Genomic DNA, 66,969 nt, shown 5'->3' with positions numbered 1-66,969 from the left:
GAGAGAGAGAGAGAGAGAGAGAGAGAGAGAGAGAAAGAGAGGAGCCCAGTCTTTGGAGGGCGGCTGGAACGCCTCCAGAATCCTCCGCTCAAACCAACCATAAAATTCCAACCGAAGCCACAAAACCAGTACGAGGACTGAGGAGGGAGCCTCGTGCCCACAATGGCTGTGTGTATGTGTGTATGTGTTGTGTATGTGTATGTGGTGTGTGTATGTATGCGTATGTGTGTGTATGTGGTGTGTGTGTATGTATGTATGCGTATGTGTGTGTGTGGTGTGTGTGTATGTGTGTATGCGTCTGTGTGTGTATGTGGTGTGTGTGTATACATGTACTTGTGTGTGTATGTGTGTATGCGTATGTGTGTGTATGTGTGTGTGTGTATGCATGTACTTGTGTGTGTGTGTGTATGCATGTACTTGTGTGTGTGTGTGTGTGCCATATGTAATTAAAGGGGTCCGAGCAGAGGAGGCGAGGAGGCAGACGCGGGTGATGCAATCAGCGGAAGCCAAGGAGAGGAGGCGAGGGCGGGCAGGAAGGAAGTGAGGGAGGGAGGAGAGGAGAGGACAGGAAGGAGGAATTGTTTCTTCTGGGGATCCAGCTCTCCAGGAATGTGCTGACGGCGGGTCGCGTCCCACACAGTCGGCGAAGAAGAGTGTTGCCTCCGATTCTGGGAACACTGCGGAGGTGACCCCCCTCCACCTGTTCCCCTTCACAGTTCACAACGCTCCTCAGCCAGTCGTGGTTTGGTTGTCTTTCAAAGGCACGAGTGGGTTTTCTCGGCGTTTCTCGCTGTAGGCCTGGAGGAGGCCTGGATCCGCCCGCCCGCACACACAGCAACAGTGAAGATGGGCTATTTTGGGTGTGAGAGAGCCACAATGTCCACAAAGCACCCACACAGGGCTGGGTGGGTGCATGGGTAAGGTGATTGGTAACCCTGGACAAATAGTCTATTTATGAGCATCGCACAGAGCGGGGAGGTCGTCCTTGAGCCGGGGTTGTCCGCCCGTCTGAAGTGCTAAGTGCTGTATACAGTTACAATAGATAGAACATTCACAAGGACGACTGAAGGTGGGGCCGGGGAAGGAGGGGAGAGGCAGTGTGCGTGAGGGAGCACTGGGAATAGAGCTGGTGAGTCAGAGGCCATTTGGAAAGTAATTTCATCTCTGAATGGCGTCTATCTTTTCATCAATGAGAGGAAAGAATTTTTTCCCCAGCCAGCCAGGCAGGCAAAGTAGAAGAACAACATCTCTGTTTGGTGAAATTGAGCCTATTTCAAGAAGGTTGGAAGGACAGATGCTGGTAAAGGGTTATTTCTGCACTCCGTTGGTTCGTCTCACATAGGTGCAGGTTGTTTTGTTACAGTAGACTCCGGCGGAAAGAGGGCCCGAGTCTACACACTCAACTCTGTTTGCCCTGCGTATTCCTCTGTAGCAGACAGTGTGTGAGGCCCTGCCTGTCCCTCTGCAAAACATATCATTTTCCAAAAAAAATCTTTGAGCAGAGAAAGACCACGCACGTTTCTTTCTACTCGACGGCTCTAATAGCCCTCTGCAATTTTTGTGAATCATCGGTTTCCGATGTCCCGAGCTTACTTTGTGGTTTGGGGAGTTCCAGCCGTTTTCTGGACGAGCCGAGTGTGGTGTGGCACGCGGCCATTTGCAAAAGGGGAAAGAGAGGGGAACGCGAAGGAGAAGCTACCAGAGACGCGTCTGGACTGCTGTGTGTACCCTGGCAAATAAAGCGGCCATGGCCTTGACAGGACTGCACAAACATGTACAATATCTGACTGCTGCCCTAATGTTCCCTACATAAACACGGGTGGAGATTTCATTGACTAAAACAACCAAAAGCACTTTCCGGATCTGCATCAAATCAATAAAGACGACTCCAGTGTCAGAGTATATGAACAAGAGAGTAGCCTATACAAGTATTGATGCTCCATATACAAATACCACTCGGAGAACATGATGAATAAACGATTTCATAAAACGTGTTTTCTTTTAACCGAGTTCACTGACTGAGGGGGAATGGGGGAGTCGGTCGCCGCAGGAGACCGAGTTGGGCTGCTTTGTGATTGGTCTGGCATTAGCTGTGTGGTCGTATGGGCAAACAAAGAGAGAATGCCGCGGTTATTCTTGGACCGGCGCTGTGCGCGCTTCCATGTAATGTTCTGGTGTTTACCGTCACTGGTTCAGTTCATCTGCTGGGATCAGGAGTCGACTCTGCTCGAGTTCTGGAGAGAGGTCCTGCAAGGACATAGAGTCACCCTCAGTCAGTGCATCCAAATCAAAGTGTTTGCCCCGGCTCCGGTACACAAACCCAAGCCAGAACCACCACCACCACCGGCACCACCGCCAGCACCGAGCTCCTGAACTCGACAGAGTTTTTCTGTGTGTGTGTGTGTTCTCTAACCCCCAAATTAAAATCGTCTCTGCATTTTTTTCTTTTTCTTCTCTCCTCTCGCACAGTGGATGTTTTGTCGTGTTGTTTGCACGCTGTGGAACGTCAGCGCTGATATTTTGGGTGATGTGGAGGAGTCCACCCCTACCAGAGCAAACACCACCCAAATGTCTGCACAATGTTTTCTTTGCTGAGCTCATCACCTTTCAACAAGCACTTGCACCACATCCTCCTCACTGACAACTTGGTGATATACATGTATATATATATACAGTATATATATATCTCCATAAATTTAATTTGTTAAATGGTGGCCTGGTGGCACAGTGGGTTGGCAAGCATGACATGGACTGGCAACATTGTGGGTTCAGATATTTGACTGATGACTAACAGTTGCATGACATCCCCAACCACTGTGTACCACCTAAAACAACAATGCTGTGCAGTCATTTTTGTCATTTTGGAGTCAGCTACTATAAAATGAGGAAAACTGTCTGTCCGTCTGTCTGCATCTAATTATCTCCTCAACGAGGTGGCCAATCCGTGTGAAACTGCACATGAGCATTGAGCATTGGGATAAGCAGACAGTGTCAAAGCTGATTTGCCCATTCTCCCAAATGTATGCTGTTTACAGAGCTGTAGTCGAGTCCGCCTTGGTCGAGTCCAAGTCCAGATCGGGTCATTGGTGAATCGAGTCCGACCCGGGGGGAGTTGAGGGGGTTGAGACCGAGTCGAGACCGAGACCGACGGGGGTCGAGACCAAGAACGCAAAACTACAAGTCCATTTTGAGACCAATACCATACCATAGCAATGTGCTATCCAAGGCTACCATTGTATTTATTGACTAAAATAGCATATTGTGTGTATTACCTAAGATAGAAGGAAGTTTGAAAAGACCTTTCAACAAAAAGGCTTATAAACAGCCTGTTTATAAGCCGTTTGGGAGATGTGGTGAGCATCCCCGGAAGTCTACACGTAGTTGGGGCTTCTACCTTTAATTTTCACGTCACGTAACGATTGATTTCTCAAAACGTCACTGAGTGAACTGACTGAAACACTAGCTGACTAACATGTAGCCTAAAGGTCACGCTCATTTCAATGGTGAAATCTATTACCTGCCCAGTTGCTTGTGTGCATCCTCCGGGTATGGACCAGTCAATATTAAACCAGTGGATAGTGCTGTTTTTCCATAATGTCCATAGAGCCGGCCAGCCTGACGTCACACATTGTTCTCTCGCATTGTTCTATTGTCACAAACATGGCCTCCTCCCGCTCTTTTCTATTCAACAGACATGGCGTCAACTCTGCAACGTTAGCCAACTCTATAACCTTTTGTTACCTCCGCCACGGAGTTGGCTGGGCCAAAGGGCCCAAAGGCCAAAGGGGCCGTGGCAATGGGTGTGTTCAATCACTAAAAGGCGCCTAACTTCCAAACGGATTCACGTAATACCACAAAACTTTGTAGGAAGGATGGTCATAGAGACACTGCGTAACGCGTCATCATTCAGAAACCACGCCCAAGACGGGGGAAAAGGGAAACGCCCCCTCCAATCCTGGCGTTCTCCTATGTCACGTGCATGGTTGCGTGTTGCACAAAAAGATCGTATATACGGAAGATGAACACTCCAACTTACTTCTTGACAGCTAGATCCACATTTTTCTTCTCGCCAATTCTCAATGGCTTCATTGTTTTGCTCAGCAGTACAACAAAACTTTAACTGGCGATTTTTTACATTTGTTGTCTGCGCAGCCCACCACACAACAGCTTTTAGCTATGCTTAATTCAAGGAAAATGACGCTGGTGTGTGGAAATGAACGGAGCTTTTCCCCCGTGATGGGCGTGGCCTATTTCATGCAGTGTCTCTATGGGCCAAGGACAAACTGATTAACTTTCTATGCCCACTAGACAAAAGGGGGATGTGTCAATAGACGTGTCCAATGACAAAGAGCCGCTTAACTTCCACACGGATTAAGTTAACGCAACATCACAAAACTTTGTAGACCAGTAGGTCATCATGGGCCAAGGAAGACCTGATTAACTTTCCACGCCCGCTGGCCAAACGGAGGCATAATAATGGGCGTAGCAAATCACAAAAAGGCACCACCTAAGTTCCAAACCGATTCACGTAAACACCGCTAACTTTGTAGAAAGGCGTGGCAGAGGTATGCACTCTACCAAGTGCCCTCTAGTTATTTCTGATTTGGAACATAGGTTATCTTAATCTTCATGTAGGCTATGTCAAGTGATAATACTGATAGCATACTGATAATATACTGATAATACTGATACTGATAATATACTGATAATACTGATACTGATAATATACTGAATATACTGTATGAAACCTCAGTGAGAGTTGCTTTCTACAATATCCTTGCTCTGACTCTGAATCATCACTCTGACTCTGAATCATCACTCTGCCTGTGTCTGCATCACAAACCAAGCCCCCTAAACAATGTTTGGTCTTTTTGGTCTAATATTGACTGCTGATGTACCCTGAACTTACTGTTGAACTTTTCATCTACTAGCAGGAGACGCGTCCGCGTGACTGGCTTTAGTCAGGCCTCGCTCACAGAGTTGGCATGCAGCCTCTCCTCTGCCCAGAGGGGTTTCAGAGTGCACTTCCCTGTCTGGTTGCAACTCTGCTTAGCTGTGCTCAGATTAGCTCTATCCGTAGCTAACGGATGGAGCTCTCCATGGTGCTGAACCTGTTTTTGACTCATTAGGCCTGCACTAATTAGTCCTTTTTGTCCATTTAGTCGACCCTAAGTAATTCAAAAAATCCGACCGCACTTTAAATGGCATAGCTGTGGCCGAACACAATTCTGCTCACTCACTCGCTCGCTCACTCACTCACTCACTCACTCACTCACTCACTCACTCACTCACTCACTCACTCACTCACTCACTCACTCACTCACTTAATCACTCACTCACTCACTCACTCACTCACTCACTCACTCACTCACTCACTCACTCACTCACTCACTCACTCACTTAATCACTCACAGAGTTTGCATTCTTATTATAGGATTGCACATTTTGCCACACAAGATGTGTCAACTTTTTCTGTGACATAGACTCCTTCTCTCAGATGTCAAAAGGCCAATTTGAGAAAGGCTCTGGCAATATCGTGTGCTATTGTGCACATTAAATATTTTCCTTCTTCTACCATCAAACTTGGCATCTATTACATTTCATACTCATGACAGTGTAGCCTACTGGCCATTCATGTGTTTGACTTGTCTCATTAATTTGCGCATAGGCTACTTCAGTATTCCATTAAACTCCAGCTTCAGACCACATCCTCGGTCACATTGACTTCACAGTTCATAGTAATTATTTCAGAATAATACTTTCCACCATAATATTCCGTCATATATATGAAAACTCTTCTGATTCTCATGAGCGTACAGTTACAGATCATTACATCGGCAGAGTGTGCAGACATTTAATATATTATGAGAATAAATCATTGCTGCTTCAGGAAGTACCAGATGTTATGAACCACTGATTTATGAAATATGACCCAGTGTGTTTATTTGCATGTTTGCCTGCGAGGGAGAGAGAGAGAGAGAGTGAGAGAGAGAGTGAGAGAGAGAGAGAGAGAGAGAGACAGAGAGAGAGAGAGAGAGTGAGTGAGTGAGTGAGTGAGTGAGTGAGTGAGTGAGTGTGTGTGTGTGTGTGTGTGTGTGTGTGTGTGTGTGTGTGTGTGTGTGTGTAGTGGGCAGAGGTAGGAGACAGGCAAATACGTGTTCCAGGTCAGAGCTGAAAACTGCCTCTGGTCCAGAGAGCAGCATGAGTCACCGGAAGAAGCAGATTGCTAGCTTGCAGGATTCATTAAGACAGATGTAAGGTATATGAATTCATTAAGACAGATGTAAAGTATATGAATTCATTAAGACAGATGTAAAGTATATGAATTCATTAAGACAGATGTAAGGTATATGAATTCATTAAGACAGATGTAAAGTATATGAATTCATTAAGACAGATGTAAGGTATATGAATTCATTAAGACAGATGTAAGGTAGCCTATATGAATTCATTAAGACAGATGTAAGGTATATGAATTCATTAAGACAGATGTAAGGTATATGGATTCATTAAGACAGATGTAAGGTAGCCTATATGAATTCATTAAGACAGATGTAAGGTATATGAATTCATTAAGACAGATGTAAGGTATATGAATTCATTAAGACAGATGTAAGGTATATGAATTCATTAAGACAGATGTAAGGTATATGAATTCATTAAGACAGATGTAAGGTATATGAATTCATTACGACAGATGTAAGGAATATAGATTTCCTCAGGAAGAAAAAAACAACAACAACCTTGGCAGCTGCAGAACAGCACCCCAGTGAATCTTCAAGTAGCTTTCCATATACTGTACCTCTGTACTCTGTACAACACTGTACTGAAACCATGTTGATGATTTATGTTGGCCTGTATCTGAATGGAGTAAATCTTTCAGCATTTTGGCATATTTTTTGGAAACCATTCCTATTTTAAACAATTGGTCAGGATCCAAAATGTATACAGCCTATAGAATAGTACTTGAGGCTTTAATGAGGCTGGCTCCAAAAGCAAGACTAGTCTGTCTGGAAACTGAAATAATGAAATGTTATAAATCAGTCGGCTGGTGGTGTCTGGACAGAAGTAACCTCATGTATTCTATTCACCTGGAACACAGTTGACAAGAAAGTGTAGGCAATTAACTTTAGATGTTTTTTTTCTCGGTGTATTAAATAACTAACCACATCTGTGAATTTAATCAGTTTCCAACATATTGGTGTTTACATTGGCAACATACATGTACATTTAGTTGTTAGGGATGTAGGCCAAGTTGCATTTTAGATTTTAATCCAACAGTCACTATAAACTTATCATAAAGTATCCTCTGTGCAATGGCACCACCATGTGGACACCAGAGAGTATTGCACACTAAACATAACATGGATCATAGGCAGACTGTATAAATATAGGTTCATAGGCCTATCAGTGTTTACTTTTTCTTCTTCATTACTTTCGCCAATAACAAATACTGTATGGGATTACTATTTCAAATTCAGCACTAATGTTGCAGTTATGATGCGTCATGTCACCCCCCGATTTATTAGTTTTTTTTTTAAGGGGCTCATTCACAGAAAAGAGAGTTTAGGCAACGTTAAAGAAGAGCGGTGGGAGGACTACTTTTATTTTATCTATCAAAAAGTATTAATACAGCAATAATAAAGTGACCGTATTACATCGGAAAGGAATAACACATCATGAGGGGAATAAAATCCCACCAGAATTGGTAAAACACAAAATAGATGGGCGCCGATTTTCCAGACGTTACGCGCTTTCTAAATGAACTGATCCGAGGCGGGTTATTTGTTCTTATCCGCGATACAAGGCTTGTAAAAAAGGCTACGAAGGACTGATCTCAAATCAGCCACCGCGGAACCGGATGTCGGTAAAAGAAAAAGACGAATCTCGTTGATTTCTACAGGAAATACCTTCAGTGTATTTTGTGAAGGGCTGCCATTTTACCGACCTTACGGTAAGAACTCTCGTTCGTGTTGATGTGTAGCAAACTGCCACACGTCCATTCATTCACGGTGTTGTCGATTACAGTTGTATCACCGAATAACCTCCTCTGTTTTCAGCTGACATTTAATGTGAAAGCTAGCTAACCTAACGTAGCTGGCTAGTTGTTGTGACTGACGGGCTAACGTTAGCTTCGCAAACCCGCTCTTGATGCATGCAGTTAATATTATGTACACAAAAATGAAACCAAATTGAATGTAGTCTGTGGTCATATAAAGTTAATTGGTTAATTGGTTTTTGGCTTATAAAGTGCACCTTAATTTAGTTGAGGCTAGAAGTTTCCAAATTAAAACATTAGCTGCATGTTGTGCTTTTGAGCAAGGCAGCTTGCTAACGTTAGCTTGCCTAATAATATGAACACCTATGTGTGTGTGTGTGTGTGGGTGGGAGAGAAATCGATACGATATACAGACAGACATGCATCACAAATAGCTGCCCGTTGTTGTTATTTTTCTCAGGAGCACCAATGAATAATGGCTGACACTGACAGAGTGGTGCAACTCGCCTCCAAGACCCACCATGAAAACATCCTGGCTTCTCTGCATAAGCTGCGGAAGCACGGTCAGCTGAGTGACCTCACGGTGCAGGTGGACTACCAGGGAGACGTGGAGGAGTTTCAGGTTCACCAGGTGATGCTGGCAGCATCCAGTGGCTACTTCAAGAGTATCCTCCTGTCGCGCGATGCTGCTCCTGAGAAATTATTACTCTCAAATATGCACACAGCCGAGTTCTCCAAGTTCTTGGATTTTGTGTACACCGGTAAAGTGGAAGTCGCGAGAGACAAGATTGATGACATCAGAGAAGCGGCGCTACTTTTGGATTGCAAGGATCTCTCGAAGGTTTGTGGCGAGGCCTTGAGTGCTGGTGACTCCAAAAAAACGACAAAGACCGCACCAAGGACCAGAGGGAGGAAACAGCCTAAAAGAGTACTTCTGAAGCGGCCACGCTCTCCAAAGAGCTCAGAGAGAGAAGAAGCCGGCTCAAAAAAGTTGAAGTCTGAAGAAGGCGAGCCTGAAGCTGGAGGCATACAGCTGAGCGTTAAGCCGACGGGTCGTAAAGTCCCTCGGAGGGGTTTAAACACCAAAAGAAAAAAGTCATCCAATCGGGCTTTGAACAATGCTAACCAGGAAACCAAAGAAGAGACAGAGGAGACCCAGAAGCTAAAGACTCAGCCACAGAGACAGGCTGAGTTGGAGTTGGACATGACGGCCTCTGATGTTGATGATGGGGAGGACGAGGGGGACATGCTGAATTATGACCCCGACGACCCCTTGTACTTGTCTATGGACGAGGAGGAGAAGGAGGAATGGGAGAGCCAGACCCAGAGGACATTAAAGAAAACATCCAAGGCCCAGTTCCAGTGTGAGAAATGCCAGCGGACCTTCCACTATGAGAGAAGCTACTTGAAGCACATCAGGTGGGACATAAACATAATCACGTTCCATGTGTTGCGTAACTTGCGTTTGATTGATTTTCCATTAGGATTGCATCATGGCAGCATGTGGAAATACAGTCACTCTTCCAGTGACTGTATTCGCAGACCACAGACTACATTAATCAATTATGTTTTGTGTGTTAATTTGTTCACATGTAATACACTTCTTGGCCTACAGTGCTTATATTAGGGCCATTACGCTTAACGTTATGTTCACATTTGAGCTCTGGGCTTCGAGTTAATGCTGCAACCTGTAACTCCTCTCTTTGGCCAGCACGTACCATGGAATCAAATCGGAAGTCATCTACCGCTGTGAGACCTGCCAGCAAATCTTTGCTAACCGTGGCAACCTGAAGATCCACGAGAAGCACGTCCACAATGATGAGAGACTCTTCACCTGCGAAGTCTGCGCCAAGACCTTCAAACGCAAGAAGGATGTTATTCGCCACCAACGACATGTGAGCATAATGGAGTGACTCCTTTCTTCCCACGCACTTCCTGTATGTAAAAACACATAGATACATACATACATACATACATACATACATATATTCATTCATTCATTCATTCATTTTTGGGATCATTGGTATGTGAATATTCCAGTGTGTAGTCAAGTCACTATCTCTCGAGTCCCCAGTGTTTGAGTCCGAGTCCAAGTCCGAATCACCAAATGTAAAACCGTTCACAAGTGGAAAGACGCCAGAAATGTTGTGCAATACAAGTCTGCTTTCCTGTCTGTTTACTGTACTGTGATGTGGGCTGTAGTGTATTTATTGCATGTGATGTTCTATGTTGGAACCTGGCTAATGTACTGAAAGCAAATTCCACCAGCCTGGCTGTGTGTGGTCATTAAAGTATCTAATCTAATCTAATTCTACACAAGGTTGCCCTCAAAATAGTATTTCGGCTGGAAATGGTGGCCATGTTGGGAAAAAAAATCTAGATTTTTGCGTGGCTAAAGGTTTTATGAAAAGAGGAGTATTGAGTCAATGTTGGTGGTGCTTCTTTCCAGATGTGAAACGTTTTTTCTGCTCCACTGTGAGTCTGAGACCAAGTCTGAGTCTGTAGTTACTGTACATGAGTACCATGTCGTACCATAATCGTGCCAAATTATTGGGGGCCTTTAAAAAAAAAACGAACATAAAAAATAAAATAAAAATGTCTTTATCAATTAAAAAGTGAGTCATCTGTGCTCAAGTCGAGTCAGGAGTCCTGAAAATGAGTCCGACTTGACTCGACTACAACACTGGAATGCTCACGTTATAAACACAATTGCAGTATTTACTGCAATTACTGCAATTTATCATACACCATATCTATTTCACTGATGTGATCCTGTTTCTCGTTTATAATGAAACCCGGCTGCATTGTGGACACAAAGCGTATGTGTTAATCTTCGTTAGTTCCTGATTTTGGACATTCTTTCCTCATCACGTCCCTGCTGCTGCCGCCCAGGTACACGAGCATAGCAGACTGCGACATGTGTGTCCGGACTGTGGAAAGGCACTCAGCTCCAAAACGGCTCTGACGCTGCACGAGAGAACGCACACAGGCGCCAAGCCCTATGAGTGCACCGAGTGCGGGGCCAAGTTTACCCAGAACTCTGCGCTCAAGATGCACCACAGGTACTGAGTTATACTGTGTATTCTGTCATGGTGACCAATCAATGGTGCTGCTGTTGTCGAGAGGTTCAAGTGGGCTTGTGACTGAAAGGTCACCGGTTTGAATCCCAAGATGGTCTGTGAAATGTGGGGTTGGGCAGAAGTAGTGAATGAGTAATGCTCTTCCATCCTCGACCAACACATAAGAATGTCCAACTGCTCCAGAGGGGTGGACAACATGAGAGGAATGGTTTCACTAGGTGCTTCATGTACTATATATTCAGGGCACTTTCCCTGGATAAATAATGTTTGTAAGTAATCTAATCATGCAACATAGCAGCATTCCATGTTATTATGTCACACAATATCAAAAGGGAATGCCACTCAAATTATCCCTATGTCTTCCATTCATTTGTGAACATAAGCAGTTCTTTGCTAGAGGCAAAAACCAGGGTGTCATCAGCAGCCTGAAGGTGCTGCATTGGTAATCATTTGAATAGGAGACCATTTGGAGGAGCCTGAATCTTAATTAGTGGTCTGAATGCTAATTAGTGCCTCATGAGTTTTATGGTATGGCAAAGCCATTAATTATGAACCCTCTTATTCATGGCTATGCCAGTAGTGGATGTTCAGTTTTTCATGATGAAAACATATTTCTAACATAGATGAGAGCTGAAATCTGGTTCCATTCCCCTTTGCTGTTTTCTGAATATTTAGGACTCACACAGGAGAGAAGCCATTTGCTTGTGACCAATGTGAGGCCAGGTTCACTCAGAAACACATGCTGGCCTATCATAAGAGATCCCACACAGGTCAGTCTGATGATAGTAATAACTGTATAACTGTGTTGGAAATGTTGATTTCTAGAATGCCACTTGTCCACTTTTGTTTAAAATATAGCAGATCTGGTCGTAAAAGCGTCATTTTGTGCACTGTTAACCTTTTTTCAAGACCGTTTCAAAGAAGAGACCAGTTCACCCAATATTAATAAATTAATTCGCTAATTGCCCTTTTTTAATGGCTATTTTCTGACATTTAAAAAGCATTTTTGCCCCAAGCCCATGTTCAGTAATAACCCATAAGAGACTTGATGGAAGTGGGCCTTATTGACTGAGAATTGATCAGTGGGTGCATATGAAGATAAGGCTATCCACACCTACCAAACGAAACATGATCATCTTGTTGTATCTTCCTAGGTGAAAAGCCTTTTATGTGCGAGTCCTGTGGGAAAAGCTTTGCATCCAAAGAATACCTGAGACACCACTCCAACATCCACACGGGCTCCAGGCCATACAAGTGCCAGCAGTGTGGCAGAGGCTTCGCTCAGAGAAATTCCCTCCATCAGCATTTAAAAATACACACAGGTAATTAGTGTAAAATGTCCACCTATATAGGGCAGGAAACAATGATGTATATGTTATTTGCACAGAGGCATAAGCAGATTTTCAGCTGAGAAATTAGTTATCTTCCTCACTGTTATCTTCCTCACCTCTTGAAAGTATTTGGACTCTAGTAGTACTAATGTGCCATTCTTACTCTCTCTGTGTGTGTGTGTGTGTGTGTGTGTGTGTGTGTGTGTGTGTGTGTGTGTGTGTGTCCTCTCTGGTGATTGTTAGGTGAGCGGCCGTACAGCTGTAAAGAATGTGAGAAGCAGTTCACTCAGCTCAATGCCCTCCAGAGGCACCAGCGCATTCACACAGGGGAGAAACCCTACATGTGTAGTCTCTGTAACCGCACCTTCACAGACAAGTCCACCGTCCGCAGGCACACTATGGTGAGTGGGGCAGACCTTACTATAGCAATACTACCAGAGGCTGATTTGATGGCTGCAACAGTGGTCAAACTTACTGTACTGTTACTGGCGGCAGTGCCAAAGTAGCCATAATTAAAGTAAATAACAGTAGGGGTTATGCCAGTAGCTCCCAACCTTGGGGTCGCGACCCCATTTGAATTGGGGTCGCGACCCCAAGGTTGGGAGCTACTGGCATAAAAAAAACACGTAAAGAAAACAACACCACCATCACCACACACAATTTAAAACTACCGAACAGGATTAGGGCCACTTGTGATTTTTTTTAAGTTCTTTTTTAAAGAGTTTAAGTCAGGATTCTGAAAATAAAAGTCAGAATTATGAAAATAAAGTTAGAATTCTGAGTTTACTGTCAGAATTGTGAGGAAAAAGTCAGAATTCTCAGATTAAAGTAAGATTGCTCAGATTAAAGTCAGAATTCGGAGGAAAAAATGTCATCACTGATGATGTCACTGATGATATTAACGATATACCGGAATTTGAATGTCTGGGGTCCCTACATTTTTGTGACCTCAAAGTGGGTTCACAACCCAAAAAAGATTGGGAACCCCTGGGTTATGCAATGATTACCAATGCATGTCTACCATTGCCAAATGTTATTCAAAGTTGTATACAGCAGATACAGTACATTCAAATAAAAACCACAAGCGAAAACCAGAAAGATCACAAATTACTTCATTGCTTGCCATAACAGTTTGCATAGCAATGAGTGAAGCACAGCTAGCCACAGTTTGTGTGAATAATCAGCATTGCCATATTGTTATTGGCATTCTGTGACACATCAGAATGCTTTGGTGAATCTACCCATTACATAAAAAAAAAAGGAAAAAAAAAAAATCAGCATTCATACAGTTGTTGGGAGGCTGCCTCAATGCATAAATAATAATAATTTGCATAAATGAGATTTGCATAATTGAGGCTCAACTGTAGTTTTCCTAAGCAACCCAAGTTTTTCCAAACTTGTTGCAGTTATGCAATATAATTCAAAAGGATGTGTTCTGCATTCTTCATTGTCCCTGGTTTAATATTTCAAAAGTAACATCAGCTTTTGTCATCACCAGACTCATGACACAGATGCGCCCTGGAAGACCTACCTGGTGGTGCTGGATGGAAATGTGGAGGAGAGGAAAGCCAAATCTCCTGCCAAGGGGAAAGCAGAGAAAGCCGGAAAGGCAGCGCAGAAAGCGAGCCAAGCTGGAGGTCCTGGTGGTGTGAAGGCCCAGGCTGAGACCATCATGGTGCCAGCGGAGCCGGTCACGCTGTCAGCTGACTGGGCCAGTCACGGCACCATCGCCCTGGTCAGTCACGGCTCTCTGGGCGGGATCACCGTCATCCACACCGAGATGCCGCCGGGCACCCAGCTCCAGCCCATCGTCACCACCGACGGCAGCATCATCTCCATAGACGGCTCGGCCATTTCCGTCCCCTTCTCCCTGCCCGTCTCCATGGCACACACTATCCCCATGTCCTGCGCAGCCGCCTCCTCTCTCTCCGTACCCATCTCCCTCGCTGTCCCTGTCTCCGAAGCCACGTTGGCCTCCGTTTCAGAGATGGCCACTGTGTCCACGTCATCGCTCTTGGAAGCTGCTGTTTCACAAACCATTTTGGCTCCAGTTTCAGAGACTGAGGCCGCTGCTGAGACGGCCATTTTGGATCCTGATATTCAAACTGTGATTGTCCTTGAGAAGCACTGTGTCACAGAACAGACAGCTGATGTCACAAGTGATGGACAGCAAAGGACAACTGAAGACACAAGTATTGAGGGGGCTGAGGGAGCTTCAGCTGATGACACTGTGTAGATTCATTTGTCTCTTGTACCTGGTGGTGGCTCTTGAGTGTAGATGTTTGACGCTAATAATGCCTGAGTGTGTCTTTTGACTGTGTGATGTGTTGCCATTCTGGCAAAAATCAAATCCCTCATTGTGAATCAACCTGGATTCCTGTTTATCACTCTCTTGCAACATCATGTATTCATTGAAAGTCCCAAGAATCAGTTGGGCTTTCGGCACATGTTTTAAGCTGCCAGGTGTACAATCTGGAAAGCTTAATGTAATTAGTATTAGCTTCATAAAATAAGTATTTTGTAATATATGGAATCCGACATGAATCGCACAACTGTTAGATCATATACAATAAAAAAAAATACATTGGGAAAATGGCGATTCTATTCTATATGTATGAAAATGTCACTGTTGCAGAGGTGAGACCAACAGCAGGACAGTAGAAGCATCAGCTGGGATATATTACCTTTATTATTGTCCATTTGCACAAGCCTACAGATCCAATCCATTAATACAAACTTTGGTCTGGCTCAATGTAACACAATGAAACAATACATGCGTAGTAACTGGCTATTTGGAAGGTTTATTGTGCTAGTAAAGTGTTAAGTTATCAGTAACTGAAGTTTCCACTTTCAGTTACATCCACAAGTTGCTCTGTTCTGTGTGTGTGTGTGTGTGTGTTGGACAGGGGTACTGGTACTGTATGAGACAGGCGAACAGTGTTTGAAAGTCAGAGTTGAAAACGGCACAGCCTCCTGTGGTCCAGAGCGTCACCGGAACAGAGCAGTGAAGGTTGCAGAATGAATTGAGACAAATGTAAGGTGGATGATTTCCTCAGGAGGAAGGGCAAAAACAACGTTGCATTTGCAGAGCAGCACCCCAGTGAATCCTCAAGTAGCTTTCCATACACCTCTGACAGCAGCATGCATACTGAAACTGTGTTGATGATTTACGTTGGCCTGCATCTGCTTCAGCATTTTCGGTATCGTTTTTCTAAACCATTCCCATACTAGAATACTTGGACATTTAATGAGGCTAGCACTCAGAACAAAAGTAATCACCGCTGTTGTACTTCGGAAATGTTAAATGAGTTAAATTCACTCTTAGGCTAGGCTCTGGTGGTGCTCTTGGCAGAAGTAAACCCATTTCAGATGGGCTGCTGCATTTCACAAGAAAATGCAGGTAGTCTAATGGAATTATGATTTTGATGCTAACTAATCACATTGAATCAGTTTCCATCATAATTTTGATGGTTGCAGAGTAAACAACATATACAGTAAATGTGTCACTTGGACGCTGAAGACAGCCTAAGGCCAAGTTGGAAAACAATCAAGCTTCTATCATGTTTTGTCCCACTAAGCATGTTAGATATTGGATTTTAGAGAGATCAATGTTGCGTGGTAACAAGGATCAGTAATGTTGTTACTTTTCCCGTAAGTAGCCCAACAACAAATAACGACTTTGTTGATTGGCTCAATTGATTTTGTTTTGACAAATAACACATGGGCAGTTCTCAGAGACAGATATTTGCATAAAAAAGGAGGGCGGAGAAAGCTAAAACCATTGTGGTCCTTTGGGGGAAAGGGGTTTGGTGTGGGACACTGCAGCAGATCTGCAATGAAAAATGAAATTCCTGTTTGTCAACTGAGCTCATTTCCAGACTAGAGGTCTGGTTGATCAGACACATGGCCTCGCTTGGCGTCTGGATTGGGGGCGCCCTCCAGTGCATCGTCCCCTTCTCCCCGTCTATCCCCATGTCCTCTGCATCCTCACTGTTCCTGTCTCTGAAGCTACGTGGGCTTCTCACTGAGGTTATTCTATTTTTTTTTTTACAGTTTTACACTGTCCTATTTTTGACTGACGTTTCGACAGTGTCACAGGAAAAAAAGCTTAATTGTGAATCAGCCTCGTATGTGAGGACTATCTCATTGTATTCTTTGTTCCAAGTCCAAGAATCTGTTGAGCTGTAGTCACATTTTTAGATGACCATGTGAGTGTACAATCTCAAAACATTAAGTACTAAATGCAATTAAGCAATAGGCCTGCATGTCATGGAAATGTTGGATTATTTAGCCTACTACACAAACAATTAAAGCAAATGGCAATTCATATATGTCATTGAGAGGTGAGACCAACAGCAGTACAGAAACATCAGCTAGGTTATAGTGTCTTTATTTATTGTCCATTCGCACAAGCATACACTGTACAGATCAAATCAACGGTCCACTGTTATTCCTTCTGGGAGAAGCTTGATATGTAGGGTGACTGACCCTTTAGTCAAAACTTTGGTCTGGCTCACACTAGTGAATGAAACACAACACTAAACTACACACAATGACATGCTTAGCAACTGGCCATTTAGAAGGTGCACTGTGACTACTGCACTAGTAAACCTTCAATGATACGTTCACAACACAACACCGCACACGATGAATGACTGATGATGCACATTTCGTCAAGATTACTGCCCTGGAAATACGGAGTAGTAAAGGCTTATGTCCACCAGCTCCGGTACGGCTCCGGTGGTACGGCTCCGAACAGACCCACACTCATGTAATCTGTCAGACGTATGCGGGATCCGACAAAAATAGCACAGGTGCGTAATTTTTCCGTACCGCATGTATTGTCCATCTATTAACATGGGCGAGAGTCGATCCGGCAATTTGACCGGATCCGCAACGCAGCCGTAACGCATCTGGTGTACATTGCCTGGTCAGTGCTCTCCACGCAAAAACACATGTTTCACAAACAATAAACCGCAGCTTACAGATTCAAACATTCAAAAATAACATGACATTGGTAAATCCTCTCACATATTAAATAATAATAATAATAATACTATGTATCGAGAAAAAAGCATCAGTGGGTGATATTTAGGTATTTATGTTTTTTAACAGTCTACATTTGATGCTTATTGTGGTACACTGATCATGCCCTTAAAGAAGAGTCTCCTCCCATCTGTAACTATAAGATGGAAACAAATTAGTTTTCATTGTGACTGGAATGACTTGAGTTGTGAGAACCACTTGTTCTTACAACTCATACTTTGGGAACCCCAACAAACACAAATTAAGAGAATACATTCTTGAAAAACCCATACACACTATGGATTGAACTTGGAATAAAACAATCATTTGTACAGCAAACTAAAAACTTAATTTGTTTTAAAATATATAATGAAAACAAATTACATAAAAAAATGTGACTAACAACTAACTGTACAAATCATGCAGTGCTTGTTCTCAATACTAACATCAGATTCAATACCCTCCATCCCTCGGGTCAGATTTCAGCATAAAAAGGGAATTGCAGCTATCCTCTAAACAGAGGTGAGGGCAAGATGGTTTACATCCTAAATAGGTTGGGTTATGCTTCCACTACACACTATAGTGATTACACTACACATTATAGTGATTACACTACACACTATAGTGAGCAGTCAAACGTTCACAATCACAAGCAGACACTGCTCTCGAGACGCTCCACGGATTGCAGCAACATTACAATTTGGACATACTGCGTGATGTACAATGTTACAATTTGGACATACTGCGTGATGTACAATGTTACAGTTTGGACATACTGCGTGATGTACAATGTTACAGTTTGGACATACTGCGTGATGTACAATGTTACAGTTTGGACATACTGCGTGATGTACAATGTTACAGTTTGGACATACTGTGTGATGGCAAACCTAGGCTGGGTAGTGCACGAGAAACAATATGTGTCGAGGTGAGTGACAGGGTGTGTGTGTGTGTGTGTGTGTGGGATAGCATGCTGTGATGGATTGGCCCCTCCATGCTGCGTTTCCACCCTCTGGCTCTGCTCACTTCAGATCGCCCTCATCGCCCTGGATGGACTTCTTGATGCGCAGCAGGAGGGTCGTGTGCCACTGGTCCAGACGGGAGATCGAGTCAAAGTCCTTCACCTGCAGAGGGACAGAGAGCGCACAGATGAGCTTGTGCAGTCAAGTCACAGTATGCTTGCAAGTCCAAGTCAAGTCTCTTATGGATGAGCGTTCTATCATCTGCTGCATGTCATCCGGTCTGCTTAGAACACTGCATAGCTACAACTAAGGAATTCAAAGCATGTACTGTATTATCCTCACTCCTTATCTATTAGAATACAGTAGCAGCAATGATTAGAGATGACATTAGTAGACATTTCCTTCATGTCAACGCACCAAAAAATAAAAAAATAAACAAAAGAAAAAGATTGTTCACAAGTCCCAAACCTTCAAGTCCAAGTCAAGTCTCAAGTCTTTGAGGACGAGTCTCAAGTCAAGTCTCAAGTCACTGTGAGTGAGACTTAAAGGATGGCTTTCCCGTGGGGAATATGAATATATATTAAATCTCACGCCCCTAAGGTTTTCGAATCCGTTGACATTTTTGAAATTGGTTGTTTACAGCCAGATATCAACCAAAATCCACTCTGTGTGGGGGGGAGGGGCGGGTGCGGGGAGCCGAAATCCTACAGTTCCCACAATGCACTGGGCTCGCGTGGCCTTAGATTCCACGCCCACCCCTCAGGCATTTGGCTGATATCAAACTCCAGTAGGTGGCGGTAATGCACATATATGTTTGCCAACCGCCATAAAACTCAAAGAAGAAGAAGAAGGCTTCGACATAAATAATTATGAGAAGAAGAAAAAATCAAAAATAAAATTGCCTCCAAATTGCAGCAAATTTAAACCGAAGTATATATGTCGGGAGATGTCTTCATAAATTTTTTTTCATGCATTTTAAGGCATTTTCCAAGGAGTTACGCGCATCTGATGTTGTAACTATTTCATGTAAAAATGTGTAAAAACGGGTACATTGCTCAGCGTTGATTTCGTTACTTCAACGCACCTACTACTAGATGTAAAATTTGACGAGCTTTCCAATGCCGCCAGTCCCGTGTCTGTCCGTGCTTCCGTTCCCGAGATATGGTCTCTTTGCAAGGAGCTATGGAAAGCTAATATTAGCTACCATAGGTTAGGCGGTGGAAAAAGATGGCTGCCTTTTGGTTTTTTTCAAGACCTCTGAAGGGGCGTGGAGGACCTCTAGAGGCGGGACCATGGCAGCACAGGCCCACAAGTAGTGTAGTCCATAGGTGCTCGACTTCCGCAAGGCGGACTTGGCCCAGATGACGCAAAACGCGTCGGCTGGGCCAAAAAATATGTGAGAGATGGTTGATCGCTTTGGCTGTGAAAAACCAATTTCAAAAATTTCAACGGATTCGAAAACCTTAGGGGCGTGAGATTTAATATATATTCATATTCCCCACGGAAAAGCCGTCCTTTAAGTGCGACTCAAGTCCAAGTCTCAAGTCCAAGTCCCCATCTCTGAGTTACACTACAGCTTTGCCCGCCGTGTTTAACGTGGCATACCGGTATTACATAATAGTGGACATATCTTATACTTTGAAACAATAACAGTTCACTGTTTTGATGTTTTGCTGGCTTTTCTGATGTATTTGGAAAAGACAAAATAATTGTGTGTGGAAGTGGAATTCTTGCCACTAGTATACCAAACCATAAGAGGCACTGGGGTTTCTGTGCTCAGTGCTCACCAATAACAATGTGTTGATTTACATTTGTAGATAGAACACGTGTACTCAGATCAATGCCAATGGAGAATATGGTTATGGAACATGGGAACTAGGTCGAGTTTGAAACTGGAGGAATTCCTTAGGGTATACATGACTTACTGCTTCTGTGAAAGCTTCGCAGTTCTGTTCCTCATGAGCGTCCAGAAGTTTCTGTCAAACAAAAAAGTAGGTTAGTCACAGAATCAGAAAGGATTGGGGGGAGGGGGAGTAAGACTTTCATCAAATTCCTCCAAGTTCTACCTACCTTCAGCAGCTTGCATTCTCGAGAGTCTGAAAAAGCCGGGAACATCTCCTCATACTTTTCAACCGCAATCTGTGGAGACACAGAGTGTTAACATTCATCTGCACAACATCCCAAAGCCTGAGACTGAGCCGTATGCCTATGAGCTTGCCTTAGCGTTGAGCTCATCCACAATGAAATGGCAGAGGGAGGCTTTGAAGAAGTATTCTTTGGCGCTGTATTTCAGCAATGGGTTGTCCATGGTGTTGGCTCCAACCTAGGCAAATCCAATTCATATGAAGTGTGTTCAAGATGTCAGTGCCACCAAGTCAAGTACCAATTCACACAAGTGCAGCAATGACACAAACCCACCTGCTCATAGATCTCAATGGCCTTCTGGTACTGCTCCAACTGAGCGCTGTAAGCCCCCACCTTCAGCAGACACTTGTTGGCAGAGCTAAGAGGACAAAGTGCATAAGACGAAGGAACACAACGCATCAGAATACACAAACATAAACTACATCATATATATTAGGAGTTGGTGAAATCGATTCATGTTAGAATTGCGATTGTTTTTGTGTGTGATTCTGCATTGATGCACAACAAAAGAAAAGAAAATCTGAGATCTGAGCGTTGTTTACATCCGTCATTCATGTTAGCTATCTTGATAGCTCATGGCAGAAAAATGTGTACACATAATTCATTTTGATGGTGAGATTCAAGCAAAGGAGGAACTTGTAAGAGTTACACAGTAGTTGGGTTTCCATCCAACTGTATCGCAAATTTGAACCGAATTCTGAGAAAATCGGCAAAAGAAAATGCGATATTATGCGCGTTTCTATCCACTACTATTATGCGGATATTAGAAGTTATAGATTGTGATGCATCGGGAATCGTAGCTTTAAAAATGGAAACTGAATCGAATTGGAAGGACCCTGAAGATTCCCACAGCTAATACAGTCTTATGAGATGAAACAGTACCTGTTTGATTCTTCTCCTTTGTAGTAGTCTGCTGCTTGTTCATAATGTGCAATCGCCTGTAGAAGAAGAAAAACCACGGACGCTGTAATCTAAAGTGATCCTCAAAATGACCCAATAATGGTAATATTAATAACTAGGCATCTAGGCTCGCACACGTAGCTCGGCCTTGCCTGCCCTATTGGCGCACGTGGGGTGTGTGCCCCATTATGACATCACTGATCAGTTTTGTCACAATGCCTTTGTGTGTGTGTGTGTGTGTGTGTGTGTGTGCGCGCGCCCTTATGACATCATCACTGATGACATCACATCATTAGCTAATTAGCCTAATTAAAAAATCCAGCCGTGTCACCTGCATGGGTGCCCTTTACACACCCTGAAGGTTTCAGCCCGATCGCACGTAAAACGGCATACCTGTGGCCGAACACAGAACTTGAAACAAAGTCCACATACTCAATTATATATATATATATATATATATATATATATATTACTGATAGCATTACTATGTAACTATTAGATATACTGTACATGAACGCGTACACACACCTTCTCGATATCCACCAGTTCAGACTCATAGATCTCTGCAATGCTGATGTGGTGTTTGGCTGCGATGGTGAATCTTCCCTGGAGGAGGAGGAGGAGGAGAGGAAATCATTACTAACTGGATCCAGCCAGAGGAGCCCCTCTCCATTATGTTCTCAGTGCAGAGAGGAGAGCAGCAGCAGCAGCTTGTGGCTTCACAACTAGAATGTATTTGCCTTTCAAATTAAACCACGCTTGAAACACTGACTAACAAGGAGGGATTTGATTTGATCCAGGTATCAATGCACCAAACGGTATTTTCCTCAAGACTTGTGCTTTTATGAATCATGTCTTGGTCGGGGCTAGGGATGTTCATTTTGAAAATTTTCCAAAATCGATAATCGGTGAAAATTAACGATCAATTATCGATTATCGATCATATTAATACTTAGATTTTTTTTTTTTTTTTTTTTTTACAAAATGAATGCCTATGGCAGAAAATACGAAAGACAACGTGTTCTCCTCAATTAACTCTTTATTTCAATGTGTCTCCTCTCCAACACTGCTGTCCCCGGCGCATGCCGGTGTGAATTTCCCATGTTTAAAACAGTTTTGTTGGCACAAAGGCCCGTGCCCAGCCAGAAAACTAGAGACTATATGAAGCTCCACCTCACGTTAGTCGGCTGTGCAATGGAGTGGGGCGAGGAGGAACGAATTCCACCCAAACCTAGTCCAAATTTTTTTTTTTTTTTTTTTTTTTTTTTAAATAATTAAAAAATCGATCCAAATGCCACAGGATCGATTCCAATCCTTAACGATCAATTATCGATTTTCGATAATTGATGAACATCCCTAGTCGGGGCTCAACAACAAGTCCCAGGAGTGATCGATTCAAAAAGGGGACTGGTGCTCCAATCTGAAGAGATGACACTGCACTAATAGTAATACTTCACTGCTCTAGCTATACTCAATATTAGCTACTTCCTGAGCACCACAATGCAGACATATAATCACTTTGGTTGGCTCTCCACTGCATTCACAAAAAAGATTATATTCTCATTTTAACTATCATTTACTACAAGTACATTTTTGACAGCACAACACAACACAATACAATGCTACATGCTACTACGTCTCCAGCAGCGATCAGTGACAGTGACACATTATCTGGCTAACATGCTGTGCACAATTCAATAAAGAAAATATCACATCAGACAGTGGGCACAAAGGTAAGAGAGAGTGACTGTACAGAGGGAAGCTTTTTGTCTGTGCATCTTACCATGTCTGTGTATATATCGATGGCTGCGTTTAAACACTTGATTGCCTCTAGGGGCAGCATAGAGGGAAGAGGAGGGAATGGTTAGACCCTTCAACAGCACAGCATACTACTACACGGGGTGGTTGTTCAATGGGGTGAAATAGGGATGGAAAGTAAAAAGCAAAAATAAAGTTGTATTATATCTTTCCTTAGACAGATGTTAGAGAGTAGAGGTTAAATACATACAACACCAGCACATGCAAGATCCTGTGGTCTAGGGTCTAATCCACTAATCCCCGCCTTCATTTCCTCCCGTCTCGACTACTGTCACTCACTCCTCCATCGACGCCAGCCTCATCAACAGACTCCAACTGGTCCAGAACCAGAACGCAGCCGCCCGACTTCTTAGTCACACCAAATCCTGTCACCACCTCACCCCAGTCTTAAAAGAACTTCACTGGCTTCCCATCTCCTTACCGGATCAACTACAAACTCCTCGTCATCACTTACAAAGCCCTTCACCAACTGCCTCCCCCCCCATATCTCATAGACCAAGTCCAGGTCCAAACCAGGGCAGCTCCCAGGCGCTGGAACTCCCTCCCCCCTGACATCAGAGACTCTGTGAGTCCCCCACAGTTTTTCAATCCCGATTTAAGACCCATCTCTTCTCCTCTGCCTTCTCTTAGACGCCACCCCCCCCCCCCCCCACGCCCCATCCGTCAATCTCAGTCCATAACATCCTTCAAACAGGCCCTCAAGACCCACCTCTTCAACCTCACCTTCTCCTCCTAACCTCACTCCACTCTACCTACTGTCCCCACCTTTCATGAATGTTTCCAAATTAAAGTATTTATTTCTGTGTTTTCTGTAAAGCGACTTTGAGTATTTAGAAAAGCGCTATATAAGATAAATGTATTCTTATTATTATTATCCCTCCTTCTGTGTCTGCGTTGTTTGTCCACTGTCTCACTAACGCTGTATAGTGAGTTCTAGAAAAGTGCTATATAAATGCCATGTATTATTCTTATTCTTATTATAAAATCACCTTCTCTTGTTTTCCTTCTGGCTTGCTGAGAATCATCTGGGTGTGGTGTGTGTGGGGGATACAAAATGTCAATTTTCGCTGCTGCTGTGGTCCTGTATGTCAAAGCCACCCATGCATACAAAGCCAGATAATAGCCAGCCAGCTACCATCCCCCCAGACCACTGGCTACTCCTACACTTAGGAGAATATCCAATGAAGCTGCAGAGAGGTCAAACAAAGAGGATCATAAATCAGCATTCAATTCAAGAGCAATACGTTCAGCACATTGTCATTCCTCTGCTGCTTCCATTAAGCAACAGTGACACAAATACCGGTAAGACGGATTGTAAAAGGCACAATTTGCCTCAAGTGCAGCGTGGTAGCTACTAGCTAGGGACTCAGTGGTTTACTGTCCTGATTTCTGAAGCTCTGATAAACGGACAACATTGTGACAATTCAGCCTCGGAGATGACAGTCGATTCTGTACTCCAGTAGGGAAATGTGTGATCTACCATGACTCATCTCTGGAGAATTAACTTGTTCCCCAGCAGAGGACCTGTCCCACTTTATAGAGATCAACAGTCACGTGACACACGTCACGTGACGTGGCTCCGTTCTGGAAGAGAATTCCCCATTCATTTTTTCCATAGACGTTGAGATTTTTTTTAATATAAAGATAGAACTCTTCATATAAGCCAACCTAACCTGACTTGTGGCTTCTACAGGAACATATACCATTGTTTGACAACTAGCTAGCTCGTGGTAAGGCTACCTTGGATGTTACGACATTATGGGCTAATCGCAAAAAAAAAATAAAAAAAAATCACAATAGAGAAAATGAATGGGATTTTTTTTACTTCCGGGACCGGAGTGTCACATGACCGTTGGTTGAGCTGTATTAGCTTAGCCTTATTTTCACACTGCTGGCTGTGGGAATCCTCTGACTGGCCAACTTACTACAGCAGCCGAAACAATATTCATGAAATGCGCAAAAAAGATCAATATTCTGATTATGCATAGCTCTTTTCTTCAAGGAGTGACATCTAGAGAAGAACACATCGGTGATAAATAACCCGATAACACTAAACGCATTATTATTAACAACCTATATAAGTATGAGTTCAAGGAGAATGAAAAATTAAAAAACAGTGTGAGCTTGTTGGAAGTGAATGCAAGTACAACAGCCCAGTCTCACCGTTTGGGTCCGCCTTCTTGAAAGCATTCCCTGCGTCGATGAAGCTGGTGGCACAGTCGTGCTTGTTCTGGAGCTGCAGGTGGAGGCGAGCGGCCTGGCAGAAAGCATTTCCAGCAGCTGCAGACAGACGAAAGTGAGAAGGCGGCCAGAAACATACATGCACACACACAGGCACTCAAATACATTGCATTTAGCTCACACTCAACAACACTATGCAAATCGTCCCACCTGTTTTACTTGCGGCACCTTCAGAAGTGCTGCGCTTTGCAAGTTATACAGTGGGAAGCACAGTGCCAAGAAATAGCACATAAGCCTACAATCTCTCAAGTGTGTGGTAAATTATAGGCAAGATATATCTTTAGTGCTATACTATGGAATTAAACAGCATGTCGCACCGCTCCAGTTCTTGGCCATCTTGAACATGTTGGCTGCTCTGCAGTACATCTCACACGCCTCTTCCACCTTGTGAGGTCCTCTAGACAAAAGACGGGGCACAGAAAGCAGGTGGACATAAATTTCATAGACAGTCGTACACATTTTCATGTGGTTTCCAGGGAACGCTACGGTCAAACTGATACGAAAAACAGAGCTGAGCCACAAGGCAAAGCTCTCGATCTGCTGGGTCGATCTTCGGTCCTACTCTCACCTATGGTCATGACCGAAAGAACAAGATCGTGGATACAATCTGGTACGGATGCCACCTGGTCACCTCCATAGGGAGGTGTGTTCCAGGGACGTCCAGCTGGGAGGAGACCACGGGGCAGACCGAGGGCTAGGTGGAGAGATTATATCTCCATGCTGGCCTGGCAATGCGTCAGGATCCCCCAGTCAGAGCTGGCTAATGTGGCCGGGGAAAGAGACGTTTGGGGTCCCCTGCTGGAACGGCTACCGCCACGACCCGACCCCACGGATAAGCGGTTGAAGATGAATGGATGGGTGGATGGATGGACTAAGGTCAAACCGGTAAAAAGACCACCAGCCTGGCGGACATATTGTATTGATGGTTCTCACAAATGAAATTGCATCTTATTAAGAGGTTTAGGGTGATGAACAGACTGCCAAGCTGTTGCATTTCTCTGGAAGCTGTGTTATCCAGATTAATCCTGCTATAGGCATTAGAGCTCTCTCTCCCTCCGTGACATGAAGTGGACCCCTGGGAGCTCACTGGGCCTGGACTTGTAATAATTATCTGGCCCTCCAACCATGACGGGCGATTGCATCATTATTTATTACTCAGCTAGCTTTGTCATTCTAAAGCCCGGAGTTATCAGGCGCAGCAACTGAAGACTCAGAAATAACTGGGGTCAAAAAGGACTGGGAGACTGGGAACAAAATTGAGTCACGTAGGCCCCAAGCTATTACACACACAGTGACACACAAACTCATATTCAGTGTATATTACACATTCATGCAAATGTAATATGAAATTAATACATGGTTTAGATTTACAAAGCACCCTCCACAAAAGCATGCTCCACTTTGGAAAACAGGACAATTGTTTCTAAACATGCTACCAATCTTGTAGTTTACATGACATCTAGCATATTTAACTGTTACGTATATTTTACATAGAGGCAGCTGTTGTCACTAAAATGAGAACTTGACCAAAGCCTATCCATTTAATATAAGCTATGTCGTATGAAATGAAATCTCCAGCCTGCATTTTAGCAACATCTGGTAGCCTCAGCATGCATGTTCAGCGTGCATGTTTGCCTAATAACATTCCCTTTAAAGCCTCAGTCTAGTGGTTGCTCTCAGTATCTGGCGTGTTCTGCAGACTCGGCACTAATGAAAGAAAACCGTTCATGTTTAATCGTCCAATTCAATACAGTACAGTACAGTACAGTACATGGCGTTTGCCAGGAGTGTTTCCGTCTTGGCATGTGAATGCTGGGAAATGGTCAAAAAAGATCTTGTGACAAGAGTAGTCAAGTGTGTGTGTGTGTGTGTGTGTGCGTGTGTGTGGTGTGTGCGTGCGTGTGTGTGTGTGCGTGTGTGTGGGGTGGGTGGGTGTGTGTGTGTGTGTGTGTGTGTGTGGGTGTGTGTGTGTGTGTGTGTGTGGGGTGTGTGTGGGGTGTGTGTGTGTGTGGGGTGGGTGTGTGTGGGGTGTGTGTGGGGTGGGTGTGGGGTGGGTGGGATGGATTGGGGTCACCTTCACAGAAAGTAAAACCATACTATAAACTATAAGATACCTAGCGTTATGTGTTAGCAGAAACTGGATGAACTGCGTAACGGGCTGTCTAGCAAATAGTGACATTGGCTAACGTTAACTATACATTGATTCAGTGGGAGGCAGTCGTGGCCAGCTGGCTTGTTTACATCATAATAACGGGAACAGCTAACTGGTAATCATTCAGAGACTTTTGAATGTCACGTATTGCGCCCTGTGGCTTTATGTCTGGACGTGTGCTAATAGAAACAGCCTGCGTGCCAAGTTTGCTAACGTTAACGTTAGCTGTCAAGTCATGAGCTGCTTGCTAACAACACAGTGATCGCTAGCTATAACCTAGCGGTAGCTGTTTGTTCTTTGGTGCAGTGCTGTTGTCGGTGTCTTACCCTCCAAACATTCCTCCTAAGAAAGAGCCTGAAGACTTCACTTTTTTGTCAGCATCAGCCATGAGCTGAATTGCTTCCTTTTCTTTTCCAGAGTTGTCCATTCTGTCGTATTGAGCAGAAATGCAAACTTATGGTTAGCCAGAAAAATACCCCCGCAGACACTTCTGCTCTGGATAGTGAGGAATAGGATTACAGTCGATGGTTTACGCATGCGTGCACCTGTGAATAGCTTTGGCGAGTAATTACGAGGCATCATGGGACTTGAAGTGTCTTCCGTGACAAACACAGTTGGCCTTAAGGCGCATGGAACTACAACTCCCGGGGAAAATAAGAAGCCCGGTGTTACGTAACATCGGTTAGCATTTCGCATAAAAAAGGATATTTGTGACTTTTCACTCATGACATTTGACCCAAACCATCAAGTATTTTATTTTTTACACCTTCATACAAAAAGGAAAGAAGAAAAATCACCGTTAAAGAAGCAGCATAATCTGTGTACATTACATTAATGTGCAGCAGAGGGCGCTAAAATATCACTGCTAAAATCTATTTATGATAAACCCTCCTTCCTAAAACCTGGCAATCAGGAAATAACCTTTTCCCTAGATCAGAAATCATATCCGGTGTATGCCGAATTGCATAACTTAAGATATGACACATCATAAAAGTGCTATCATAGTGATTAAAGTGATACATAGAGAAGATAGAAGGCAAAGAATACATTTATTATATAATATAAAATATATAATAATAATATATATTATTCTTAAACTATTGCCTTACGCTAGTCACGAGTAGAGGTCAAAGTTTAGGTTATATTGACTACTACACTGGCAGTGGGACCGCGCCACCCTATTAGTAAGGTGGTATCTTCTTCCATTGCGACATCAGTGATGTCATAAATGCCCCTACTCACAGCTCACATCATCCGTGATGAAAGTTGTTTTGAATGGGAATCTATAAGCAAGGACTGATTGTGTTATGACCACCTACTGTAGTCCTAAAGAAACCACATCTCATGAACTACAACCATCCAGCTATGCAAAAGAAAATCAAACTGCATCACTTCAAGGGGGGGGGGGGGTCAGACAAAATGTACCAAATGTGCAAATAAAAGCTTTATTTATCTTCACCTTTTACCGTGTACATTCTTATGTTCAGACATGGCAGTAATATTACTCGCACACTGGATTCATTCGGTCAGTAAGCAATTCATACAGTAGATACAGAGCATGCATGCATGACTCAGACCATAGCTTTTCTAATGAGATTTCATAATAAATAGAGCATACATACAGTACATTGACGGGCTTCCTCGGCTGTGTTCAAAATGCAGCAGTGGCATTGTCTGATGCACCATTTTACCACTGGTGGTGGGTGGATTATTTCCAGTGCAAATTTGAACAAAAAATGATTTTGCCATACAGTAAATGTGTATGGTATTGTGAAGAGAGATTGGAAAGCATGTGTTCTTTCACTACAGGAAAGAATGAGCATGGTCGATTGTGATAAATGATAGTGAGGTACTAGTGATAGTGAGGTACTAGTGAGATCCAAACAGAGCAGCAGTAAAAAAAAGAAAGAAACCGAAATGATCCCCCCCTTAAGGCTGTAGGATTTATATACCTGTAAATGTCACACTTTGTCACAAATAAAGCATTCTTCAGCTTTTCATAAATCACAAATAATTAGAAACAATCGAGGGTTAAATAAAGATAGAAGAGAGCTAAAATAGCTTTGAATTCTCAACAGTGAATCAAGCTGGAGTAGTTAAGATGCCAAACGCAAGATTAACTAGTTTTAACAGTCCATTCAGGAAGTCATTAACAATATACTATCAATCAGTGTCTTATTATATAGATCTAGGCACCTGTAGTACTTGGTGGCTGTAATCCAACCACCAAGAGGTGAGCATCTATTAATGGCAACATGCACGGTCATCCTAATGTACATCCGATTATCGATAAGCTCCAGTCCCTCAAAGAAACCGAACCCACAACAAAAGGATGTGATGGATATTGTCCTGAATGATTTTGTCCTTGTTATTGCACCAATATAGTAACTATTATCCAATGTTTGGGTACAATGAAAACAACACTTTAAAAATATTGGCTATATTGAGGAAAAAAGGCTGAAAGACTGACTAATGACAGTTTATGATATCCTATATACTATACAATCTGCATGTAATCATAATGTGATAGTGTATACCTGGAAAAATTCACATGCATTGCATTTTAGCACTTTGGGTATGAACAGATGCCACATATTGGCTATACAAACATCTTTCTTTCTTTTCTTAGTTTGACATTATTTCATAACTATGAAGACCTCCGAATACTATCCTTATCCCTAAAGAGGCCTTCTGTTGACCATCAACGTCACACTTACACACACACGCACATGGCAGCCTTGACGTTTTGGCAAAGTGTCCCGTGTTTTTCTCTGAAAAAATAAAACAGCTGTGAGCACATTGGACTGCGTTCAAAATGAGTGAATGAGTGCAGAGTGGAGCGGAGGCCGGTACAACAAGCACAGTCACTGTCTGTCCATGTGAGAAGAAAGGATGAAGAAGTGGCAGGTGCATCCTCGCTCAAGACGATATATACACGCTCATTCGTGACCACCACCAAGCGCATGTTTATTTTAGCATCGCATTTCCCACCTCAGTCCGCTGCTCCAGTGTGGACGTGCAGGTGCCGTATGAAGGTGGTGTGCTTTCTGGGATATTTACGAGGAGCTGAGGCCAGAATCGGACTCGGCGCTGGCGCTGCCTGCGCGGCCCTTGGAGGTGGGGCAAGGGGCCGAGGAGCAGGGGATGGAGGAGCAGGCGCAGTTCTTCATCGTCTCCTCTGTGATCACCTCCTGCAGGGAGTGTTGCTCTTCTACCTTGAAAATATTGGGCTGCTCTCCTTGGTCCTCGCAGATTCTGCAGGCACAGGAGGAGAGCTCGTCAATCATTGGGGGGTCAATCACCATGGGATTTATTATATCGATCGATATCTCAGGGATAATCAATCTTTAAATTCTGTCAGTCATTCTCTACTACCACAGTGCAAAAGACCAAAGTGTTAACCAGCATATTTCTTGTGAGACAACGTTACATAGTACAAAGTAAAAGTTACTACTACAAGTAAATATCACCACACAGCACAGTGGGACAGACAATCCCCCTATTACTTACTACTAGTAAGCATTTGTCAATTCATTTTGAACAGATTTTGACCGGTTTTTATGTCAGATAAGCGAAACACAAAATGACAGAATTCAAATATGACAAGTAAAAAAAATAATAAAATAAAATCTCCAGGTCTACTGAAGCGGAAATGCTTCAATAAAACGGCACCAAACTCATTTCTTCATGCATCCATGTTTGTGAATGGCAACTGCAATATGTCCACTAGCTGCTAGCGTTCACATTGGCTTATTGCAGTGGTTCCCAAACTGGGGTACGCGTACCCCTATGGGTACGTGGAGGTACTACAAGGGGTACTTGAGAGAAAGGGGAAAATTGAAAAATCGAAGAACAAATCATGAAAATAAATGAAACGTTAAAATAAATCTGATCAGGAGGCACTAATTGCAACTATTTCTCTCCATTTCTTATTTTATAATTTTATATTCTTCAAAGGGGGGGGGGTTATCATTAATTCATTGCATCACAGCTACAGTTTTCCCTTGCAGTTTTCTAAGCAAAATGTTACAGTCGGGTAAAGGGGGTACTTGGATTCAGAAATCAGGGAAAGGGGGTACAGAACCAAAAAAGTTTGAGAACCACTGGCTTATTGGTTGGAGAAAAAGAGAGAGAGAGAGAGAGAGAGAGAGAGAGAGAGAGAGAAATAATCGAAATAACCGTACAAGCAGATGCCCCACAAACTCACGAGGAGCAAATGTAAGCAAAGGAAGATGCAATTTGGCATCTCTCAACAAGATGCTAAAACATCAATAGCTCTATGAGGCTGAAATGCAGGCTTCCCGGGGATGTTATCTAGAGACAATCCGTCATTTTCACTTTCATTAACAACGTTTAGAAAGGTTGCACAAGGTGAGTGCGCTTGGTTGAAAAGGTAGTTTTGCGCTATGAAACTTGCATAATGTACATCAGCACATACTGCATCGGCCAGTAATGCAGATTTTAAGATGCATTAAAAAAAATGCTGATGTACACATCTTGCAGTTCATACAGAAGCCGTTATTTCAAGTAAGACTTGTCGCATGCGCTATTCAAGCCATTCAGTCTAGGTGCTGCTTCGTCTTCAAAATTAAGCTCAACAAGGACTCGTATAGCATTCTCAAAACAATATACAGGCATGGATAAGAAACAGACTGTTTAGAGAAACTAGCCTAAAAAAAAATGATAGACAGGGCAGTTGACCAATCAAATTATTTTTCGTACAATCCAACTATCGTGAAAGTCTCAGCAGAGAAGCAACAATAACCTCTATTCTTCGAGAGGGAAGTACGGTAGAATTAAGGAGGAGGGTGTTTGAGAAGTCAACCGTCCTGCACCATTTTCAAGGAACACTTATTCTGTTCCTGCTGCATCTTAACAAAGTGGCGTGGTCTTTTCAGGCAAAGTTATTCCAAGGGGTGGGCAGTGAGTGAGTCAATCAACAAAACACAGCCAGGAACCAGAAAGACATTACGGGCATCTGGAGGACTTGAGTCAAAAGGGCACCAAGCATTCACAAATTCTGAAAGAAAGAGGCACAGTTACGACAACACCCTGGAGATGTCGAATCTCCTAAGTTGAGATGCTGAACGAAGCTACACCTGGAATCAGCAGGGACTTAAGGGACACAATCTGGGGCAAGAAGCCTATGGCCTATTTCCTGTAGGGGGGGGGGGGCTGTAACGATGGGGCCCTACAGTTCAAACATAAATATAGGTCAAGTGTCACAGTATGAGGAAACGGGGGAAATGGCTGAACAAACAGGTCTTGCTGACAATGGCATGCAGCTTCAGTCATGGTAAGACGAGACCAGACAGCGTGTTCTTTTGACGACACGCTGTGTACTAGCTCTGTGACCGAGCTGGCAACCGAAACTTTAAGTAACAGCATTGGTACGTCTTATCGACTCATTTCACGATTACAAATGATATAATGAATAATCATCAAACCGTTGTCAGCAACAACTATGGCTCATGCCACATGATTAACATCTCAGCCCATGCTTGATTATATTCTAATCCTTCCAACCATGTGATAAGCCCTGCTGATAAAGACCCCTGGGCCCAGTTGCACAAAGCACCTTAGGTTAAGATTTCCCTTAGAGTCAGAGTTAAGGTGTCCATAAAATAGAATCGCCTGCACAAAACACCCTTAAATCTTCTCCATAAGGTTAAACATTTGAAGGAAAACATAAGCACAAGATTTAAGGGCGTTTTCGTGCAACTGGTTTTATTTTATGGACACCTTAACTCGGACTAAGGAAAATCTTAACTCAAGGTGTTTTGTGCAACCGGCCCCCTAATCAACTTCATGGAAGCACTGTTAAATAGCTCGGGTGGAGCTGATAAACTACAGCCAAGCACAGTGTCACTTTAGTAGGTGGAGACTGCTGTAAAAACAGAAGTGTGGGCGGGTGTATCACTATCAACACATAACACTAAAGGGAGGAGGCTGCACGTGTTCAACTGGATGTTTCACCTTCGACTGGAGTAGTTCTAGCCAGACAACAACACAGCGTTACAAATTACCATTCAAATCGTGTGCATAGGACATTTGAAAGGAGGCCACAAAATGTGTATGTCTCCGTGTCCAGTAGTAGTCTACACCAAGGGTTCCCAAGCGTTTCAGCCCACGACCCCCAAAATAACGGTGCCAGAGGCTCGCGACCCCCACTATCCTTCGCAGGTGGTGCGCACATGAGAATTCCGTAAACAAAACAAGCTAGGTTAAAATGTGCTCTTTCTAACAGTTTTTCCCAATTGTATCAATTGTATTTCACACATTTTGTAGTTCATACATTCTTTAGGCCAATTTCACACATTCCGGAAATCACCTCACGTCACGACCCACCCAGTGGTGTCGCGCGACCCCCACTTTGGGAACCACTGGTCTACCACACTAAAAGACGTGAGGTCTTGTGGGCCTACATGAGTTGGGACCTACCTGTCATAGATGAGCCCATCGATACCCTGCTCTCTCAGCTTCCTCCTGATCTCGTGGTCGTTGTTGTCGTCTCCCCAGCTGAACACCACCAGGCCTTTAGCCTGGGCCTCCAGGATGTAGTTGAGGTTCTTCAGCAGCTCCTCTGTGTGGCCACTGATTCCCTGGAGGAGCAGCAGAGGAAGTCCGGTCAGACGAGTTTGGTTTAGTTTCGTTTGCGCAGTTCCAGTTGAGAAAAAACATTTTTTTACATGTTCACAAACATTAATGTACAAGATGCAAAGTACCCGCATAAGACAGGTTATCACAGATATAAGCCTCCATACAAATCCACGACTGCTCACCAGGATGTTCTCGCTCTGGGCGAAGCTCATGGCAAACTGAGTGGTCTGGCAGCGGATGTCCATGAACTCGGGGTACATCTCTGAGATGCCCTGGGTCAGGAACAGGATGGGGTACTTGTTCTGCTTCTGACGCACCCTGAGGGAGAAAAGATGGCAAAAGGCCCTCAGGAAGTGCTGGAGAGCATGCTATCTCTAACCTCATCTAGAGCCATATGAAATCCTTTTTATTTTCCCCAAATTCAGTTTTTTCCATTTTAATTTTGGGGTTAGGAGCGATATTTTTTCTTTTTGTTTTGATGACTTGACTCTCTCAGACAGCCTCTTCGACATGTTTCTCAAGGTGAAAACTAAGTTGTGAGGTGATGTAAGGGTCCCACGCAAGACCCGCCCCCCCTCTCAAAACACCCCAATCGAAAACGGAATCATTTCTCTAGGCCTATTTTACAATTATGAAATAATTTAGGTTACTACGATCATTAGATCTACTTATTTTGATAATTAGGCCTACTTTTATCAATTTCAGCCAAATTATGGAAAATTCTGCAATATTCCATGTTTTACAGTTGTTCAAATTTTTCTTACCAAATTCCATGATTCCATCCGTTTTTTCCGTTTTGCTGAAATCATACAGCATGGCCCTACCTCATCCTATGGACACAGCGTCTATTGACTGGCTAAACTGGACAAACTTAAAAACAGAATCCTACAGGCTAAGATTGGAACCATCTCACCCTTTTTACGTTTGCAAGATGAGTCATGTTTTGTCACGTTATAATCGAAACCGACTGAAGCTGCAAATGCAAGCCAGCACATGGTCATGTAAGGTTCTCTTTTTTTCTGAATAGCATGCTGTGTTTTCTAATCTTGGAAGCACTTGATGTGCAGTTTTCCTCAGCGGTCAAATGTGCTTACATGGTGCAGACATCTGGGTCGAAGCAGGAGAAGACGATGCGTCTTTTGCCGGCTTTCTGCAGGACGCAGGACAGGATGATGTCCAGGAAGACATTCATGTTGAAGTAGGAGGACTGGTTGCCGTCCCATGATCCATCCTGTAACAACGACACATTTTGAAGAGTCGGCTCAAAGCGCTTTACAGTGTACAAATATCCTGAACCGCCTCAAAACCAAATGACAGTGGAAGAGAGAGAGAAAAAAAGCTGAATGCACACACACACACACACACACACACAAAAATCATTTTGTCATCAAGTCAGTGAGACATTTTACTTGAGGGGGAAGTTGTGTTTGGTCACAGGCAGCAGAAGCAGAAGCAGTCGAACTCGTCTTCTTCCCACGCTGTCTTTTGTTGGCAGGTGCCAATTAAACCAACAACGCACCCAAAAACACCAGGCTTGATTTTCTAACATGATACCTGTTTAGTGATCCTAAAACAGTTGTTTTTTAAACTGAATGGGTTCTTAAACATCTAAACTTGCGTAATGGGGAAAGAGTATCAAACGGTAATCCTGCTACTAGTAATCCCAAATTTTACTAAATGTAACTGTAATCTTGATTACGGTACATATTTTTTTCTGTAACTGTAAGGGATTATGTTACCTTGTTTGTAATCCGATTACCTAATCCTGTTACATGCAATCCGGTTACTCCCCAAGCCTGCTCACTCGTTTAGACGTTTTTACGTACCAGAGCCCTTCCCCCCCGGTCCCGGCAGAGTAGTTCCGGAGCAGCGGATTGAGTGGCCCTGACCACGTGACCACCTTCGACCCTTTCTAGAGGGCTGACCGTGGGTAGCTACTGGGATGTAAATTGGGGCTTGGCCAGCCCCGGCTGGGTCACCTGGGCGAGGGTGTATGATGTTGCGAGACCCGAAACATCCTATGACCCCAGGGTACATCACTGAGGATACGTCCCAGTTGCATCCATGCGATGTTTTCTCTTTATAGAGTAAAATAGATGATAAAAAAGACCATTTCGACAAGTCGCCTGCCCAGCGATCACATACGTCGCTCCGTACGAACCAAGATGGCAGCAGCCAAAATGCCAAACCAGAGGCTTCAAAACAGGAAGCCACAAACAAATGGGTGACCTCACACTTACTCCGTCCATCTGTTTTTACAGTCTATTTGACTATGGACAACCCCCCCCCCCCCCCCACACTTGCTAAACTTTCATCCCAGCAGCACCCATTACAATCATATGACTAAAATAATTTATTGTTATATGTTCTTTCACTTTGCTAACCTTGAGAGAATACAAATAGTGAAATTATATTTTTCCGTATTCTACTGGAGACCCCTGGCTCACCCCCACTTTAGGAACAAATTCTATAGCAACTACCATTATCCATCTTTCCAGCTGACTGACAACAATACCCACCTTCATCTGGCAGATCCATTTCAGCTCAATGTTGAAGCCCACATGCTCAGGAACAGCTTGGAAGATCTATAGAAGAGACAGGAAGGACGCTATTCATATATTTGACTGCGGCATGACAGTAGACAGTGAAATTTAACAGGAACTTGTGATCTTGGGCCAGACATGACCATCAAACAGCCCACGGATAGGAGTGGAGGGTTCCTGTTTTTAATTGTTATTTAATAAGGAATGTTTAGCTTTAGAGGAATATGACGCTATTTACCTGTGAGAGAGAGGGGAAAGGCTGATACTCATCGATTTCCTCCTCATCTTCCAGCAGATCTGAACAACAACAAAACAGCACAGATGAGCCAGGACGTTGACTCACACACACATTACTCACAAACTATCAACTGGCCTACTTATACATTCAGAGGCACTTTAGAGTGATGCACTGTGGAGAGACATACAAAGCCATGTTTATTCACAATCAAGACTTAACAGATTCATGATGTATGAGCACATATGCAACACGGCTAGACTGAACGAAAGCAGCGCCATCTGCAATAAGGGCGCATTGCCTTATAACATGTCAAAACTTTCACTTGAATTCATCTTAATTCTTAGGCAGACGGTGACAAAGTGGAAAAAACAGTGGCGTACCTTTGTGATCGTTTCCCTTTATGGCAGTAGCATGAGCGAGCTGTGTTAACAAAACAAGTCATACATCAGCACCCAGTTCATAGTCAACAACTGATAACATGAAGACATTATGCTACTCGTTAGATCACTGAAGCAGCTCATAGAGCAAGTTTAAAAACATGTGACTCATAGGGCAAGTTTAAAAACATGTGACTCATAGGGCAAGTTTAAAAACATGGAGTGTGTTTTTTTATTAACTCCAACCATCTGCATTCTGCTCATTTGTACTTTGGGGGAAATTGGAGCAAAGCTATGTTTTGCCCAGTACCTTCAGCAAGTACTCTAGTTGGCATGACAGTACAGACCCTACTCTCTTACTGTAATTGCTCCTGCAAGCTGATTAGTGGCAGATGGTAGACTAGACAAGTGTGGTCGAATTTCCCAGGTAGCTCCCAGCTGTGTTTAACTGAGTGTGAAGGAGGGTATAGCAAAACAATAAAAAATAACATACTACAGTGTCAACTTTCACTAAGTTTTGTTAGTTATATAATCCATAAGATTTCAGTTTTGTTTTCTTGGGTGACACCTATGGTGATGAGTGGTAATTGCAGGTGATACAAACTCTTGCATAATGTGAACATGAGTCAGTTTGTTTGGCAATAGTAACCACCCGTAATGCTAGCAGAGACTGGAAAAAAGTAGCTTGTTATCCGACTTCACACAAGAGATTCTATTGTGTTAGCTCCGCCCACCCTGTGAACCTACAGTAACCTGCAGAGTGAGTCTATTGTGTTAGCTCCGTCCACCCTGTGTCACCACAGACAGCAAGTTCATAAATGCTACAATACTGAAAATGCAAAGGCATCCATCAATGGCTCAATAGGCTCAATCACCATTGTGTTAAGTCACTATCAGATAGATAAGTGACTTAACAGGTATTTGTTTAGATGAAAAATCTTATACATTGAAGTTAGTTTTTATATTCATCTGGAAGTAAAAACATTTTTTTTTTTGCTGTGGCACCGCTGATAAATGGAAATCGGGGAAGCACTCATGTGACTCAAGACCATGAAACCAGATCCAGTGCACCAAGCCCCAGGACAGATGTCTGTTAGTCACACATGCAGTTTGAACCAGGATTTTTTACCTTCAGAAGCTGCAGCTGATCAAATGTCAAGTCTTTGACTGGCACCTCAATAAGCGCCAGAGAAGTCTTGTCGTTTTTCTGCCAAGGCAGAGAGCAAATTATATTGACTGTTTTTCCAGCCATTTCTTTCAAGATCTGACACTCTCACAGCGACATACGTCCAGTGCAGCGTGCATTAGATGTAATGGGAAAATGTAAAACATGGCTATGTTGTGGTCTATCACTGCAAGAGGAATTCTACAAGAATATACAAAACATTTCTATTTACTAAAAGAGCATTTCATCATGCAGTAGAGCAGATTACTTTGTGTGACACATTTGTCCATGCGGACAATTCTTCTAAAGAGAATCAAGCCAAGCTCAATTGATTTACTCAACAGAAAAGCCCACAAACTAGTATAAGACCTCTGATCACATAAGATCTCATTGATTTTTTTTGATTTTGTTTTATGCCCAGCATCAAGTACAACAGGCCTGTATTTACCTTCTTGGTGGATATGCAGCAGGTCAGATCATGGTATACGATGGGAATGGCATCCTTGGAGAGGTGAACATCAAACTCTACATAGGCAGCGCCCTACAGGCACACAAAGGCGCCCCCGTTAATAAAACAAAAGGTATGAAGCGGCGCCCTACAGGCACACAAAGGCGACACCGTGAATAAAGAAGAGGTATGAGATAGGGAAAAGTGAGCACCATTAATTATTCATGTGTGTACAGTATCATCTGGTTGACTTACATGTGTGGCAGCACTTTTGAATGAGGCTACGGTGTTCTCCCTGACTTTGTGGTGCCTGTAAAATAGACAAATATATATATATCAATATTGGGTAGATGCCAATGAACAAAAGTGCAAGACAACAGATGTAAGAATATACCTGCAAACACACGTGACTGTGTGGGTGAGAGGGGCGAGGCATGTTTATTCAGTGGCTGGCTCATTTAGAAAAGGACACGTGTTTTTATCTGGGTGTACACGTGGCATGTCAAGGTGTGCTTGAAATTAATTAATGATAGCAAGGTAGTAGGCACTTTGCTCGTCGAGAATATTGTGGAGGGGGGGTGGGGGGGGGGGATACCAACTGATTGCACAACACACCATCCGGAATGTGCCGTCAACAGATGTTGATAGCACATTCCAGATTGAGATTTAATGTGTTGATAGTTGTTCCTCCGTTTCAAGATTTCAACACAAGGCCTTTTTAAACAGCGAGATTTGTGCTGTTGTTGGGGCGGTTTGTGGTTTGGAGACAAGGACACAGCACTCTGATCCTCGTCTTTTTTGAATGATGATTATTTACTACTTGAAGACTCCAGCCACCCAGTGGGTGCAATAGTGTATATCGGGAGTGGTGCGCGTTCTACCGGATTTAAAAAAAGAAAAAAGTAATGAACCAGGTACAGGTTGGACCGGTTTAACACAAATGTGTTATATCAAAACATACCTTGCTTCATATGGAAATGTTACTAATTATTTGCTTCAGACATGGACTCTGTCTGTATGTCTCACTTGGCTGCGTGTGTGCTGCCAGCTCCTCGGTGGCCCACATCCAGAGGAGCGCCCCTCTTCCTCCAGTACTTGGTGAAGGAGGTGCTCATGTCGCACAACTGATCCCTGATAGGCCGGATGACAAGGTAGTCCACTAGAACAGATCGCAACAAAAGGTGGAGGTGAACAGGTGTGTACATGTTGAGTCACGTGTTGTTTGTCTGTTTTTAGATTTAGGCCCCGTTTAAGAATTCAAGAGAGTTCAACAAAAGTTCAAGAATTTCCCTCCGGAGGATAAATAAAGTACTATCTATCTATCATGTTTACACGGCAACGCTCCCTGCATAAAACGGCAAACTTTTTTTTTGCGTTAGTGCCTTCCTTTTACACGGGAATGGCGTTCTTGGGGCCTGAAAATGCAAAAAAGTGAAAACGGGTCCCAGAGTGGAATTCTTTCTTCTGGTCTTAACCCAGCCTTACCCGCCAAGCCAGGCGCGGGGGAGGAGCGAGGGCCAGTCTGCACGTTATCACAAACGCTGTGTATATAAATGTGAAATCAAAAGGTGAGAACGCAACGCCAGTTTGCCGTTTTATGCAGAGACTGTTGTCGTTTAAACATGGCCTTGGAAACTGGTATGCACGGATTGCAGGTTTCAGATAACAGGTTGTTCTTTCTTTTCACCTGCAGTCAGATAGCATGACAAGCTTACTGTCCTACACTGTAGGCCCTATACATGTTTGCATTGTCCCTACACTGTAGGCCCTATACATGTTTACATTGTCCTACACTGTAGGCCCTATACATGTTTGCATTGTCCTACACTGTAGGCCCTATACATGTTTGCATTGTCCTACACTGTAGGCCCTATACATGTTTGCATTGTCCTACACTGTAGGCCCTATACATGTTTGCATTGTCCCTACACAGTAGGCCCTATACATGTTTGCATTGTCCTACACTGTAGGCCCTATACATGTTTGCATTGTCCTACACTGTAGGCCCTATACATGTTTGCATTGTCCCTACACTGTAGGCCCTATACATGTTTACATTGTCCTACACTGTAGGCCCTATACATGTTTGCATTGTCCTACACTGTAGGCCCTATACATGTTTGCATTGTCCTACACTGTAGGCCCTATACATGTTTACATTGTCCTACACTGTAGGCCCTATACATGTTTGCATTGTCCTACACTGTAGGCCCTATACATGTTTACATTGTCCTACACTGTAGGCCCTATACATGTTTGCATTGTCCTACACTGTAGGCCCTATACATGTTTGCATTGTCCTACACTGTAGGCCCTATACATGTTTACATTGTCCTACACTGTAGGCCCTATACATGTTTGCATTGTCCCTACACTGTAGGCCCTATACATGTTTACATTGTCCCTACACTGTAGGCCCTATACATGTTTACATTGTCCCACACTGTAGGCCCTATACATGTTTGCATTGTCCTACACTGTAGGCCCTATACATGTTTGCATTGTCCTACACTGTAGGCCCTATACATGTTTGCATTGTCCTACACTGTAGGCCCTATACATGTTTGCATTGTCCTACACTGTAGGCCCTATACATGTTTGCATTGTCCTACACTGTAGGCCCTATACATGTTTGCATTGTCCCTACACTGTAGGCCCTATACATGTTTACATTGTCCTACACTGTAGGCCCTATACATGTTTGCATTGTCCCACACTGTAGGCCCTATACATGTTTGCATTGTCCTACACTGTAGGCCCTATACATGTTTGCATTGTCCTACACTGTAGGCCCTATACATGTTTGCATTGTCCTACACTGTAGGCCCTATACATGTTTGCATTGTCCTACACTGTAGGCCCTATACATGTTTGCATTGTCCTACACTGTAGGCCCTATACATGTTTGCATTGTCCTACACTGTAGGCCCTATACATGTTTGCATTGTCCTACACTGTAGGCCCTATACATGTTTGCATTGTCCTACACTGTAGGCCCTATACATGTTTGCATTGTCCTACACTGTAGGGCAAGTGCAAATGTCTTTTCAGGAATGTTAAAGGAGAACTTCACTGAAAAACGCGTTGATTTATTTTGCACAAGATCTCACACATATACAAAAACTGCAAACAGTTTTGCCGACAGGCATTTAGTTTGACAGTTATTGAGAGTTGATTTGAGTAAAGTTGTGGACCAGTGATGTCATTCATGTACAAAATGACACACCACTGGCCGGATGTGTGTGAGATCATGTGCAAAATAAATCAGCATTGTTTTTCGGTGGCGTGCCCCTTTAAGTGAATCAAAATCTCACCTCTGACTTTCCCAATGGTCTGTTTGGAATTTCGTCCCATGATAGGAAGTGTGACCACCCCATTGTCATTGCCACTCTCCACAAAGTTGGAGGAGAGGAGGCAAGCTGTGCCCACGTGTCCCGGATGATCGTCGCCCTGCACTACATGCTCACCCAAGTCCTCCTGTGAACAAAGATGTGAGATTAGTACAATGCTGATAGAATGCACCTACCATAAATTCTGACTATAAGCCGCACCTTTTTTCCCGTTTTTTGGCCTTTTTTGGCCCCTGCGGCTTATATAACGGTGCGGCTTATCTATGGATTTTTTCAAAAAAAAAAAAAAAAAAAAAAATCTCTCTTTTTTAGCACTCTTTCTAACTATAAATCCTATATACGGTAACTATAATAAGTTTTAATTTCCTCTCTTGCCCTCTTTTCACCACACTGTATGACACTGTATGACACTGTGTGCACTGTAAAAAACAACACAGGTGGTGTTGTGTTATGTTGTTTTGTTGAAATGTTAATAAATGGGAGCTTCCTCAAACAGCCATCTCTTTCCCGACAATCCCCTCTGTGCATGAACCCTTATGGTAATTAAACATTAAAACACAAAAAAAAAAAAAAAAAAAACATTAAAACACCCGCGGCTTATAGTCCGGTGCGGCTTATATAAGAAAAAAATAGTCAACTTTGCAGGTGCGGCTTATACACCGGTGCGGCTTATAGTCCGGAATTTACGGTAGCTAAATCTAAAATAATCTAATCTTGATGTCTGTTTTGTCTTTGCTTATTCAATTTTCCCCCCAATCCAGTGAACTGACACCAAAGACAAAACTTTAGTTATCAGTAAAAGAGTCCTCATGCATATCTTAAGGACAATTTGGTTATTTTGGATTACTGGTTCATGAGAGTGAATATATTCCCATCAGTATTACCTCAAAGAACTCAAAAGTGAGCTCCAGGTTGTCTGGGTCCATGGTGTGGATGCTGTACTCCATCCACCAGGAGGGCTCCAGGGCGTACCCACACTCAGGCTGGGAGTGGCGCGACCTGTATTCGTTGTTGCTGATCATGCACATCTCCAGAGTGGTGGTCATCTTGTGCCAGGATGAAGGGCTGAGCTCCTCTTCCTCCTCCCCCTCCTCTTCCTCTCCCTCCTCCTCAAAGCCCTGTAATGCCAGCTTGATCCTGGAGAGTGAAGTGAACTACATGTTACGGACAGACTGAATACCATATATTCCGGATATACAGATCAAATATGTGGACACATCTACCTATACATAAATACTTAAAGGAACTCTCCGCCCATTTTCAACCAGCTTTGTATCATTAGAACATCAGTAGTATATCAGAAAACTGTAAACAGTTTTGAAGTCTGTCATTTAATTTGACAGTTATTGAGTGTTAAAGTGTGGACCAGTGACATCACTGGTCCACACTAACTCAAATTAATAACTCATTAACTCAAATCAACTCTCAATAACTGTCAAACTAGATGAATGATGAATAGTTTGACAGTTATTGAGAGTTGATTTGAGTTAATGAGTTATTCATTTGAGTTAGTGTGGACCAGTGATGTCACTGGTCCACACTTTAACACTCAATAACTGTCAAATTCAATGACAGACTTCAAAACCATTTACAGTTTTCTGATATACTACTGATGTTCTAATGATACAAAGCTGGTTGAAAATGGGCGGAGTGTTCCTTTAAGAGGTCAAATTTATATATATTTTTTATTAGTATTGATGCAGTTTAATTCAGTGTAAGTTAGCTATTAGCCAAGACTTCCAGGAACACTTGAGGTAATAGCGCCGCACTAATGTTCCATTTATCCGTCTCGTGTCACTTTCAGCTGGGACTTTCACCAGGTGGTGTTATATTCTATCTGGGTGTCCCCCACTGGCCCCTAACCTGAAGCGAGACTTCTTGTATTTCTTCTTAGTGATGGACACCGGAGCCTTCTTGGAATAGTGCAGACGCAGGCGAACGTCCGTCTGACACGTCAGCCACCCAGAGTCTACACAGTTCACCCCATCTGTGCAGAGAGGAAGGACACACACACACACACACACACACACACACACACACACACACACACACACACGGGAAGAATTGGATGAGAACTTCAACACACTACTGTGCCTCCTATGACCACGAACCACAGAACTGGTTGCCGTTGACAACAAGGAGACAGGCTATCGGTGTTTGTTCTGTTATAAAGATAACAAGGAGACTGGCTATGGGTGTTTGTTCTGTTATAAAGATTGACCTAGAAAAAGCAGCGGTTTAAAATAGGGGGAATTGTCTACGATGTATTCTGTGGGGATTTCAATTTCAAAAGGGAGATCAAGTCATTTACAGTATTGCCATCTCATGGGGTTTTTACTCGCGCCAAAGTTAAAGACTTACTTAATGTATTGAGTAAAGAGAATAGTTTAAGTTTAACTTACTGTGGATTCCAAACTGTCCGTCATCAATATTCAAGTGGGACTCTGCAATAAAGCAAAGAAGCATTAGGAGGATGACATCAACAACTAAAACGGAGGATGGATCAAAACAGAGCATCTTCAGTGTACTGTAATTATCTCATTTTTATTAATGTAAAATTATCTAATGTAACATCAAAGAAATTCTCCCTGTCCCCGTCCCAATTTGCCCTCAAACTTGACCGACTCGTAAGGCCAGATGCCAAAATTAAGCACCGGTTTGCTCTGAATTTGACTTGCCTCCCCAATTTCAAAGAAAGTTGATGGAATTCATCACAAATTAAAATTTCATTAAATGACCAACTACATCGCTAAGTTGATCATATCATTAAAGCTAATTTAACAGGTAACACTTGTTAGCATGTTAGCGACAAATTTCAATTCTACTGGGAAAAGCAAGTGTTTTCATTGAGCTAGAAGAAGCTAGAAGAAGAAAACAGATCAGGGATAGGGTGAGAGGCCAGGGTGACACAAAGGACAACACGCAGGGTGGGGACATGATGGGTGCACCAAATGTTTTGTCTGAGGTAGTCCAGCACAATGGTGTTTCTACTAGAGGGATCTACAGTATCCTGTTGTAGCATATGGCTCTAGTCTAGGGTATTCCAGCTTTAACTGCAAAAATTTGATCTTTGACCGCCCCCTGGGCCCTGCCTCAGCAAAACCATGTACACGTGTAACATGTACATGTAACACACGGGTTATACAAGGAACCCCAGAGGATGATGAGATGAGCAAACACTGCAGTCAGGAGCAGGTACCCGTTGTCACCTGACTCAGAGGTCGCACGCAACAACAGTTTTAAGGTCAAATTAGCCTATCCTTAAAATACCAACCTCCTCCTTCGGTGGGAGAAGCCAGATCTGACCCGGCATCAGTGGTGAGGGGCAACTTCTACTCACAGTGCTACGATAGGGGGGCATAGCAGCTCTACAGGGCTTTTACTCGAGGCCTATGCAGGAATCCTGAAGTTAAATTCAGTAGCTTTTAAGACCTTTTTTAAGATCTTTTCAATATATTTTAAGACCTCAACGCCACTTTCGTCACATCAGCGACAGGGGTGTAAAATCACAAGTTTCATCACGATACAGTATCATTCTTTGAAGACACAAAATCTGCCAAGATACGAATTCAATTCAAATCAGGGGGTCTGCGATCGATACGAGACGAAATATGCCCATTTAACACAATCAGCTACAACATTTAATACCTCATTAAGACTTTTTAAATGGCCTTAATTTCCCCTAATTTATCAACTTTTCAAGACTCTGTGGATAGCTCCGTTACTGTACGGCACACTGAGCCAAACCCGAGCGAAGCTCTGCTGTTTTCTGGTGTTTCTTATACCTGTGGGACTCATGGCGCGGGGCTGATGATGGGTCTCCCACACTTTGACGATCACTTGGCAGGGATCACCTGCACTCTGCAATTCCAATGTGGAGTGCAAGTGTTAGGGCTATTCAGATCAGATACAGTGAGCTAGTTTCCAGTCTGCTCTCAAAGCTGGCCCCTTGGGAGTGTGAGAAAGGAATTAGAGCTGGTATAGTCACCGATCCCCAGCTAGGGAGGTCAGCCATCATGGGTTGAATTCTGCAAAGCGGATTTGTTAGTGAAGGGGGGAAAAAAAAGAAAAAAAGAAAAGTGGGGTCACTGCTTCAGTTAGACATTAAGTTGCTCTTTTTTAAATCTGTGTAGTAATGTTGCCAACTGTAGAGTTGAATGGGTTTTATATTGCATGCATAAAAAAAAATAGTACCCAATACTGTTCCAAGTCTAAAAGTATGTCAGATCAAAGTCAATGTTGTATCATGTAACTGGTGTATATTGTGGCTCTGGCTTTATTCCAGGGGCATTTAGGGCAACTTATATTTCAAAAATGTATAAATGATATACAAAAGGTGGAACATGGCTACTGCTCCCAGCCTGGCGTCAACTAACTAGAAGGCAAAGGCGTGTGGCAAGTTTTTGCTTGCGTGGCCCGAGGTTGTTTACAGCCTCTCGCAAAAAGTACAAACGCATGAGAATAAGAAATGAGGAAGTCAGTCGGTAAAGCCTCCTGTTCTGTTCTCACACAATGTGAGCTACACGCCTTGAAATGAAAGCAAAAACAAAAACAAACGACCGACTGAAGCTGGGAAACGTCGCCACATCCTCAAACATCACGAGTAGAGCGAGACAGTCTCTTTCTCTTTCTCTTTTTTTCTTCTAGGAAATTCGATATGTTCCCTGGTATGTTTGCGTGTCTCGTGGCTCTGCTGGCTGAGCCCAGCAACATGTGAACGGCTCTCACGTGTTCAGATTAGAAGCCAGCTGGCAGCGCGCCAAAGGGCTGGGTCACGTCTAAGAGGATAAACACAGATGTGGGGAAAGTGATACAAAGAGCACGTGTGTGTGTTTCTAACTTTAAGTGTGGCATATATACCGTAAATTCCGGACTATAAGCCGCGGCTTTTTTCCCGTTTTTTGGCCTTTTTTGGCCCCTGCGGCTTATATAACGGTGCGGCTTATCTGTGGATTTTTTCAAAAAAAAAAAAAATCTCTCTTTTTTAGCACTCTTTCTAACTATAAATCCACTTCTGTTTTAATTTCCTCTCTTGCCCTCTTTTAACAACATAACATAACATAACATAACACAACACAGGTGGTGTTGTGTTATGTTGTTTTGTTGAAATGTTAATAAATGGGAGCTTCCTCAAACAGCCATCTCTTTCCCGACAATCCCCTCTGTGCATGAACCCTTAGATATGGTAATTAAACATTAAAACACAATAAAAAAAATAAAAAAAAAACATTAAAACACCCGCGGCTTATAGTCCGGTGCGGCTTATATATGTAAAAAACAGTCAACTTTGCAGGTGCGGCTTATACTCCGGTGCGGCTTATAGTGCGGAATTTACGGTATATATATATAATGCTTTGTAATGCTTTTTTCCAAAGTCACTGGACACACTTCAGTTCACACACTGGATTTATACAGAATCTACAGAGCAAACCGGATAGCAAAATCTTTTCACTTTCTTCCTGCTGGCGAGCTGTAAAATCACAGATATCAATCGACAAAGTACAAATATCTCAAATCAAACGTCACATGCATCAATGCTTTAGATTAGAAGGAAAACATAACATAACATATACATAACATAACATAAAGATTAGCCATGTAATCAAGTTGAAGGGGCTGCATACAAAAAGGGTTGGATACCGAAACCCGGTACCACTATGGTACCGTGCCGGTACCTTTAAAACCGGTACTGAATTGCAACGCAGATTTAGGTCCCTCATTTTGGTGCCGTGCCCGAGCTGCTGAGTGAAATATCCGCCCTCCGATGCTACGAAACTGCACCGCTTGAAATAATCTATAATAATAATTTTTTTAAACGGTTTAAATCTAAAAAAAAAGAAAAAAGTATCGGTTCAGGCACCGGTGCCGTTTTAAAAGTATCGTTTTAGCACCGGTATTGAAAAATACAAAACGATATTCATCCCTACGTACAACTTGAACTTGGCTGTATTACGTGAGGCGACATTGACACTGACAGCAGACTCAACTGACCTTTGACTCGAGGAAGAAGCCTTTGAAATAGCGGTACTTTGAAACCGCTCCTCTAGGCACTGTGATGGTCTTGGTCCACATATTGCTGTGAAGGGAAACAACATGCACGTTGTTATTTTATTAAAGAGAAACAAACAGAAAAGGTAGGTTTCCCACAGTCTGTAACAGTCTGTTGGGAGATAAACAAACGTGGTCTTATTTTAAGAGCCGTTACTGAATCGGGTCATAAATCAAAATGATGAACCTACCCATGATCATCAACAGGCTGCAAGGTCACAGCTCTTTGATGGCACCAGCTTCCTAGGGTCTCACAGCTACCAACCACTGCAATCACCTCACCTAGAAACGTTCACACAAATAGAACAGAAATTCATAAGAACGATCACCCCTCATTTCCTAATCGCAAAACTTTGCTTTCTTCTTAAAACACGTTTGTGAGATGCCTTTCTAAACAAGGAATTTCTGTGTGTACTGTGAAGTGTCCCTGGCCAACATGTCAAAGGGCACATGTGTACTGTGAAGTGTCCCTGGCCAACATGTCAAAGGGCACATGTGTACTGTGAAGTGTCCCTGGCCAACATGTCAAAGGGCACATGTGTACTGTGAAGTGTCCCTGGCCAACATGTCAAAGGGCACATGTTAAACGTGTCTGATAGAGAATGAAATTCCACAGCCAAAAGGTAAACAGTGAACCACTTGAAGGAAACCAGTTGAAATGAAATGATGGAGCCAGGAGTCAGAAGAAGTCGTCTGATATATGATGTATTGAACATAGATCTTGGCCAAGAGATGCACTCTTGTATATTCACGGATGGATACACAGGCTTACATACATTGAACAGAAACTCAAAGGACACACACCAGATTACATGTCTTGACGCACACTGGAAGGCCACTCTGTAGACTCAACCTATCTGTTATTCTGGCCTTGTAGAGAGCACCGTGGCACGGTGATAGGGCACAGTGTGCGAAAGAGAGGAGCTGCAAATGTATGGTACAAGTTATCTAAATACGTCTGTCTGTGTATGTACACAGGTTATCCAAATATGATGTCTATCTGTGTATGTACACAGGTCATCTAACTATGAAGTATGTCTGTGTCATAACTATATGTAACTAAAATGGAAATGTATATGAATATATTAATAACTAGTGATTGTCCAAATAAAGGCTAATGTGATGTAAATTTTCTCTATCAGTGTCAAACTTGCTTTTATGCAAATCCTAAACATTAGCATCCCATCCTCCAACCTTTTTTCCTCCATGCACACAGTCAATAACCTAATCGAGTAGAAAAACCTGTGTGCATATCAGAGATGGGGACTTGGACTTGCGACTTGGACTCAAATTGGACTTAAGTTGCACACACTGACTTGAGACTTGACTTGAGAATGGTCCTCAAAAGACTTGAGACTCGACTGTCAACTCTCACTTGAGATTTAGGACTCGTGTCGTGAACATCTTTTATCTGTGTGTGTGTGTGTGTGTGTGTGTGTGTGTGTGTGTGTGTGTGTATGTCTACTGTCTAACTATATCTAATGTCTACTGTCGTCATCTGATCAATAATACTGATATACTGCATGCTAAGATGAAGGAGTGAGGACAATACAGTACATGCTTTGAATTCCTTAGTTGGAGGAGCTATGCAGTGTTCTAAGCAGACTGGATGGCACCCAACAGAACAGATGATAGAATGCTTATCCCTAGAGACTTGAGAATTGACTTGCAAAAAATGATTTATGAGCATCTCTGGTGCATATGCATCACAATGTGTATGATGATTGCAACATTGAGACATAGATGCAATATTATTTCCTGGCAATATTGTTCACACGTGCGCTCACAGTCGCACACACACACACACACAGTAGGAAAGACAGATCTCCATCCACACCAATACATATCACAAGATGTCACAATGAAGCATTTTTAACTAACTGGCAGCTTCAAAGTCTGGTCTACTACAGTGTGTTTGACTGGAGGTTTTCAGCGTCTTTATCTTATGTTGTGTGTAAAGTCCAAACTCTGAGCCATAACGTGAGCCTACCTGGAGATGTGTCTCCTCTGACTGTCAAAGTCACCCGAGTAGTGTCCATGGTTCACACACAGTTCACACAGCACAACCGAGCTGGAGGCACAAGACAGACAGATAGATGGTCAGTGGTTGTAGGGAAGTTGTAGCATCCGCTTATTTTGTGCTGGATTATTTAAATCGGAACTCGCCACAGGTGACCGGTAAGAACCACGGAGATGTCTTTCAAGCTTTATTGGAGCAAAAGAGGCAGGAGTAAGGCAGCAGATCAAGTACGTGGCAGTCGAACAACAGAGAATCGGAAAGACTGACTGAAACCTGAAACGTCGCTCAGTTATATCTTGGCATGTATGACATTACCGATGACATCACATTCCAACTGCACTTATGACATCATCAATGACCTCATAGTTGTAGCAGGGTATATGCAGGGATGCTGAAGTTAAATGCAATACCTTTTAAATATCACAAAGTCTGCCACAATACGATATCGATTCAATTCAGGGGTCTGCGATCCATATGGGACGATATTATTATAGTCATTTAACACCATCAGCACAATAGCTACAAAACTCAATGCCACTCAAATGGCAATTAAGACTTTTTAAGGGTTTAATTTTCCCTAAATTGATTTATCAACTTTTAATTATTTTCAAGAACGGATACCCTATGTAGTGACATCATCGATGACCTCATAGTTGCAGTGACATCATCGATGATGTCACAGTTGGGTGACACCAATAATGGTGGTCCAGTCCATGACATCAGTACTGGGTTTGCATAATCACGATTATTTTTGACCGATTTTGAGATCACGATTATTTAACGCCATTACTCACTTACTTGACTTTTGCATTATTGAACTTGAAAAAACAATTGAACTGAAAAACAAATAAATAAATAAAAATAAAAGTAAAAATGTAGATAAATAAATAGGCTAACTAGAATAAATAATATATAAAAAATAATTGTTTTATCTCGATTATCTTGTTTTCATAATTGTGGTAAGCCAAAATTGTAATTGAGATTAAAATTCGATTAATTTGTGGTCTTTTTTATGGTCTCATCAGTCGGTAATGAGAGGGCCTTTTGAACAGTGGTAAACACTCATCTCATGCAGTGACTACAACACAGACAGGGGCTGTAAGATAAACGACCCTAAACAATATAGCTACTACATACAGGCTGTTTTCCGGCAGCCTGGTGGTTGGTTCACGTATATGCGGTCGTTGCTGCATTGACTAAAAATACGTCAGTGGGGTGCTGTTGAATCTCAACGCTGGCACAAACGTTCAAAACGGTTGGATCAGAGCCTAACGACGTTACCATCAGAAAAGCAATCATAATACAAACTAATCGTAACACGTTAGGCCTTACCTTTGGTTTTTGGTGGTCTAGCAGCAGCCTTGAAGATTGAGGTTTCTCAACGAAGCCCGCCCCGTTTATCCCGCTGAGAGGCATCGTTCAGAATGAAAACAACGCTGACGAGTGGGGTGAATGCTAGCCATTGTTGTCCTGCAATCGAACAGGGAATCAATATATCAGGCCTAACGTTAGCTAACTAGTTAAATGAACAAAAAATAGGTTTTCATCCAAAAATCTCTCTTGGCTACTTACGATAAGAGAATATCAGAAAGCGGTAATGATACTCACCTTAACAAGAGTATCCAACTGGCGGTATAACCTTACTCCAGCCTGGCAAAGACTATTGGCTAACTGCAGTGTTTAGCTAACTACTTAACTACCTACAGTCAAGCTAACCAGAATAGAACATATAACTTCCGGTATGAACCTTCAAAGTAAAACTCGCGATGTTTCAATATTTTGTGAGCAATAAGTAGCCTACAGAAGTGTGGAAATATATATATTTTTAAGGATGAATTTGTAGCAAATTAAATACACTTGCGCTTCATAGCCTCGACCTGCTATGCCATTGTGAAGGATGCTTACATCTTCCATGGCATCATGTCTTCATTATGCAGCCCAGATTGGGGTTGTACTGGATGGAAGGGTGGGGTTGAGGGCAGGGGCGTTGCAAGGGGCAGCGTCGCCAGGGGAGCAAGCACAATTAAATTTTCTTTAGGAAATTTAGCCCATTCTAGTTTTGCTTTGTTTTATTTTTCTTATTCTTTCCTTTGTTTATTTTCTCTTGGTTGACTGTAATTCTCTTGTATCACGCCTATATCATCTGTGGTTGTGGGTAAAGTTTTGTTAAAAGCAATAAAGACTTGAATGACAAAAAAGGAGAGAGCTGGGTCAACTCTGCACTGACTGCACTCGGAAGTGCCTTGAATACCATGCAGCCCCTACCAAGCTTCTGAGGATGCAGGTGGACTCCCCCATTCCTGGATTCTTCTTGATCAACATGCAGGCCACAGTTTGTGCGACTGCAGGGCTGTGTTGGTGAGCAGCATTGGCACCCCTCAGGGGACCATCCTGGCCCCCCTTCCTCTTCACCTTACCTCAGACTTCAAGTACGACTCTGATAGTTGCCACCTGCAGAGGTTTTCTGATGACTCTGCCATCATGGGGTGTATCAGGGGAGGACAGGAGCAGGAGTATAGAGGACTGATAGACAGTTCTGTTGAGTAGTCCAAGCAGAACCATCTGCTGCTCAACATAAGACACAGGAGATGGGGGTAGACTTCAGAAAGACCAAGTCCCCCCCCACTCCCATCTCCAGTCTCCATCCAGGGTGTGCAAGTGAGGGTGGTCGATAACTACCTGGGAGTGCATCTGGACAACAAACTGGACTGGAGTGGCAATGCAGAAGCTCTGTACAAGAAGGGCCAGAGACAGCTTAGATCCTTTGGGGTGTAGTCTCTCAAAACAGACGAGTTGGCTCCCGCAATTTTCAAATGCTTCCGCCTACATGTCTGTACTTCAAGGTGGGAAAACTTGGCCAAAGCGGAAAGGGAAACTCAGGGAAAATAATGAGCGATGATGACAGGGGGATGTCCCGATCTGGATGTCCTGCCTAAAGGAAGGTGATTGGAGAAATATTTGAGAAATGTCTCCAATCACCTGCATCGGTTCAAACTTCCTCCGGTCTGAAGCATTTCCCCCCCCACAACTTCCTTTGAGCAGGCTCTGTGGGCATGAAGTACAGACTGTATATGATGCATTCGCAGAATGTAGAAGAGACAGTCTGGCTTGAGAGACAATTTGGGGTGCAGGGGCGGACTGAGATTATAATTCAGGCCGGGCATTAGATACCAAGCATGCCAGGCTGATATGGCCGAAAAATTTGGGCCATTTGAAGCCCAATTTGGGCCCTTTGAAGCCCAATTTGGGCCGTTTGAAGCCAGATTTGGACCGTTTGAAGCCAGATTTGAAGCCCAATTTGGGCCGTTTAAAGCCAGATTTGGGCCGTTTGAAGCCCAATTTGGGCCGAGTCCAATTTTACAATGAGATGCACCCACTTTAACCCTGAATAAAGTAATAAAACCACTAGTAAACCAGTAGGCGGCGCCTGGCCTGCTGTTCAGTGAGTGGCCTGACTGGGGGCACAAAAAAAAAAATTTTTTTTTTTTGCAGGCCAGGCCAGGCCAGGCCACCGGGCATTTGCCCGACGTGCCCGATTATGCAGTCCGCGCCTGTTGGGGTGTACACTGCAGGACAATGCACCATAACATCTTCTATGAGACAGTTGTGGCCAGTGCTCTCCTCTATGCTGTGTTATGCTGAGGCAGTGTGACAAAGGCTGCATGTGATGCTAGGAGGCCCGAGGCTGAACAAGCTCATCAAGAAAGCATGATGGTTATGTCCTTGGTGTTACAAGGGACTCTGTGGAGAGATGGAAGAGTCTCACGGCTCCACTCATAGGCTACATGATTATTTGGATAAAAATGTTGTTATTCTGTGTACCCCCCCCCCCCCCCCACACACACACACACCAAAAAAGAGGATGTTTTTATTTATTTATTTGGGTAACTTTTATTTTGAAACTACATTTCCTGTGTTCTGTCTCCCCCTTCTGGGTGGCTTTACATAGCTGGTTCATACCGCCCTGCTCCGGTTCTGCTCAGAAAGCAAGCGAGCATTTTATGGATCGGCATGTTAGGGGGAGTGTGATGTTGTTTACAGTGACGTCACGATGCACACAAAGAATCGTTCATTTAAAACAAATTGAAGGGGGGGAGGAGGTTCAATTGCTACTTTGCTAGGCAGAATCTATACGCTATACTTTTGCCAAGATATGAACTTAACAATTAGTCAGATTCAAAAAAATTGGCAAATGGGGAGCTTTCTCATAATCAAAAACGTTATATTATTTGACCTGATAGCCTAATTCTAATCATTTTGTGATTCAGTCAGGGAGGTTTGGCATGCAGACTAGTTCAACACAAGAATTCAGTGAGTGCCCTTTGTTGTGTGACGCAAACCTCTGAGCATATTAAAATGGAGCCACCCTGAAGCAACATTATAAGGATGGACAACAAAAAGAGCCCTGAATGAATCGTGGAAGTATTGTTTTATCGGTCTGAACCTCTTACACAACTGCATGTGGTTGGATCATGTGAGAAGGATCATAGGGGGATTGCATCAGGCAGAGAGAAAGGGAGACAGACAATGCAGACTCAACCAAATTGTAGCCTGTAGCACCCTCCAGTGTTCAAATGAAAATATATTATACATCAAACTCTTGAGCTAATTCTGCTCTCACTCAGAATGTCAAAATATAGCCCTAAGTGATGTTTTTAAGATATTAACGTTTGGCATGGATTTGCACGTTCACACACCGCAGAGTCCCCCGGAAGTCGGGTTTGTTGTCATCGTGATGTCATGTGGATTCCTCAAGCTCGAAAGCAGGAATTTTCAGTCAACTAGTTGAAATTAATATGTGGCCGTCAAAATCTATTTGTGAGGATTGGATCTATTAGAGTGAGGATTTGTTCCAATCAGGGATAGCGGAACGCATCTGAACTTGGGGGGGCCGGGGGGCGTGTCAGGGGGGGGCGTGTCCCCCCGTCGGGGGGGCGCGTCCCCCCGAATCTCGGCAGCGCCGAAGAAAATTTTATGTTTTTTGGACTTTTATCCATATTTAGAAGAATATTTAATTTTAAATTAACATTAGGATTATACTGTTGTGATGTCATTATTCAGTATCTTCTCCTTTTCTATTATTAGTATTAGTATTAATATTAAATAATGAGTATCTCATGAAAAACTATTAATATTGCATCTTTTGTGTTTAGCTCCGTCTCACAGCAGGCCCGGCTCCAGAACCAAATTACAGAGGGGGCCTGCCCCTAGCTTGGGGGGGCCAAGGGGGGTCCGGGGGGATTCTCCCCCGGAAGAAGATTTTGTACATTTTAAAGTAAAATTCGTCAAACTGGTGCATTTGAGAGCAAAAGGAAGAGGCTAAATCTATGAGGAACTACACACATCTCTAATGTGTTGTGACTTTACAAATAGGCCTAAACAATTAATATTAAATGTATTTACACATTGTGCACAAATTGCATTCATTGTGACAAATTTACAATAGTTAATTAATATCCAGCCAGAATCATTGCAAATGGAGGTTCAAAGTAACAGTTAGCAATAGCATTCAGTTAATCAATGCCTAATGACAGCCAGATTCCGTTTTAAACTTTAAAACAGAAAAACGGAAAAACGTTTTTAGCACACACAAAAAAAAAAAAAAAAAAATTGAATGGGGGGGCCAGTTTAGGGAATGGGGGGCCCGGCCCGGTCAGGCCCCCCTCCAACGCCGGGCCTGTCTCACAGCATTGTAACATTGTAGTGCAGCCAGAAAGGAAAACTACTGTAAACATTTGAACCACATTTCTTGTTTAGAACCTATAGCTAGCAACATCGCCATCTCCTGAAAAACATTAATATTGCACCTTTCTTGTGGCTACATCACAGCATCTACTGAAAAACATTTATAGTGGATCTGACTTGTTTAGTTCACTTTAGATTCACATCACATCTGAAAAACAACCAGTCGAGTGTAATAAGTAAATGAGGTTTAATTGTAAAAAAAAAAAAAAATTTTTTTTTTTTTTTTTTTTTTTTTTTGGGGGGGAACTGAAAAGTACCCGGGCCGCGGCCCGGGTGGCCCGGGCGGTTCCGCGATCCCTGGTTCCAATGCTTCAATTCACTGTCCATAAATGTTCTGTAAATATACCATAAGCCACAATTCAGAATAAGAAACACGGTCACTAACTAAAATCATAAAGTACATTAGTTAAAATCTCCCCAAAACACCACTTGATGTGAGAGGTCAAGGGACCCAATTGAGTAGTCATTCCCATTTATATTTGTCAAAAACTTTGCAGAATTTGGAGCGATGTTACACCCACTTCCCAGCGAGCTAGCATGGCTGGTATACCTACGGATTGATCTGGATGTCTAGTACTTTTTATGGGGGCTCAGATGAAATTTAGGGGGGGCTCAAGCCCCCCTAAAAAGAGTCTAAAACCGCCTATGGTGTTGACAGCCAGTCGACTGGCAATTGATCAACTGTCATTCAGCCCATCTCCCAGCCTCTCAGACTCATCAGGCTTTTTGTGGTGGTTCTCTTCACTGCTTGCTCACCTCATGCTTCTCTGCCTTAAGGAGCATGTAAGTAGGAAGGAATTAACATTGCTTTATACAGCTCGTGCCCCTGTAGTTACCCTGTAAGTATGTACTAGGAGGGAATCAATGTTGCTTTAGAATACAGCCCGCGCCCCCAGACAAACCAAACTTAAAACAGTTGATAGATTTCAAATAGTAACAACTACAAATCAGACTGATAGACAATAATAATAATACAAACTATATCTATGTATCACTTTTCTAATCAAAGTTACATGGTGCTTTACATAAAAATAAGAGACAAGAAGAGTAACAAGTAACAACCCATAAAAACACAACAAAGGATAAAATATATAGAATAAGAGGCAAATATTGCAATAAAACATAAAAAAAATTAAATGTTTGAATGCATAAAATAAAGCTGATACTATTCAATTGGACTACTTAAACGTATTCGCCTTTCAAAGTACTACATCAAAAAGGTTCACCAATCTATGAGTTGTTGTTTCTGTTCTACACACTCCAGTCCAGCTGGTGGCGGTAATGCACATTTTAAGTTAACTTGGTTTGCCAGGCAACCGCCATAAAACACCAACCTTCACGTCCGAGAGGAGTAGCAGCAGTAGTAGCGTATTATTATTCCTTTCCCGGTTATATCCGCGGTACTTCAGAAGTTTAACTACAAACACAAGACTCGTATGTGCGGATGATATGACCACGAATATATAACGTGGAACCGGGGCTCCATTTAACTCTGAGTGGAAGAAGATGCTCCTCTCTTATGGGACTCAGGTGAATTGTTTAGCTTTGAAGCTAACGCTAGCTGTGAAGCTATTGGAGCTTTGAATGATAACGGTTGTCGGTAAATAGTTCAGGAGGAAACGTCCCTGTCACTGTGTGAAAATGAAAATGCATAAAGAGCTGTGGTGAAGCAGCGCCTAACTGCGGCTTTTGAAGACCTATTTGGGCTGTTTGAAAGAACGATAGCAGAGTAGAGAGGAGGAAGCTACTGACAAGGAAAACTGTTGGACGCTGTGCTGCAGGAGTTGAGCTCCAGTATGAACCAGGAGGATCCAGAGCCCCCACACATTAAAGGTGAACAAGAGGAACTCTGGGTCAGTCGGGAGGGAGAGCAGCTTCAGGAGGACCTAGAGCCCCCACACATTAAAGAGGAACAGGAGGAACTCTGGACCAGTCAGGAGGGAGAGCAGCTTCAAGGGCCAGAGGAGGCCCATATCACAGAGTTCCCATTCACTCCTGTCCCTGTGAAGAGTGAAGATGATGAAGAGAAACCTCAGCCCTCACAGCTTGCCAGCAGCTCAACTGAACCGATGAAAACTGAAGCTGGTGGAGAGGACTGTGGAGTATCAGAACCAGCCAGGAAGTTAGATTCAGCTAGTCATTTACAATCAGCTAGTGATGACAAGATTTCAGATCCTTCTGAACCTGAGACCGAAGACAGTGATGAAGAATGGATGGAAACTAGTGAACCCCAGTCGGGTTTAGACTCACAGAGAAACAGTGAAGTTCTTGGGAAGAAACACTTGTGTCCCTCAGTTTGTAGTAAAAGTATAGATAAGAAAGCACATTTTGAGACACACACGATAGTCCACACAGGTGAGAAACAATTTAATTGCTCAGTCTGTGGTAAAGGTTTTGGTCGGAAAGCAGACTTGAAGAAACACATGACAGTCCACAGAGGTGATAAACAAATGATTTGCTCAGTCTGTGGTAAAGGTTTTGGTAAAAAAGGATCCTTGAAGACACACATGATAGTCCACACAGGTGAGAAACAATTTAATTGCTCAGTCTGTGGTAAAGGTTTTGGTCGGAAAGGAAACCTGAAGACACACATGCTAGTCCACACAGGAGATAAAGAATTTAATTGCTCAGTCTGTGGTAAAGGTTTTTGTCATAAATCAAACTTGAAGACACACATGAGAGTCCACACAGGTGAGAAAAAATGTATGTGCTCAGTCTGTGGTAAAAGTTTTGGTCGTAAAGCAGACTTGAACAAACACATGATAGTCCACACAGGAGATAAGCAATTTAATTGTTCAGTCTGTGGTAAAGGTTTTGGTCAGAAAGGATACTTGAAGACACACATGATAGTCCACACAGGAGATAAACAATTTAATTGCTCAGTCTGTGGTAAAGGTTTTGGTCATAAATCAAACTTGAAGACACACATGAGAGTCCACACAGGTGAGAAAAAATGTATTTGCTCAGTCTGTGGTAAAGGTTTTTGTCGTAAAGCAGACTTGAACAAACACATGATAGGCCACACAGTAGAGAAACCATTTAATTGTTCAGTCTGTGGTAAAGGATTTGGTCATAAATCAAACTTGAAGACACACATGAGAGTCCACACACGTGAGAAAAAATGTATTTGCTCAGTCTGTGGTAAAGGTTTTGGTCGTACAGCAGACTTGAACAAACACATGATAGTCCACACAGGAGAGAAACAATTTAATTGTTTAGTCTGTGGTAAAGGTTTTGGTCAGAAAGGATCCTTGAACAGACACATGATAGTCCACACAGGAGAGTAAACATTTAATTGCTATCTGGTGGAGGGGGGGATGAGTGTTCATTTATATGCATTCAAGTATGTACTGTGTGTGTGTGTGTGTGTGTGTGTGTGTGTGTGTGTGTGTGTGTTATCCAGTGTTTATGTACCACATAAAAGATACTTCACATTATCACAAAAAGTGCTACCTGTGGTAAAAGTGTGTTGTGTGTTCACCCATTTTCTTTTCTTGTCTCAGCTTGATTACAGTGGTACTTTATAGATTTGCTTGCCCCACTGCCCTGGCCAAACGTGACCCACTGTATCAGACTTGGGCAACTGGTGGCCCGCGAGCGCCCCCTGTGTGGCCCGTGCTAGAATTGCACTTTTTTTTCTTCTTTTTTTACAGTGCACCTGAACGCAACATGCAAGATACCCACTGAATAAGTGTCCAAATGTTCATGTAACTCTGGCCAATACTCCATTTCTGTTATAACATTTCAGTCTGGAATATGGAATGTCTTTCAATACTCTTTATGGCTAAAAGGCTAAAAGTAATCTCATGTGTAAGAAATGACTGTTCTACATTTAAGTAAAAACTAAAATAATTAGGCTAACTCAGTGGTTTTGGATTTATTTAGCTTCAAGAGTGCATTTTTGTTCGTGTGACCCTCAACAGAGGCTTTGAGAATCCTGGGCCACTTACTGATACTTACTGTATGCTTAAATTAACCCACTCATAACTACTCACAACCATTCTGGTTTATTTCAAGAAAAACATTTTGGCTAGTGGAAATTCTAATTGGCTGGTAATTTTAAAATCTAGCAGCCATATTGGCAGGTGGTCAAAAAAGTTAATTTCAAGCCCTGCAGGGAGAGCAGGTGGTGACATAGGAGTGAGTGAGAAAAGGATCAAATATTGGTGGTTAAGACTGAATATTGACATCACAACTGTTAATTTAAAATTAGTTATTCCTCTAAACCTGCCTTCAAATGCCCCACATTGTTTGCGCTGGTACCATTCGGCCCCCAGCAAAATCTGGCCCTCTGGGAGCGAGGAAATTTTTTTGTGGCCCTCTCTATCATCAAAGTTGCCCATCCCTGGGCTACAGCATGACAATATTTGTTCGGCCCTCTGCAACAATCTGGGTTTCTCATGTGGCCCCCCATGAAAAATAATGGCCCACCCCTGCACTGTATCATGCTGCTCTGAGATATATGATCTAACTCAGTTTATAGTACTCACCATTGTATTTTATATTCTCTGATTGGTTGACCCTCACTTGCTTTGCGCAGGATGCAGCATTGGCACATTTTAATGTATAAAGCCATCTTAGGCATGTTACCCTGCTACATCTGCTCCAAGTTTACGGTGGTACGCAACTCCTACAGCCTCACACTTGGCAACTCAAAGTAAAAACCAAGCCAAGTGCTGGATCCGAGGCTGATTTGTTTTTAATTATTTTGGCCCTTGGTCCTGGAACGACCTGCAAGTTCCACTTAAACTGGATCCTCTTATTTCTTTGTCTAGTTTCAAACATAAGATCAATGAGGTCCTCACCATTAGCTGCTCCTGTTGAAATGTGTAATTTAGAACGCTATATCTTCTGTAATGTAATGTAATGTAATGTAATGTGTTTGTTTTCCCCCCGTTTTCAATGTTGTAAGTATTGTCTTTGTCATGCCCTGACATGTAATTGTTGCTGCCGTCTTGGCCAGGTCAGTATTGTAAAAGAGATTTCTATCTCAATTGCTTTTTATATCGTTAAATAAACGTTAAATAAATAAATAAATGCTGTTAACTGTTGATTTGATTCACTATATAGATGGTTTCAATTCAACAACAAACATTCTAAATTGCCCACGCTTACTTCCTGTTGCAGTGTTTGCTAGTAGCCTACAATAACGGTTAGGTTCAAAATTTTGTGAAAACAACACGTTTGATCATTCCCCATCACTGCAATACTACATGGGGAATAGAGAGTGAACCATTCCGGACACAACTAATGAGACACATGAAAGCAAAACCAAGACCTAAGATACATGTGTTTGCATCAACTTTGATGATAGAGAGGGCCACAAAAAAATGTCCTCGCTCCCAGAGGGCCAGATTTTGCTGGGGGCCGAATGGTGCCAGCTTTAGTCTTCTGCACACTCGTCTTAGCTTGTGTCTTGCTTTCCTCTGGAAGCAAATCATCAAGCAGGTCAGCCAAGGGCTCGTCTAGATCTGTGCAGAGGAGATGAGATTTTACTCACACCAACACTAGATGTATTGTTTACACTGGTTTGTCAAATTATATGAGAAATGATGTTTAAAATGTGGCTGCCTGTGTGCATGCATGTTTATTCAAAGGTTGGATAGTTATTTTGTGGTCGGTCCAAACATGGTAGCCTAATTTGGAGAGGGACAAACTGGCAGGGCCTTTTTTCAAAGGGGTCCCTTGACCTCTCACCTCAAGATATCTGGCACCCACAACTCTCCCCATTACAGACACGCCCACTTCCTGCTAATCACATTCCGTTATTGGCAAAAACTATGCCATGTTTTGCATGCAGTATAAATGTGTTATTTTCACTTATTCTATTTGAATATTTCTGCATACACTTGGGTCCCTAAACAGTCTTGGAATTGCATAAATTGGGTATCTGGAATGCTGAGACTTTTGTGGATTTACTGAGCTCAATTGTCTTCATGTGTGATGATGTTAGTCTCCATAGTAGGCTACAGTAGCCATTTAATTGTAGTGAGACCATTTTTCAAAACTTGACCTGACTGAATAAAATTACCTAATGTGACCTCTAGGATAATCACAGCCTCATGAAACTTTAATTCCACTGACTAGAGACCTAAGGGCTCTATGGCTTTCCTACCTATATTGACAATAAGGGGGTTTCTAAGCAATTTCCACAACAGAAGTGTTCCCCACTGATGGGGAAAAATTGAAGTTCCATTGATTGGCATTTCATAATCAATAAGCTATAATTGCATACACATGAATTGGTACAAGTTATAGTTATGTCATAAGGACAGACTCATATAGACAGACACTACAACAGACAGCATATCTGTCGTGGCATTAAGGATTTCTCCCCTCTGCTCAAGCCTTGGGACAGTGCATCGTGTTCCATAACAACTGATAACAGCCTCCCAGTTAGACTGCACCGACGCACACACCAGGGCCGTAGCTAGCTATGAGGACGGGGAGGTCCGGACCTCCCCTAATATTTCAGCCTGCCAAAAAAAAAAAAAATTTTTTTTTTTTTTTTTTTTGCAGGCCAGGCCAGGCCACTCACTGAACAGCAGGCCAGGCGCCGCCTACTGGTTTACTAGTGGTTTTATTACTTTATTCAGGTTTAAAGTGGGTGCATCTCATTGTAAAATTGGACTTGGCCCAAATTGGGCTTCAAACGGCCCAAATCAGGCTTCAAACGGCCCAAATCTGGCATTAAATGACCCAAATAGGGCTTCAAACGGCTCAAATCTGGCTTCAAACGGCCCAAATTGGGCTTCAAACGGCCTAAATTGAGCTTCAAACGCCCCAAATTTTTTCACGCGCGTCGGCCCGTATCGGCCTGGCCTGCTTGGTATCTAATGCCCGGCCTGAATTATGATCCCAGTCCGCCCCTGGTGGTGAGTGATGACTGTCTGTCTGCCTGGCGAGATAATTGAAGGTGAGCGAGCTGCGAGACAGTGAGCGAGTGAACGACAGACAGTGAGTGACACTGACAGATTTTTTAGCAACAACCAAGAAAGTAAGTGTTTAGTCTGTCTCTTAAGTAATGTTACCTGTGTGACACGTTGGGATGCTACTGGCTAATCATGCATGATGCCAATTGCCAAGCTCCCGAAGTCAGGTATGCAGGTGGCTATATGCATGGTTTCAGTTTCATGACCCAATAAGTAACAAAAAGAGGTGGTGTAAAGGTAAAAACAACATAATATATTTTATTTTATTTTTCAATCGTTCCTATCAGGAATAAATAAATGTCCCTCTGTATGTTTTTTTTATTATCGATGATGACTTTGTGTGTTGTGTACGGCTTGGGTTGTGTACCTGTGTTTGTAGGTGTCATTTTGATATGAATTTGGCTAAAACAGTTTGTGTTTGTTAGTTACAATTATGTTGACAGGAGAGCTGAGCAGGTGGTGACATGAAAGAGAATATACTGAATAATGACATCACAACAGTATAATCCTAATGTTGATTTAAAATGATATATTACTCTAAATATGGCTTAAAAAGGGAAAAAAAAAAACTCAATTTTTTCGGAACCCTGGCTACGGCCCTGGACACACATTTCCAAAGTTCATCCCTCCTCTTTGTTTCTCTTTGCCTTCCTCAGCCTCCCTGAGTATAAGTAATCCATGTCAACTGTCAGTCATCACTGAATATTTTGACTCATACACAATCAATAAAACCAAAAGTAAAGGGTTAGCCTTCCCAATGGCCAAGGGCAGCATCTGTTATTCTGGCCTCATAATAAGCACTGAGGCGGGTGGTCAGAAAGTCAAATAACCGCGGTACATTGTATGCTTTGGTGTGATGTAGGATTTTGTCTTTCAATATCCTCATTGCAGCCTGCGCTGTAGTTGTTGGTGTTGTTGCTTCTCACAGGAATGATGTCCCTGTAACGGAGCCATCAACGGAGCCCAACATGAGCATGAGCGCCTGGCCAATCCCGGCGCTTGACTGCTGCGTAGGCGGGCACAGGGCGTGGTTTTAGCGTAACCTATGTGGGATTCGAAATAACGCCCAACCGCCATAGCACCAACCACGTCCGCAATTGAAAGGAATAGCAGTTCTGTTAGCTGTAGCGTATTATTTTTTTCGCTTATATCATCGGTACTTCAGAAGTTTAACTTACAAACACAAGACTCGTATGTGCGGATGATATGACCACGAATATATAACGTGGAACCGGGGCTCCATTTAACTCTGAGTGGAAGAAGATGCTCCTCTCTTATGGGACTCAGGTGAATTGTTTAGCTTTGAAGCTAACGCTAGCTGTGAAGCTATTGGAGCTTTGAATGATAACGGTTGTCAGTAAATAGTTCAGGAGGAAACGTTCCTGTCACTGTGTGAAAATGAAAATATCTAAAGTCCAGAAGCTGAGAGCGGTGGTGAAGCAGCGCCTAAATGCGGCTGTTGAAGAGATATTTGGGCTGTTTGAAAGAACAATAGCAGAGTACGAGGAGGAAGCTACTCGATCAAAAGGGGAGATCGACCGACAAGGAAAACTGCTGGACGCCGTGCGGTTACACAGAGATCCAGACATCCAGCAGCTGTTGGTCATCAAAGAAGAGGTTCCCGCTGAGCAGCAGGATTGGAGCTCCAGTCTGGACCAGGGGGATCCAGATCCCCCACACATTAAAGAGGAACAGGCGGAACTCTGGACCAGTCAGGAGGACCTAGAGCCCCCACACATTAAAGAGGAAGAGGAACTCTGGATCAGTCAGGAGGGAGAGCAGCTTCAGGAGGACCCAGAGTCCCCACACATTAGAGAGGAACAGGAGGAACTCTGGACCAGTCAGGAGGGAGGACATCTTCAAGGGCTGGAGGAGGCCCATATCACCAAGTTGCAATTCACTCCTGTCCCTGCGAAGAGTGATGATGATGACGAGAAACCTCAGTCCTCACATCTTCATCAACAATTTAATTGTTCATTCTGTGGTAAATGTTTTGGTTATGAAACAAGCTTGAGGTCACACATGATAGTCCACACAGGTGAGAAACAATTTAATTGCTCAGTTTGTGGTAAATGTTTTGGTCGTAAAGGTAATTTGAAGTCACACATGATAGTCCACACACAAGAGAAAAAATTTAATTGTTCAGTCTGTGGTAAAGGTTTTGGTCTCAAAGCAAACTTGAAGTCACACATGATAATCCACACAGGAGAGAAACAATTTAATTGCTCAGTCTGTGGTAAAGGGTTTGGTCGTAAAGCAGACTTGAAGACACATATGATAGTCCACACAGGAGAGAAAATATTTAATTGTTCCGTCTGTGGTAAATGTTTTGGTCAAAAAGGAGCATTGAATTCACACATGATAGTCCACACAGGTGAGAAACAATTTAATTGTTCAGTCTGTGGTAAAGGTTTTGGTCTGAAAGCAAACTTGAAGACACACATGATAGTCCACACAGGAGAGAAACAATTTATTTGCTCAGTCTGTGGTAAAGGTTTTGGTCGTAAAGCAGACTTGAAGACACACATGATAGTCCACACAGGAGAGAAACAATTTAATTGTTCAGTCTGTGGTAAATGTTTTGGTAAAAAAGGAGCATTGAATTTACACATGATAGTCCACACAGGTGAGAAGCAATTTAATTGCTTGGTCTGTGGTAAAGGTTTTGGTCAAAAAGCAAACTTGAAGACACACATGATAGTCCACACAGGAGAGAAACAATTCTTTTGCCCAGTCTGTGGTAAAGGTTTTGGTCGTAAAGCAGACTTAAAGACACACATGATTAGGGCTGGGTATGGTTCAAGATTTTTCGATATCGATACCGATACGATACCTTGACTTCGATACAGGTTCCTGAACGATACTTTTTTTTATACCAATTTTAGAAAAATCCATTTGAACAAAAATAAAACTGCATTACACATTAAAATTATGATACAAATATTTATTTTTTCTTTTGGTTCAAGCCTTAAAACTCGTTATACAAGGATTTTTCGAAATGTCTATAGAAAAAATGTATGTCGAATTCACTTCTGGGGCAAGAAACGTCACATGACTGTTGAGCTCTATTGCCGCCCCTACAATAAATATTGGGAGTACTTCAAAGGAAAGAAATGTAAAACAAATAAATCAGTGCAAATAGTGTTCAGTTCTGCTGCAACAGAACAGAATGTTATTCAGTATCAAAACTGATGAGACGGCTCACTTCATGCATGGAAGACAGTCTGAGCATTCACTTACTAGCCTATCAATATAGCCTTGATGGCACAAAGTGAATAGCATTGACATTCAACAAACTATCATGACATCAGCCTTTGTTAACGAGTTGCTAAAAATACATAATGGGGATAACTGTCCACTTGCCATAACGTTACTAATTAATAAACGATCATAGCTAAAACTCACGGCCAGATGCATCGATTTGTCAGACTGAGGGATCTGATAACCGCTAACGTCAACAACAACTTGCTGTTGTCTGTACTCTGTAGAAACCAGTCCTTGTTTTTTGTCAGTTTATTTCCCCGCTTTTCATCCTCTGACATACGGTACTGCAGGTTAGGACTAGCTTGAGTGGCTAAGCCCTTGTTCACACCATACGCCAAAGCCACGCTGAAGCTATGCTGAAGCCACAGTTTCATTCTGGCGTCCTTGTTAACAAGCGAGACCGTTCACACCAGCCGCACGCATGCCACGCTGAAGCGATCGTTCGGGAATCTGTTCTATTCCAAGCGTGAAGCAGCCAGCATGACGTCAATACAAGTTGTGGGCTGGGCAAGGCAGCGCCGAGCAAGGCGCTGAGGAAAAGAGAGTGCTTCTTGTGTGACCTGTTCAGCGCAGCTTCAGCTCTGCT

The 66,969-nt window shown here is 42.9% G+C and overlaps 3 protein-coding genes across 3 annotated transcripts; 1 reads left to right on the top strand and 2 right to left on the bottom strand.

Annotated features, from left to right (window-relative positions):
• The first annotated feature begins 7,930 nt into the window (after positions 1–7,930).
• On the top strand, positions 7,931–15,062 carry gzf1 (GDNF-inducible zinc finger protein 1). Its single transcript, XM_083643486.1, has 8 exons — positions 7,931–7,954; positions 8,460–9,418; positions 9,711–9,894; positions 10,892–11,061; positions 11,755–11,849; positions 12,234–12,401; positions 12,654–12,811; positions 13,909–15,062. The coding sequence occupies exons 2-8, from the start codon at positions 8,475–8,477 to the stop codon at positions 14,644–14,646; spliced, it is 2,457 nt and encodes an 818-aa protein (XP_083499612.1). The 5' UTR covers positions 7,931–7,954; positions 8,460–8,474; the 3' UTR covers positions 14,647–15,062.
• Positions 15,063–16,784: 1,722 nt separating this feature from the next.
• napbb (N-ethylmaleimide-sensitive factor attachment protein, beta b) lies at positions 16,785–28,140 on the bottom strand. Its single transcript, XM_083642756.1, has 11 exons — positions 27,980–28,140; positions 25,819–25,898; positions 25,424–25,540; positions 23,226–23,272; positions 21,971–22,048; positions 21,425–21,480; positions 20,816–20,900; positions 20,616–20,720; positions 20,468–20,536; positions 20,323–20,373; positions 16,785–18,559 (listed from the first exon to the last, which is right to left on the bottom strand). Exons 1-11 carry the CDS (start codon positions 28,078–28,080, stop codon positions 18,458–18,460), a joined length of 891 nt encoding a protein of 296 aa, XP_083498882.1. The 5' UTR covers positions 28,081–28,140; the 3' UTR covers positions 16,785–18,457.
• A 944-nt stretch (positions 28,141–29,084) lies between these two features.
• Positions 29,085–52,181, bottom strand: gpcpd1 (glycerophosphocholine phosphodiesterase 1). The gene is made up of 21 exons (XM_083643681.1): positions 52,051–52,181; positions 51,775–51,912; positions 50,413–50,493; positions 48,614–48,704; positions 48,366–48,450; positions 46,160–46,235; positions 44,777–44,818; positions 44,238–44,361; positions 43,259–43,511; positions 42,339–42,501; positions 40,051–40,183; positions 39,280–39,334; positions 39,025–39,117; positions 38,541–38,618; positions 37,415–37,454; positions 37,035–37,093; positions 36,773–36,838; positions 35,348–35,484; positions 34,436–34,571; positions 34,095–34,255; positions 29,085–30,908 (listed from the first exon to the last, which is right to left on the bottom strand). The coding sequence occupies exons 3-21, from the start codon at positions 50,459–50,461 to the stop codon at positions 30,710–30,712; spliced, it is 2,040 nt and encodes a 679-aa protein (XP_083499807.1). The 5' UTR covers positions 50,462–50,493; positions 51,775–51,912; positions 52,051–52,181; the 3' UTR covers positions 29,085–30,709.
• Positions 52,182–66,969: the final 14,788 nt, after the last annotated feature.

This window comes from Poromitra crassiceps (genome assembly GCF_964638095.1).
Source record: "Poromitra crassiceps genome assembly, chromosome: 9".
In the NCBI taxonomy this organism is placed as follows: domain Eukaryota; kingdom Metazoa; phylum Chordata; class Actinopteri; order Beryciformes; family Melamphaidae; genus Poromitra; species Poromitra crassiceps.
The sequence above is the reverse complement of the archived record's forward strand: the minus strand, read 5'-3'. Positions and strand labels throughout refer to the sequence as shown.

What these genes read in the sequence shown, in the direction of transcription:
- gzf1 (XM_083643486.1), top strand. Translation starts at nt 8,475, where the DNA reads ATGGCTGACACTGACAGAGTGGTGCAACTCGCCTCCAAGACCCACCAT. An exon ending in TTATTCGCCACCAACGACAT is followed by an intron (nt 9,895 to 10,891) that starts GTGAGCATAATG and finishes GCTGCCGCCCAG; the next exon opens with GTACACGAGCATAGCAGACT. An exon ending in GCATTTAAAAATACACACAG is followed by an intron (nt 12,402 to 12,653) that starts GTAATTAGTGTA and finishes GGTGATTGTTAG; the next exon opens with GTGAGCGGCCGTACAGCTGT.
- napbb (XM_083642756.1), bottom strand. Translation starts at nt 28,080, where the DNA reads ATGGACAACTCTGGAAAAGAAAAGGAAGCAATTCAGCTCATGGCTGAT. An exon ending in AAAGGAGAAGAATCAAACAG is followed by an intron (nt 20,901 to 21,424) that starts GTACTGTTTCAT and finishes TTGTCCTCTTAG; the next exon opens with CTCTGCCAACAAGTGTCTGC. An exon ending in TGGATGAGCTCAACGCTAAG is followed by an intron (nt 20,537 to 20,615) that starts GCAAGCTCATAG and finishes GTGTCTCCACAG; the next exon opens with ATTGCGGTTGAAAAGTATGA.
- gpcpd1 (XM_083643681.1), bottom strand. Translation starts at nt 50,461, where the DNA reads ATGGACACTACTCGGGTGACTTTGACAGTCAGAGGAGACACATCTCCA. An exon ending in TCACTTTTGAGTTCTTTGAG is followed by an intron (nt 42,502 to 43,258) that starts GTAATACTGATG and finishes CTTTGTTCACAG; the next exon opens with GAGGACTTGGGTGAGCATGT. An exon ending in GCTGCATATCCACCAAGAAG is followed by an intron (nt 38,619 to 39,024) that starts GTAAATACAGGC and finishes CTGCCTTGGCAG; the next exon opens with AAAAACGACAAGACTTCTCT.